This window comes from Humulus lupulus, chromosome 8, assembly GCF_963169125.1.
Source record: "Humulus lupulus chromosome 8, drHumLupu1.1, whole genome shotgun sequence".
NCBI lineage: Eukaryota > Viridiplantae > Streptophyta > Magnoliopsida > Rosales > Cannabaceae > Humulus > Humulus lupulus.
In genome coordinates, this window is record NC_084800.1 from 23,506,226 (window position 1) to 23,577,261 (window position 71,036).

Genomic DNA, 71,036 nt, shown 5'->3' on the forward strand with positions numbered 1-71,036 from the left:
GTAGCTTTTTAAAAAAAAAACGTTTATTGACTTGACTATTGGGTTGGTTCTCTCATCTTCTTCAGTAACGTAAACAAACAAAAGCAAATACCCTTCACTTCTTCATCTTCTTCAGTTCAGAAATCAACCTCTGACTCGCAAGTTCTCTCTCTCACCTGGGTTCTCTCTCTTTTTCTCGTGGTTTCTCTCTCATCTTCTCTCTCGTGGGCTCTCTCTCTCTCTCTCCTAGGTTTTCTTATTTGGGGATTTATCAATTTCATAGCCATGGATTGATAACCCAGGTACAAGAAAGGAGACCATAATGAGGTCTGTATTTTTTTTTTCTATGTAGTTTATTTTAAGGTTCTGATTTGGTTTTCTTTACCGAGGTGTGAAAATGGCTTGGTGGGTTTGTATTTTTTCAGGGTCTGACTCTGGGTTTGTGTTTCATGATCTCTACCTTCGTGGGTATTTCAGTGCTTCCATTAAGTTACCTGCTGGAGTAGTTGTTGCCGTGAGTAATCTTTTCTCTTATTACCTGATTTTAATCTCTAATAATTAAGTTACCTTCTATGTTTTCGGGTAGCCAAACTTAGTGTTACAATGCTCAATAAGACTCTGCCTATTTATAGTATCATAGAATATGAGAAGCAGAATGAAGATGTTCCTCCCCCAACTATGTATGCAGACACAGCTTTTGCTATCTACAAATCCATTGATGCACATCTCATCAATAATTAACCCTTTTTTATCTACTACTATCACCAGATATATATGTATGATCTTATGATCATGATAATAAAGGGCTTGATAAAAGCAGTTAATGTACTTAAATTTACACATTTAGTTCTGTGATGTGCAAAGTGTGATAAGATTTTTGTGTATGTGATGATAGGGCCACCAGCACAGTGATTAATCTATTGATCTAATTAATACAATAGGATCAGCATAAATATATATACTATTGACTAATAAAAATGTCATGTAAATAGTGGGGAGGGTCTTCTAAGATAACTAATAATATTGTGTATATATATATGTTTATTATTGTGTATATATATGTGTTTATTATTGTGTATTATGGAAGTTTAATTTTCTTTGTTAATATTTTATAAAAGTTAGAAGAGTTTGAATATCTTACATATTCATCCATAGTGAAGTAGGTTCTGAGATTTTTGTGTGCTGCGGTGATAACGGAAGGTTGAGAACTTGTGTGTCTTAGTGATTAGGTTCTGAGAAATTTGTGTGTTGTGGTGACATAAGGTTGAAAACTTGTGTGTTGTTTGATTGTTTTAATTGATATTGAGATATGGTTAGGTCAATAAAATAGGGAAAATGTTGCTCGATGTTTTATAGATTTAGTTATCATTTTTTAAAAGTTTTTAATGCATCATTATTTTGATATATTTTATAATGTGGATGCAATGTAGGTTAAATCAAACTATAAGTATGTCAACCCAAGATGTTACCGAGTCTAATTGTGTGGATGATGTTGATTTTTTTCCTTCAACAAATATACAAGAAGTGCAATCTCTTGATAATAGAAGTGATGTGAATGAGAGTAAAGGTATAAAACGAAAGAAAACATCTCCTGCATGGGATCATTTTACATTGCAAAAGATTGATGGTAAACTAAAAGCAGTTTGCAATCACTGTGGGAGGAAATTAGTGGGAGAGAGTAGTAAGGGGACTAAACACTTACTTCTTCACATGGAAAGATGTCCAGTAAGACAGAAACAACTTGCCAAGAATCCTACCGCAAGCCCCTCAGTTACCTTCAATCTTGATCCTGAACTAGGAAGAAAAAAGTTGGCTGAAATGATCATTCTACATGAGTACCCTTTGTCGATGGTAGAGCATAGTGGTTTTATAGACTATTCAAATACTATTTCACCTATGTTTCAAATGGTGTCAAGGAATACAATTAGGTCTGACATTTTGAAAATATATAAGATTGAGAAAGAAAAATTTCGAGAAGTTTTGGAGAAAAATAAAAGTAGAATAGCCTTAACCACTGATATGTGGACGGCCAATCATCAAAAGAGGGGATATATGGCTGTGACAGCTCACTTTATTGATGACTCTTGGAAGTTGCATAGTCAGATTATAAGCTTTAGATATGTGCCATGCCCACATGATGCTCCAACACTTACAGAAACTCTAAGTTCTTGCATGTCTGAATGGAATATTGAACACAAGATTAGTACAGTGACTGTAGATAATTGTACTACGAACGATGCAATGATTCCACTTTTAAAGGAACAATTTGATTCTAAGTGTTTCCTTTTAAATGGAAAGCTACTTCATATGCGTTGTTGTGCACATATTTTGAATCTAATTGTTAGGGATGGCTTGTCTGTTATTGGCGACAACATTGACAAGATTCGAGATAGTGTTGCTTATTGGTCGGGCACACCAAAGAGGTATGAAAAATTTGAGGACACTGCTCGTCTTCTCGGAGTGACATGTACTAAGAAACTGTCACTTGATTGTGTGACAAGGTGGAATTCAACGTACTTGATGCTCAAAATAACTTTATTGTACAAGAAAGTGTTTGAACGATCAAAGCTACGTGATCCTAAGTATAAATGTCTACCATCAGATAATGATTGGATTAGAGCTCATACTTTATGTGACAAGTTGGAAGTATTTTATGAGGTGACAGAGTTATTTTCTGGAACTAAGTATCCTACTGCTAATCTTTTTTTCCCAATGATATGTAAAATTAAGTTGAAAATTGAAGCATGGATGACATTAGATGAGTTGTTTATTAAGAATATGGCAACTCAAATGATGTCTAAGTTTCAAAAGTATTGGGAAGAGATTCATGGACTTATGACTGTTGCAGTTGTTTTGGATCCAAGGTACAAATTTATGTTGATCGAATATTTTTTTCCTAAGCTTTATGGAAATGATCTATATGAGATTGAGATTGAGAAGGCCCGCAAGATTTGTTATGATCTATTAGATGAGTATAAGTATAAATGTCCTGATTTAAGCGAAAGAAGTCAGCAACTGGATAATACATCAGCTTCTTTTTCAACAGAGGATGATCTATCTAACTATGATACATATGTTATAGTTGCATCTGGTGCAGAGAATGTGAAGTCAGAGTTAGATGCCTATTTGGATGAGAAGGTGTTACCTAGGACTGATGAATTCTTTGATATATGCAATTATTGGAAGGTAACAGGATTTAAATATCCCATGTTGAACAAGATTGCCAAAGACATATTTGCTGTGCCTATTAGTACTGTTGCTTCAGAGTCTACATTTAGCACTGGTGGTAGACATGTGGGTTCACATCGTTCGAGACTTCATCCAACTACATTGGAGGCATTGGTCTGTACTCAAATTTGGTTGGTGAAAGACAAACAAGGTATTTATACTTATCTTTTGTTTTATATATATAACAATTTGGTCTGTATTCAAAGTTGGTTGGTGAAAGACAAACAAGGTATTTATACTTATATTTTGTTTTAAAATTTTGATAGTTAATGTTTGATATTTTTTTTCTGCAGGAGCGACTAAACTAGTCACCATTAATGATGAAGATAATGACATAGATCCAACTATGGTAATTATTTTAGTTTTTAAAATAAATCAAATAAATTATTAAACTTCTATTATTAATATTTTTGTTTCTTTTCTTTGCAGGACCCATACATAATAGATCTTGAAGATTAGGGTAGAATATCAAAGTTTTATAATTGATTTAATGTAGTTAATGTACTTTATTATTAGTATGTGTTGGTGAATTCTTAATATAATTAATGATATAATGACTTTGTTTTTAATGATATAATATACTTCATTAAAACTTTGTTTTTTTTTAAAAACTTTCATTTATACATTAGTATTTTTTTTAATAGTGCTATGGTGTGTGTTATACCCAGATTTCAAGCCATGTTGATTATGACCTCGAAAGTTGGACTCGCAAATCAGTGGACCCATAGGTTTGGAAACACGCTCCAGGATTGTAGGTCGAGCTTGCAGGATATAGACGACCTCGAGTATGGTGACCTCGAAGTATTCATGATCTCGGAAGACAGCTCTTGGATCAGGGTTCCCGAGCTCGACGCACATACGATCTCGAACAGGTTATGTGACCTTGGAAGATGTCTCCAGCTCGAAAGGTGACGAGAAACCTGGGAGGCTAAAGCCTTAGAGATACGCGATAACCACCTTGAATATATACGAGTGTTATAAATATGATATGTAATCCTCATTTATTATTGTAAATCCCCTAGAATCGTGGGATATTATTTGGTCAGTTATATGTCCCCTGGCCTTCAGGGGACGTTTCCTTTTATATCTGATTATAGGCATTTAAAGCCATTAATTTTATTTACATAAAAAGAGTAACTACCCAAAATATGTGGGATAGTATTCTGCAGCCTTCTCTATAAATAAAGAAGGCATGCACCATTGTAAAGGACCGAAATTCTGATCCTTGAGAGAAAACTCTGAAGAATTCATGCTTAAGAATTTTCAGAGATAATCTTGAGATTAATAACAGAGACTCGTGGACTAGGCAGATTTAACTGCTGAACCACGTAAAAATCGTGTGTTTATATTGTTTTATTTCAATTGGCCATTTTCAATTATTGTTTTCGTGCTCTTCTTTCACTGTTTGATGAAAAACGGCGTCAACAGTGTGATTAAAAAAAAAGCTTGTCGGATCGGGTCTGACCCGACCCGGATGGACCGGGTCGGATCCGATCCGCTCCAAACACTTATCGGATCGGGTCGGAAGTGTATTCAGATCGGGTCGGATCACTACCGGGGCGGATCAAATCCGTCCCATTTACATCCCTAGTGCCCCGGCTTTCTCGACGGGGGTGGTCTTCTCCCGGGTCTTCCGTCGCTCCTTGTTCGGGACTCTCGGAGCCGGATCCACGACGATGAGGTGTCTAGTGTGCTGAATTATTGCCACAATGATGCTTGTGGTGGTCACTTCTCTGTGAAGAAAACCGCTGCAAAAATCTTGCAATGCGGCCTTTACTGGCCCACCTTGTTCAAAGACACCAATGATTTCTGTCGTTCTTGTGTAAGGTGCCAAAAGTTAGGATCCTTATCTCGTCGGCACATGATGCCCTTGAACCCAATTCTTGTTATCTAAATATTTGATTGTTGGGGGATAGACTTTATGGGACCGTTTCCACCTTCTTTTGGATACCTTTACATTCTTCTCGCTGTGGATTATGTTTTCAAATGGGTCGAGGCTGTACCATGTCGAACCAATGATAACGCTACAGTTGTCAAATTCTTGAAAGAAAATGTGTTATCAAGGTTCGGTACCCCTCGCTCTATCATCAGTGATCAAGGCACTCATTTTTGCAACCGATCTTTTGAGGCTCTTATGCGCAAGTACGGTGTAATTCATAAGGTTGCAAATGCCTATCATCCACAGACTAATGGTCAAGCTGAGTTAGCCAATAGGGAGATTAAACACATTTTGGAAAAGACGGTAAATCCCGACCGCAAAGATTGGTCTACACGTCTTCTAGACGCTCTTTGGGCATACCGCACTGCTTTCAAGTCCCCTCTTGGGATGTCTCCCTATCGGCTTGTCTTTGGAAAAGCCTGTCATTTACCTGTCGAGCTCGAGCATAAAGCATATTGGGCTATCAAAGCCCTAAAATTTGATCTGAATGCCGCAGGTATCAATCGCAAACTCCAATTGTCCAAAATTGAGGAGTTGAGAAACGATGCATATGACAATTCCAGGATTTATAAGGAAAAATTGAAAATCGCTCACGACAAACAAATCCTACGCAAACACTTTGAGCCCAATCAAAAAGTGCATTTGTACGACTCTCGTTTGCACTTGCATCCCGGTAAACTGCGATCACGATGGACTGGTCCATTTGTAGTGAAGCAAGTCTTTCCCAATGGTTCGGTGGAGGTCGAGGACCCAACCGATGGGAGAATTTTTCGAGTCAATGGCCAAAGACTGAAGTACTACATTGAGAGTGTGAGTCGTGTTGAGGAGGTCCTTCTTAAGGACCCAATTTATCCACTCTGAAGTTCTCAATGGTTTGTTGTTGTTTTTATTTTTTTATTTTTTTATTTTTTTTATTTTCATTTTTCGTTATCTTTATTTTTCTGTCTTTCTTTTATTTTTGTATGCTTTTCGTTTTTGTATTTTGTTTTGGGGTTTTGTTACCAGGCTATTTTCGCTCTCACCTTATGGACATGGTCATCATCCAGGTGTTCTCTTACCTTATCTTTTTCATTGCTTATTCATTTTGACATTGAGGACACTGTCTGATTTTTGGTTGGGGGTGGTGAGCATGCATTGGCTTTCATTTGGAAAATCTTATTGTTACGTCATTAGCATTCATTTGGAAAACATTATTGTCTTGTTGAATTTTTAAGTCAAATTTTCTCAAAATTATCCAAGCATGAGTAGAATTTGTTGGTTTGAGTCAGTTCTTACTATGTTTAGCTATTAAGAAGTGATTTTCAGAGTTATTTTGTGCACTTTCCAAACATATGATAAATAAATTGGTTGTTAACACAAATAGTTGAGAGAAATTTCAAGTTTAAAGTTTTTCATTTCTTGGTGAGTTGTGAGAGTTGAGACAACAACTTTTTGAATTTTTATTGATCATTTGAGTTGGTAAAGTCACATATTTGGAATTTAAAACATGACATTTACTAGAAGGGATATTTTTCATTTAAGAAAAGTCTTTGTAATAAATTTGTGTTCTATTTATTGTATTGTATTTGTAATTTCTTTTTATTTTTATTTTTGTGTTGCCTCTTGTCAAAAAAAAATATATATATAATGAAAAAAATGAAAAAAAAAGAAGAAAACAAAAGAAAAAAATAATAGAAAAAGAAAAAAAATGAAAAAAAAAGAGAACAAGAGCAACACTTTCTTCTATTATTTTGTAATTATTGAAAAAAAAAATAGTATATACATATTTCTATTACTATTATTTTGTGTAATTGTATTAAAAAAAAACAAATTATTATCATCATAGTTCACTTTCTTATTTATCATTGTTAGTTAATTGTCATTTTGTTCTTAGAGCCTTCTCATGTAAATCCCAAAGGTTGTTTGTCATTTGAATTCCAATAAGTTGATTTGCCTATCTTGTGATCAATATTTGTTCAGATTGCTTGTCCTAAAAAGTTTATCTTTTCTCATTTGAGTGTAAACTGTTACATTTCTAACTCCAAGAGTGTAATCATTCCCATACAAATACTTTCAATGCCCGTGAAGAATTTAGAGTTGAGATCTTTATACTTTGGAGATTTTTCGATACTATTTGTGTTATGACTTGTGATAAAAAGAATATGGTTTGGTGCACACACACACAACTCTGAAATCGCAACTATAGTAGCTTAGATAGTAATTTCTGACTTCTTACTGATAATTTGAAAATGCTTAGATGATTTTGCTTGGTTTGACTTGATTATTCAACTTGACAATTTTCTTTTTCGCTTGAATTGCTAGGGACTAGCAATAAGCTGGTTGGAGGTTGTGATTAGTGGTGAAAATACACATTTATTGATTTTAATGGTCAAAATAAATTAAGTTTTAATTAATATTTTCATAGAATTAATATGATTTATTTTACAAATGAAAATATGTGATTATGATTTAATTTTGTAGGAATTAATTGGTATTTTGGCACTTGGAAACAAAGAAAAAAAGAAATAAATAAAATTGAAGAAAGAAATGGAAATGTGACATTTTTGAAATAAGGAAGCCCACTTTTCGGCCCAAGCCCAGCAGCAGCTTCCTCTTGCCCAACCGCCAGTTGTCGCTTTCCCAGTGCGCCACGTGTCCACTCCTCTCCTCCAAAGCAAGTGACCATCAACACATGGCCCAACAACTTTCCCAAGCTTCCAACGTGACCAAGCCTTCAAGCCAACGTGACCCCCATCAGGCCATACGTAAATAACTCAAGCTGAAGCCCAGCTATTCCTAGGCCCAAATGCAAGAGTTTCAGCTCCCAACTCCAACGGTCCAAGGCACCTCCAAGGTCCCAGCCAGCGCGCCACGTGTCTTCTTCCCATTGGTTGTGCCTGGTCAAAGCCCACTTCTGCCACCAGCCACCTTCAACCCATATTTTGTGGGTATTGGGCCTTGCAAAATTGTCATTTTGAGCCTTAAAGCTCATCTTTTTTTGGTGTATTTGAAAAAGAGCATTTTGACCATACATCAAAATAGCTAGATTAATATTAATAATAAGATTTGATTTTTCAAAATCATATTTTATTATTTTATTGTTAGTATTGCTGATTTATTTTGTAAAACCCAATTGTTGTTTAATTTCTTTTTTAGTCATTTTCTCCATCTATAAATAGGGACACTTTCTTCACATTTTGTATGTAATTTTTAGAGTAGAGAAACTATAGCAAAATTTCCACTCACTTTCTTCTCATATGTTCTTCTTAGAATTTTGTGAGAATCATGAGCATAATGGCCTAATCTTCCTAGGAAGGTTAGGGATGATTCCATATGCAAGTGATGTTATTTTGCTACTTTGATTTACTATGTTCTTAATGTAATATATTTGAGTTATTTATGTTCTTTCATCTCTATCTTTATTTTGCTATCTTTATTTACTTATGCTAATAGTATATAGGATTAGTCATGCTCTTTCTATGTGCTTCTAATTAGCAAAAGTCATATTGATACATAATTTTATGTCTAATCTTCTATTGCATTATTGCCTTTGGGTATTTTGTCATTTTTAGATTTTTCATAAAATTAACTTTGTGCTTTTAAAGTAAAGAACTTTATAACTCAAATGGACTTTTGTTAGAAAAGAATATGGACTTCAATGTTAGATTTTCCAAGTAAATGTTGGGATGTGAACTATTTACTTGTCTATTTTTGTAAATCAAGTAACCAAGTAATTAAGCAAGCATATGGATGATTCTTGAAACCTTTCATTTTCTCAAACTCTTGATTACATCTTACATTTATTTCACTTATCTCATTTCATCACTTTATCAAAAATACAATACCAAAATCTCAAACTTCTTTCCATTTACAATTTTATTTACTTATTGTTACTAACTTTTTATATTATTTTCTACTAACCTTTTGATTTTAGGTTACCTCCTTGTGGATCGACCGCCCGATCTTGCTACAACTACCGCTTAGTGTAGTCACATTTTGGGCGTTAAACAAGCTCTGACCACTCCGAGTCACGAGGCAGATTCAGGAGACAAGACCAGTCAGAGTACTTGGCTGCGCAGTCCTGACACATCAGTGTGCAATCCCGAGGTGATCCTTTCTGCAGGCGAAAAGTGGGGACAACGCCCACGCGAAATGAAGCGGCTTCAGGGTCCTGGACGCTTAGCCCCTTCAGCCGGGGATTAGGTGATCCAGGTCCGTTTACCGTGGGCCCGCTCCATTTACCATGAGCCTGGACCATATTAGGGTCCGGGACCAGGACGCGTAGGCCACGATAGTTCGAGCGCTCTGGGCATCGCCCGGATCATCCTCATCAGGGACGAACCCGGAGGGGCATCCCGGACCCTCCAATGGGTCGAGTCCCGAGTCCCCAGTCCATACCTGTCCCCTTGGGCACTCTCCATACCAAGAGACCTTAGGCCAGGCCCACGTGCCGAGCTTGCCCTCTGACAGCGGGCCGAAAACGAAGGCCCAGAACCCATGCAGGAAATAGGGATAACAATTATTATTATTATTATTATGTGAATAATTACAAGGGAAAAAAATGATATGCTCTTTAAAATTTAAGATAAAAATTTATCCAAAATTATTCAAGACAATAATTTATAAATATATATAAAGGTTTTACTCGGTATATAACAAAAATAATGTGCATGAACTATTGATTAATCTCTACTAAATGGACAATCAATTTTTACAACTCATCTAAAAGTATAAAACATCAAGATTTTTACACAATTACACAATATAGAATTAAATGCTTTACCATTTATATCTACATTAATAATATTTTGATTTATTAAAAAAATGGTAAAAAGTAATTAAAATTAGAAGACTGATGAGAAGAAATAGGAGTGATAATCGTTAAAAAAGAATTTAACGATTGATAGCCTCCTTAAATTTTTATTTAGGTTGACTTTGTAGAATGATATTTATTGTGATTTTGTGTAATCACATTATTTCAATAAACACTTGCGAACCGACTTGAACCGACTCGCCATCCTGAGTCCTGACTTCTCCAAGATTTTTATCATTGTTTGTTCCTCCACATTTGGTCGGAGTTTTAAGAAAATCATTTATGAGAATTTTAAGGACGATAAGTTTTTCGATCAATTTGACTTATTGGTTTGTACTTTGTATCCTTTAGTTTAATATTACTTGAGATTTTGAGTTTCCATGGCAAGTGAAGAATTAATTATATAGGTTTTCTTGTGGTGCTATTTTCCATAAATGTTTAGGATTTTAGTATATTGTCACTGGATATTATTTTGGTTGAGATTCAATTGTTCTGAAGTGGTTTTATATTAATACTCTTTACTAATCAAGGGAAAAATCGTGTATTTGGGTACTCAGATCTATTGGAAGAAAGGCTTTTCAACAACCCAATCCACCATTAACGACGTATACGAGAAAGAATGTCGAGCGATACTGAGGAGCTGGACGAGGACGAGCTTCTCCAAATGGCGCTGAAAGAGCAATCTCAGCGAGATCTCAATTTCCAGAGACCATCCTCCGGCAACAACCGCAAGCCCGTCGCCAACTTCATTCAGCAACCGCCTCAGCCTCACCCGAAGAAAGTCTCCGCCCCCCAGATACCCAAGCCCGGCGGAGGAGCAAAGGCGAGACGTATGGTAGACGAAGACGATGATTCTGAGGTCGAAATGCTCAGCATTTCCAGCGGCGATGATGAATCCACCGACAGAGATCATCTCCGACCTGGTGCTATGGGCTCCAGGTCTCGACCTGGGGCTGGCAGAGCTTCTGGGAAGGATGACGATGGCGGCTGGGATGGAGATGAGCCCGATCGTTGGAAGCGCGTTGACGAGGCTGAGATTACTCGGAGGGTTCGAGAAATGCGAGAGACAAGAACAGCACCAGTAGCTCAAAAATTCGAGAAGAAAGTATCAGCAGTGGGGAAAAAGGGATTTAATACTTTACAATCTTTCCCTCGTGGTATGGAATGTGTTGATCCACTTGGGTTGGGTATAATAGACAACAAGTCACTTAGGTTGATAACTGAGACATCAGAAAGTTCTCCATCTAAGCATGAAAAAGATCATCTAGATCACGTCCTTCGTGAGAAGTTGTTGTATTATTCTGAGAAATTTGATGCAAAGTTGTTTCTGTCTCGGATACACCAAGGTACTAGTGCAGCAGACCTAGAGGGTGGTGCCCTTGCTTTGAAGAGTGATCTTAAAGGACGTACTCAGCAAAGGAAAAAGTTGGTTAAAGACAACTTTGATTGTTTTGTCTCGTGCAAAACCACAATTGATGATATTGAGTCAAAATTGAGACGGATTGAAGAAGACCCAGAAGGATCAGGGACTTCAAATTTGTTTAATTGTATTGAAGGAGTGAGTTCATTGGCCAATCGAGCTTTTCAGCCTTTGTTTGAGAGGCAGGCTCAAGCTGAGAAAATCAGGTCAGTTCAAGGAATGTTGCAGAGGTTCCGGACATTATTCAATCTGCCAAGTACCATACGTGGGAGCATTAGTAAGGGAGAATATGACTTAGCAGTGAGGGAATACAAGAAGGCGAAATCCATTGCTCTGCCATCTCATGTTGGAATACTCAAACGTGTTCTTGAAGAGGTTGAGAAAGTGATGCATGAATTCAAAGGCATGTTGTATAAGTCTATGGAAGATCCACAGATAGACTTAACAAATCTTGAAAACACTGTGAGGTTGTTGATAGAGCTGGAACCTGATTCAGACCCCGTCTGGCACTACTTAAATATACAGAATCAAAGAATTCGTGGTTTGCTAGAGAAGTGCACCTTGGATCATGAAAGTAGATTGGAAAATTTGCACAATGAGATAAGGGAAAAAGCCCTATCTGATGCAAAATGGAAGCAGATTCAGCAAGACCCAAATCAATCTACAGATATCAACAATTCATTGGACGATCACCTTCCATTAGACTATCAGCCAGTGGACTCGACATGCGAAGAAGTTGATGCACTCAGAGGGAGGTATATTCGAATATTAACTGCTGTACTTATTCATCATATACCAGCCTTTTGGAAAATAGCACTTTCTGTTTTCAGTGGAAAATTTGCTAAGGTTTCTTCGGAATCAAATGCTAATACTTCTGCAAATAAAGTTGAGGATAAGATTGGGGATGGGAAGTACTCATCGCATTCTCTTGATGAAGTTGCTGGAATGATTCGCAGTACTATTTCTGCTTATGAGGCGAAAGTCCACAGCACATTTCATGATCTAGAAGAATCAAATATTCTTCGTTCGTTTATGAGTGGTGCTATAAAGGAAATTACTAAAGCCTGCCAAGCTTTTGAAGTGAAGGAGTCAGCTCCCCTAGTTGCTGTTACTGCACTACAGACGCTTCGATCAGAGATAACACAGATTTACATTTTAAGGCTTTGCTCATGGATGCGTGTATCAACTGAGGAGATTTCAAAAGAAGAAACATGGGTTCCGGTATCAATTATTGAGAGGAATAAATCCCCTTACACAATATCCTTTCTGCCTCTAGCTTTCCGTTCTGTTATGGCCTCAGCAATGGATCAGATCAGTTTGATGGTTCAGTCTCTTAGGAATGAAGCCACAAAATCTGAAGATATGTTTGCTCAGTTTCAAGATACCCAGGAATCTGTTAGACTTGCATTTTTGAACTGTTACCTGGATTTTGCTGCTCATCTGGAGCGTATTGGGAATGAGCTTTCACAAAATAAAACAAGCAAAGATGTTTCACATTTTGACAATGGATATTCGCATGAATCAGAAGACAAGTCATTGGCTGATCCACATCAAAGACTCTTAGTGGTTTTAAGTAATATTGGCTATTGCAAAGATGAACTTTCATTTGAGCTGTACAACAAATACAAACACATCTGGCTGCAGTCCAGGGAAAAGGAAGAAGAGGAAAATGACCTACAAGATCTAGTGATGTCTTTTTCTGGAGTTGAAGAGAAAGTCCTTGAGCAATATACTTTTGCTAAGGTGAACTCGATCAGATCTGCCGCAGCAAACTATTTGCTGGATTCTGGGGTTCAGTGGGGTGCTGCACCTGCAATAAAAGGTGTCCGTGATGCAGCTGTCGAGTTACTGCACACTTTAGTAGCTGTTCATGCAGAGGTTTTTTCTCGTGCTAAACCCCTTTTAGATAAGACACTAGGCATTCTTGTGGAAGGTCTGATTGATACTTTTCTCAGTCTTTTCCATGAAAACAAGGACAAACATCTTAGGTTGCTTGACGTGAATGGTTTTTGCCAGCTTATGCTTGAGCTTGAATATTTCGAGAATATATTGAACCCTTATTTTACCTCTGATGCGAGAGAGTCTTTGAAGTCCTTACAAGGTGTGATTTTGGAGAAAGCCGCGGAGAGTGCAACTGAGGCTGTGGAGAATCCAGGGCATCACCGACGGTCTACCCGTGGAAGTGAAGATGCACTTGCAGATGATAGACAGCAAGGAATGAGTGTATCACCAGATGATCTAATTGCTCTTGCTCAGCAGTATAGTTCCGAGTTGCTTCAGTCAGAATTGGAAAGGACTCGCATCAATACAGCATGCTTTGCCGATTCAATCCCTATGGACTTGGTACCAGAACCTGTTAAATCTGCTTATGTTTCCTTCAGGGGTCCAATGGACTCACCCAGCAGAAACTTTAGAGGAACTTATGCAGCTGGATCCCCAAGCTTTTCCCGCCAAAGACGTCGTTGATTTTTTTTTTGTTAGTGTATATTCAAAATGTCGTATTATTGATTTAAGTTACTGATCTGCATTATTGATTTCAGTTACTGATTTGCATTGTTGGGTTGTTTGGATTCAAATAAATAGACCAGAAAAGTGAGGTTCTGATATTTGAATGGGCTATATATACTTATAGACTATATACTGAGATATATGTTTACACATATTACTGATTTTGATTTATATACATAATATATAATGATTTATAGATATAAATACTAATTTTGAACACGATATATACTGAAATTGAATACAACACCGAAAATCAGTTTGTGTTCTTCATTGCTGTTATCTATGGGACTATAGGTGTCTCTAGGTCTTGACTTTGCTTTGTGATATTCTGGTTAGTTTTGTTTTGTCTTAAATTTTTAGTTAATAGATAGAAGAGCATGCTCTGTTGCAAGTGCTGGCTTGATAATTCAAATGATTGTCCTGATCAAATATGATAAATAATTGAGGCAGTGCATAACCTTACCTAGGAATATACAAACCATGATTAAATACAGAATGACGATTCTTTACATGAGGCGGCAATGATGCTGAGTTGCATATGCATAGCATTGCACAATAAATGGTAAGAAACTGGACTATTGCTCATATGAGCTGCATGAAACACATCGAAATGAACAATTGAATGGTAGAGGAAGCTATTGCAGAAAGTACATATAAAGAACAATTTCCGTTTCCCGTGATCTTTCCAGAAAGTTCATTTCCAATTAGTTAAAAACTTTACAAATAAAAAATGGGGAAAAAAATACCAGCTTCTGTTGAGCTTCCCCGTTAGATAAAATAATGAAATTTCTCTTCGAAGTCTTTTATCTAATTCAATGCTTTGACAGCACAGAACGAAGAACACCTAATTGCTAATTGTTTTAAGAAAATGGAGGTAAGCACATTTGGAAACCAATTCTTTTGCATGCAGTCTTCGCACATGGTATAAGCTAAGCCAAAAGATAATGAATCATGATCTGATTAATTTTTTTATGTTGGGTTTAAATCCCTTGGAATGTAAAGCAAAATAACTCCTTTATATCCATTTCCATGTACCCAGGTAAGCAAAACCCTTTGATCACCAAATTATAGGTAACCTCGTCTGGTGTAATGCCAATATTTGGCATCAAGCTGCTCATCACTCTGCTGGCTTCCCATGCTCTTCTCTTATCAACGAGACACTGAATTCTAACATTAAACGTTGCAATATTGGGCAAACACCTCCTTAGCACCATAAGGTTCCACAAACCATTGCCAATCTCGTACCTATTCTATTGTACTTGTAAAAAGCTGACATCAATGTTGTATATGTGATGACATCCGGCTATATCCCGACCTTTCCCATCTCCACCAAAATACACATCTCGCAATAAGCTTTAATAACAATGTTTATCGAAACGCATATCATAAAAAGTATCAATTGCACATTTGGTCATTCCATTTCCAGTCTTACCATACAATGAACCCTTCAAGCCGGCTCTGCGGAAGAGTCTTCTGATACTTTATTCAACAAATGAATGGATTAATTAGAGTTGCCATAGAGTTTCCCCAAGATATTGCATCCAAGGAAGGAACCATCTCACTTCCTTCCAATCCATCACTGATGGAGGTGGAGCATAAGTATAATAAAGAAGGGACATGTACTATCATGTTCTCTGTCTGTGTGTTGCTTTTGGGTTACTGATCATCGAAGAAGTCAGTTGTCTGGAACAATGTAAAACTCACTGTGTTGGGTCAATAATTCTGGTCTTAAGCTACGCTGAGGACTTTTCATTTGTTTGACAAAGAATTTGAAACTATTGTTGCATCATCACATTCTTCTAATGGTCTTCAATGATTATTTTGATCGTATATATTATTCGGTTTGCCGTTTGTTTATTTTATAGAAATGAAGTTGATCTGAATGATACAATAAATCGTAAATAAATTAAAAAACGACTACAAATAGAAAAGCGACAAATTGTCGAAAACGGCAATAACCTAGAAAAACGACAAAACAAGCGAGAAACAACAATAAACCGAAAACCAAATGTAAACTGAAAAACTACAAATAAGTTGAGAAAATGACAATGAGCTACTAAAAGACAATAACTTGAAAACGACAGTAAATATAGAAAACAACACGAACTAATGGTAAAATTTAATTGACAGTAATGGCAAAAACAACATCAAATGGTGGAGACGACAACACCTGGACAAAACAACGAAATGTGAAATTTTTGCTGGTTAATCGTTAATCTGATTTCAGTGAAATTTTGTTATAATTATTTGATTTTATGTAAAAAAAATTGGTCATAATTTTTAAATAGCTCGAGACCTGAAATATTGAAGTTGTAAGCTATGTCATTTATAATCAAACGTACTACTTGTCGTTTATCACAGAATGAAAAACCATATGAGCTCATAGAACCCTAAAAACTGCAACCCAAATTGCCATCTCACCAACTGTTCGTCGAAATTCCTCAAAGACAGAAACCCCATTTACAGGGTAGGATATGGGCAAGAGAGGAGGGGCCAGAAGGGTACCAAATTCGTCATTTGGATCCAACAATGCCATATCGCTCAGAGAAGAAACGACAGGAAAAAAGCAGCACCAGAAGAAAGGAGCGTCCTCCTCTTCCAACGTCAAGCATATATTGAAGGTTGAGCACATAGAGAAGCTTGCGGTATTGGCTGGTGAGGAGGCTTCTGTGCCTTCTTTGGCTGCGTTCTTCGGCCAAAGATTGGCTTCCGTTGGGGAGTCTTTGGGTGTTTCTCCTAACACTTCTCTGTTTTCTTGCCGGAGGTTAGTTTTGAGTTTGAGTTTTATTTTGAATAATAGGAGTTTAAACTCTATGAAGATTTTAAAGATTGATACATTGTGTCCCTTGTTAACTATATATCACCATAGTTTTTTCATTTTATTTTATTTTTATGATAATTTAGTCTGCATAAACAACCTGTTGCTTTGAATTCAAGTGTTGTTTAATCATGATAAATGAGCTGAAGGTGAATATTTCATTCATTTTGTTAGGAGTATCCTAGTAGTGTTTACTGCATTCATTTTGTTAGGAGTATCTTAGTAGTGTTTACTGCATTGTGACATTAACAATTAAAATCTAAATAGGGCTAGATGAAGATATCTCTTAAAACCTGTCCACTCCACATGAAATAGTTAAAAAGGATATCTGCACATGTTACAAGATCAAATCAATTTATGAGTAAATTGCTGGCAAATTTTATTCATCTTCTTGTCAAGGAATTCACTCATGATTAGTTGGTTTAGTTTGAACTTTTTGTTTAAAGATTCTAGATGAACTAAACAACATTTTGGTTTGCAGATGTGAAACAATTCTTCAGCCTGGCTTCAACTGCACAATTAGAATTGAGAAAAATAATGCAAAGGCACGGCGAAGAAGTAAGAACCATTTTACTTCCGCTAAGAATATCGTGGTTCATACTTGCCACTTCTGTTCATATAGGAATTTGATGGGAGGTACACCAAAAGGACATCTAAAACAAATTTGCCCATCTAAGATCAAAACCACTGAAAAAGCAAAATCCTCTAAATCGAATTCTCGTAAGCCTGCTAGCTTAGAGAAGGCTAGTGGAGCTAAAGATGAGGTTAGGAAATTGGGTGAGCCAGCTTTACTGCCATTACCGGCAACATCTGGAGAGTTTCCTATTACTGACAGTCCTGCAACACCTATGGTGAAAACTGTGACTACTCTGTTGGAAGCAAATAAGAGAAAGAGGAACAGATCAACGAATAAGAAACTATCTGAATCTGAAAGTAGTTCTAACCCTACTAATGCAGAAAAATCAATCAGATTATCGAGCAAACGAAGGAAAAAAGCATGGACTACTTTAAAGGAATTTGCTGATAGCAAAGATCAGAGTAAGAAGAACGAAGACATAGCTAATTTGCCAATTCCTTTCTTTTTGTAATTGTGACTTTGAGGATAGAAGATTTGAAATTCTTCTGAATTTTGTAGACTACATTTTGATGAGATTTTTTAATTTATGGTTTAGATAGAATGAGAATGAGTCACTAAAGTTGTACATAAGTTTTAGATGATTGCGTTTTGTAAATTCTACATTACTGACCATTCAAGAAAAATAGATTTAATATCAAGAATGAAGTTGTGTCTTTGTTATCTTGGCTGAACGATTGTCATTGAATTGTCCCATTTTCAGCTAGTTTCTTAGATCATTTTGTTGAGTGAACAATATATGGCAAGAATGTTGAGTAAATTGTAAATTGAGAAGTATATGGCAAGAATAAAATAAGAAAATACGGAGAAAAAAAAAACTCTAAATTTAAAGTATTGGTTATTTGCAAAAATAGTTGTTTGCAATAAATAAGTAAAAGAAACAAATAAGAAAGTAGCTCATTTTCAATCTAATGATAAGTCAAAAAATGAAAATGTAATTGCATTAGTTCATAAGTTTTAATTTTGAAATTTATGACACGATGACATGGCATTTCGTGTATATATCCTAACATTATTCATGAATTATACAGGATAAATACGTTTCTATATTCTAATGAGGGATGTAGCAAATAATAGAACGAATAATATCTTTTCCGCAAGGTTGTAATTGCAGACATTAATGCTAATCTCCAAGTAAAGGAAGAAATCAATAAATGAAATAAACTTGCATAACCTTAATTTAATCCATGCAAGGTTAAAATGAGACAGAATTGGCCTGAACCTGTTGGCCAAATTCACGTACATACAAGTAAGATAAGATCGGAGATTTTTTCTTAATCAATTAGAAATGAATAAGAAAGAAATGTGTGACAATCCACATCCAGCTTAGTTTTGAGGGAACTAATATTGGAGTAGAGAAGCCACTTTCTTGCACTAATATTGGATATAATGGATTTGTTTTTGACATTTCAAATAGTTGTTTTTCTTTTGACTTTTGATCATCCATTCTGCAGTAAGCAATAACCATGGTAATAACAGTTACTATTTCTATAAAGCTATTTCCTCGTACAAAATATATAGTTAACATTTTACTTTATTTTTCATGGACATGATTTAATTTTTTATGGACATGATTTAATGTTTGGTTGTAACGTCCCTAATGTAGGATACGTCTGCCACATACTCGTAATTCTAGAGTTTACGAGTATGTAAGACACTTGACTAAATGAATTTAAATAAAATGATACAAAGAAATACAGAAAAATTTAAAACTTTTATATTTAATGTAGCCATATGAAAACTCTAAACCATTATTGCATTGCTACTGAGTCCGTGCTCCACAAGTTGCTCAACAGCTAAAGTCACACCTGGAAAAAGGTTGGAAAATAACATAATGAGCTAACGCTCAGTAAGCAAATCCCATGCATACACATACACATGAATGTCGTGAGTTTGTAGTGCACATATACTAATATGCTGACTTATATACTTATGCATTTCATTTATTGTTCATGCACTTTCAAACTTTACTTTTATGATCTTTCTTTTACTTTCACATTTTTATGGGCCCGATTTCACTTGTGCACACTGTTTGATTCAGCCAATGCCTGCAGGGCTTGTTACACATATCATATAGAATCTCATGGGTTCTCCTCCGGCTAACCATCATCTCAGCTAGGCTCATCATAGCACTCATTTCATCGTTGTCATAGCTGTCATACTTATTAAACATATGGAGGAGAAAGACGGGAACATGGCAAGCATGTCTGAATGGTCAACTCTGACCTAGCCCATACTAGTGGGCAGCCACTATTAGTCTTATAGACCTCCGTCTTCTTTGCTGAACTTACTTAATTGCTTCATCAAAACAGTGACACCCTTTTTAAACATATTATTATCACTTTGCTTAAGTCTTGTGTCATTAAAATGTTTAATTTTACATAAGACTTTTCAAGGCATTTCATAACTTTTCTCATATTCATATGCATGGTCATATATCACATAATAATGTATCACATAACTGTACATGCCATGCATACATGCTGATGCTGAAATGCCAATGTTCATGTTCATGATTCATGTTGATGGTATTCAATCAAGGCATTGTATCACATCTCATATAACTCAAAACATCTTTAGTCATAATACATGAAGCTTTTGGTTGGTGGCGTTGTTATACCTTAACGTAGAGCTATGGCTCAGGTCTAAGGTTTCCAGCCTAAAAACTTAAACGCTTCATATATCATAACATATAACAAAATCATGAACATAACAGTAATCCACATATTCATCAACATAAGAACACATACTTGCACATAATTCACATCAATCTTAACCAAGTAAGACATCTTTCACATATCAAGAAATTCATCAATTTCATATCACACAACACTATCATGATATTCATATAACCATTCTTCACATACTTATCATATGCACCATCATCATCCCATACTTAACTCATCAGATATACACAATCAATGTAGTCATGCATCTTACACTTAAGCACAAAAGGTGAGATTCACTTACCTTAGGTCCTTAGCTTATTTTAAAAGTGCTCACCAATAGTCAATCAATCAAATCCATACAAATCCTATTCAAGGCACATCATTTATTAAATTCTATCAAAATCGTAAATATACACTATTGATAGTATATATTAACAATACCAGAAACTATATAAATGATAATAATAATTATTATCAACGTAATGCAAATAACTCTTCATATAAAACCATGCTTTAAACCTTGCTCATAAGATAATGTACTCTTATGATAATAATAACAAGAATAATAATTATCGTCTATAAATAAACTTACTTCAATATTAATAACAAAAATACTTCAATAACAATACATATATGAATGTATATATTCAAATAGTCATTTTATAAAAGAAATCATATTTTTAACATAAAGTTGTAATAATTGATATAATGATAATAAAATAATTATAAATATTTATATTATTATTAATTAGTCATAATATCAATTCCAGCGATATAATAAATATATTTTATCCAAAATTTACTGGTCTTACAAATATCAATAACTGTAAGAAACTAATACTGATATTATTTTGATATTCAAATATTACAAAATATTAATATATAAGAATAATTGTTAAATAATAGGTTTACTATAAATCACACTTTTCATATATATATATATATATATATATGAAACTATATTCTTGATTTACTTAACAAAATAATAACAATAATAATTAAAATTACTTAATTATAATAATTTACATATTAATATAAAATCAATTAAATATGTATTTTTATACTTTATTTAATATCTAATATTTTCTAGAAAATTGGACAGCACAACGGCTATAAAATGGACAAACCCAAAATCAAAACCTGTATCAGAAATATATATAATCCCAGACAGCGAGTATAATTACAGAAAAATATTTCATATATCAATAATATATAATTATATATTATAAATACACATAATAACAATTACTCTAATCAATCACAATTAAATCATAATATATAGGTCAAAGAAATTATACCACAATGATCGGGTTCCACAACAAGTCAAACGGTGATTTTCTGAAACTCAAAACGTACTTCGAAACTTCGAACACTAAGTTTCGACCGTCGGTCTACGGTGGATCGCGGTAGCTCGTGGTGGGCCCACCACCCAACTATGGTAGATATAGGAACAAGTTATTGGGTTTTGAAGCCCACAACACGAGGAACACGATGGTGGTGACGGATCGGCAAACGGATGCCCGAGGTGGCCGAATCGCAACTTTGAAGTCGCGGGCTGGGCCGAACTTAAATCGACCAGTTGAGGTGTTTAATCGGCGAGTGAGCTCTAGATTCCCGCGCGGGTCGATAGTTCAGAGGCCTCTGAATCCAACGGTCCGGCGCGTGGCTATAAACGGTGATCGCCGATGGACGTTCGGTGGTCGGACGGACACACGCACGCGAGAGAGAGAGAGAGAGAGAGAGAGAGAGAGAGAGAGAGAGAGAGAGAGAGAGATTTTCTGAGGAGAGAGAGAGGGGCTCGGGTAAAAAAATAAAGGCTGAAGCGTTTTCTTTTTCTTTTCTTTTTTTAAATTTATTTTTAAAATTACACTTGGACCCAAAATACTAAAATTCTTTTCAAATAAGCCCTTTAGCAAAACTTTCTTAATTTTATAAAAATCCCCAATTAAAATTATATGACATTTGGGTCCAATACTTGACTACTCAAGTTTCTCTCTCTTTAATCTCATTAAAAACATAAAATCATATTTTAAACACTATTTTTCCATTACTATTTCTTAAATTTGTAAACTTGTACATTTTATGTATTAAAACTCTGATTTATAATAAATAAATGTATTATGAAAATGTTGGATATTACATTGGTATTACGAGAAGTGTTAACAACAACCTCCTATTTCAACTTCTTAGTCAATCTCTGTCTCCGAACATATATGCCGGAGTATTTTCTTTCAAAATTTTTTTACGTTGGTGTTTATTGTAGTTACAATACATATCCTGCAAATTTTCGAGAAATTTTGAATAGTTTACAGTGTCGAAAATATGTTTGTATTTTTTGAACATACGTGGTAAACTGGAATATCAAAAAATATTTGGAATTATGTTTTCAGCACTGTAAATTATTCATAATTTTTCGAAAATTTGTAGAAAGATGTTGTAACTACAGCGAGCGACGGCCATGAAAAAAAACCAGTTCATACATTTCTTTCTCAGGTCCAACCCCTCATCTTTACCTGTCCATGCAAGTCCCCACATCTCTATTTTTGGGTACATATGCACATAAATTTTATATAAACATATTTATATAATGTATTCATTTTCATTATAATATATTTTTGGGAAATTTTTAGTAAGGGTAGAAAAATTATAAGTTAAATTTTTTATATGACAGTATCCATTATAGCTTTAACAAATATTTATTCATTTTTCTATAAATTCTAAATAATTTACAATGTAGAAAACGAGAAATTCTGAATAATTTACTATGTGAAAAATATAATTCAAACAAAGAGTTACAAGTGTGTTTTTTTTTTTTATATGCATGCAACATACTATTTTAAACTATGTTTTTGACATCTTAAATTATTTAAAATATTTTAAAAATTTGTGAGATATTTATTATAATTACAATATAGACCTTAAAATAAAAGTGATGCCCTAATCTCCCATAATATTTATATATATTATTGTGCATGCAGCTAGAAGGAGGGCTTGTAGCTCCTGGTGGACCTAATCAATGGAAAGAAAAGCCTGAGTCTGATATCGTTTGTGAATGTTAGTGCACTCACTCTTGATGGCTAATGCTATGGGACTATTACAAATCGTGATAAAGGCTGGTGGGACGTTTTTTGAGCTCGCCATCCTAAATTAAAGGGCATTTTATTTTATAAATATCTATTTCAAATTTAACATTTTCTTCCTTATAGTTAATCTTTTGTTGTGTTCTTGTATAAGCTCCTAAATCTCAAAAAAAAAAAATTAATTTGACAAGGCTTTTACGACAGAAGGCCTTCCTATATTGTTCAAGAGTTGGTGTGAAAAACATATTCATGGTCAATCCCCCTTCTTGTCTTCACGGTTTATTTTTTTTCAATATTCATTGAAAATACTTATAGAGGTTACTTTAATGTTCATATCCAATAATGTAGGTTGGTTATTTATTCAGTGAAAAAAAACCAATTAAATATATGTAGTATTGGTCGATAGTCTCCATAACCAATTGTAAAGCTCTCTGAGTACTATATAATAATCCATGTGTTTGAATTTTATCCATATATAATGTACATTAAAGGGACACCGTCTAATTTCACAACTTGTCATAGCGGAAAAAGTACCTGAATTAACTGCCTACCCTGCAAAAGTCTCTCCTTGCCACCCAAAGGACCGCCCTATTCTCCTCTTCTCTCCCCCTCTCTCTCTCTCTCTCTCTGATTCTTCCTCGCAGCGTGGAGTCGCTATGGGGAAGTGGTCGACATCGCCGCCGGACATTGAAAAGGGTCATCAAAAGTCCCGGCCATCTCAATCATCGCGGCCACCACCTCCACCATCACAGTTTTGTCCACCAACACCTAAGCCATGGTTCTCTTGGCTGGTACCTCTCATACTTGTGGCCAACATTGCCATGTTTGTCTACAGCATGTACCTTAACAATTGCCCTTCAACAATTGATGGTGCCGCCGACCAATGTATTCTCTATCATTATTTGAAGAGGTTTTCTTTCCAACCCTTTAAAGAAAACCCTCTCCTTGGCCCTTCCACCACCACGTAGGAACTTTCACCTCTTCATTTTCTTCTTTTTCGTTTTCGTTTTGTTTTCTTAAGCCAAATGGGGTTTCTAATATTCGCAGGCTAAAACAACTAGGGGCCCTGGACCGGAACCTTGTCGTGGAACATCACCAAGCATGGCGCCTGTTGTCTTGTATGTGGCTTCATGCTGGTGTCGTCCATTTACTCACCAACATGTTGAGCCTCATCTTTATCGGAATCCGGCTTGAGCAGGAGTTTGGCTTTTGTAAGAACTCGAAACCATTTCTGGATTTGCCTGCCAACGTACTCTTTCATGAATTAGTATTTTCTTAATGTGTTCAATTTGGCTGGTGGCAGTGAGAATCGGAGTCTTGTATGTACTCTCTGGTTTTGGAGGAAGTTTATTGTCAAGTCTTAATCTCGATCCAGCTGATAGGCCAACCATATCAGTTGGCGCATCCGGTGCTCTTTTTGGATTGTTGGGAGCCATGCTCTCTGAGCTTCTCACTAATTGGACAATTTATGCAAACAAGGCAACTTTCTAACCTTCTTTCCAATTCTATAGTGCTCGTAATTCATTCGTGTTAGGATTTGTAATAGCTCAAACAATATGCAAATAAAATTTAATCCAGCACACAAACTCATAACTTAAACATGTTATTACAAGAATTTCAATATTAAACCCTAAGCCATATTTCTAATAACCTTTGTTGATTCAAAGAGATTAAGAAGATGAACAGTGCAGTGGAAGACTGACCTCAATCCATAGTTTGAATGCTTGAAGTAGGTGATGATCTTCTAACTCAATATGCACTCTCTTAGTCTCTCTCTAGATGGAGTGAATAGAAGAGAAAGAAGCTTATGAATTAGGGACGATAACCCTTTACTTATATAACTTCTAATTTGGCCCCTCATCATCACTTATGGTATCTACACATTAGACCCATGATATTTTAATACCCAATGACCCAATTACTTGAGTGGTCACTTTAAAATAATTCATTAACTAGACCTTAGAGAGGGAATGATTCAAAGTTCTAACTCCTTTTTTCAGTGTGCAGCCCTGTTGACTCTGGTGCTGATTATCATTCTCAATTTGGCCTTTGGATTTCTCCCTAACGTTGACAATTCAGCTCACATCGGAGGCTTCATCGCCGGTTTTCTCCTCGGCTTCATTCTTCTCATTCGCCCTCAGTTTGGATACGTTAGCCGTAAATACATTCCTGCAGGGTACAATCTCAACCGCAAACCAAGACACAAATGTTATCAATACATCTTGTGGATATCGGCTTTGCTAGCCTTACTTCTGGGGTGAGTTTTACTATACATTTTTGGTGAGAAAAAAATAAACAGCAGAAAATCACATTGACTAACAGTAATCCCTGGAACTTGCAGGTATGCATACGGCTTAATGAAGCTATATAGCGGCCGGCCAATGAAGAATACTGCTTTGTAGTTCAACAATAGAAACAGAGAAATACTTTGACTAATTTTGTTTCTCATGCTAATATATCATATATATATACATATATATAGAGAGAGATTTATAGTATTTCTACAGACACATTTTCTAATAAAAATATCATATTTATATCACTCGTTCCTTGTAAATTACTTTACAATCAATGTCCTTCTAAATTCAATCGTGTATTAGTTAATAAACACAGAAACTAACTTGCATAAATCCATGTTGTAAGCACTTGTTATGTTGCTATGGAATAAAAAGCTATAGTATTTAGTGCTATTCTTCTATGTAACTCATGAACTACATAGTTCATACAGAGCAAGATCTCTCTTTTAGGTACTTTTCCACATATAGGTTATACTGATGAAATAATCTATAGCTCACATGATTCTGAACGGCCGAAAATCGTGTAACGATTGTTTGCAACTCTGTCATACATAAAATCTCTCACGAACCTGCAACAATTCAAATTGAAAATTAGTTTCAAATTATGTCGAATTTCACAGTTTTCATTGTCTCGAAAAAAAGAAAAGAAAAGAAAAAAAACTTACAGTGGTACAAAGTGTAGGAAGAATGCTAGCTGAGGGAAAGGCAAGTTTATATATTCCATTATCTTTAAAACAGCTTCTGACTTAATATATGATCTGAAATAAAACAAAGAAAGTAATTCAATACTTTTATTATATTTTTCTACTTTAAAACATTGTACTAATGATCAAATGAACATGTCACTTCTTTTCATCTGTAACCAAATGATCATTCACTTAAAAACATTAACATGGGCACTGAATTTGGCATTAATAACACTTTAAGTTTTACCTATCTTTTTCAACAAGAACAACACTTGAAATATCATCTGGTGCTCTTCCTGACCTCCTAAGCAGATTCTTGCCAGCTTCACTTTGGAGAGCCTCAAATCTTATTCTCCTGCCATTAGCACATTCCCTTTAGTATAATAGGTAAAATAACAAATCAATTTGTTCATATGTGAGGTTCATTGAAAATTGAAGTTCAAATTCCAACAAATAAGTAATAAAAAGATTAGTAAATTCACCTATTTCGATCATTATCACGTACAAACTTTACACCTCCATTACATAAGTTACAAACACCTGTATAAGAACTTAAAATAAGAAATCACGTAGAATATGATATAATTCAGTAGAAGTTGTAATAGTACCGTCAAATAACATAATGGGCCGGGTATCTCTCTGGAAGAAGGCCGAAGTAGCTTGGACCCAGTCCACGTCATCATCGGCTCGGCTCGGGGATCGGGATCGGGATCGGGATTGGGTAGCAAACGCAGTGACCCTTTTGTTAACGTGCGCCGGTCCTGACGCGCCTAATCGTACACCCGCGCATGGAAACTGGAGCTGCATCGCCATTTGATCCACTCACTCAACACCGACAGTGGTCTGAAATTGTAATCTCCAAATGCTTCTTTTTAGTGGTGTACCAGTGTATTCGCTCACTCTCTTCGCCAAGTCAACGTGGCTGTCTGATAATTTTCCACGTGGCACTTAAATTGCCGTAATATTGTGTTGGTTTCTCGTTTGTAGCTAAATATCTTAAAACTCTATTTTATAAATTCTCTTCTTTATATAATTGAAACAATATTATTTCAGTCTTATAAGATTTTACTTAATATCAAATTTTATTTTTTATTTATAAAATTTTATTTTTTTTATACATGGGAATTTGAACCCTTCTACTTTTCATATACAAATTCATACATCTAATTACTTGAGCTAGCCTCAAGTGGACATTTTATAAATTTTAATAATAACTATTATTTTAGAATTCCTACCAATATTAAGTCTTATTTTTTGTTTATTATTTTAATAAGACTATTTCATCCTTGATTAAATTACTTCATATAATTAAAAATAGAGTGAGATAATGGCACCCTAATTTCCTCTTAATTGTTTAATTATTATTAAATATATAATTTAATAAATTAACATAAATATTCTTATCACATATTAAGAAATAAAAATTAATTATTTAATAACTTGGAAATATATAATTTACCACTCATCTATTATTAATTAATTTACTATTTTTAATTAATAAATATTTGTTTGATATTATCATTTTCATAAGTATAAAATTTAATATTACAATTTTACAAATGATTTCGATTCTAAAATATTTTTTTAATTTAAAATTATTTATATATTTTTATTTTGAGTTAAAAAATAAAATAAATTGTTATTTGCTTTTTTATATGATTATTACTTAAAAGATTGCTAATATATCCAAAAAATAGGAGAATGCATCCTAAGAGGCTAAGGAGAATGCATTCTAGGAGAACTAAGGGGAGGGGTCTTAGGAGACCCCAAGGAGGATGTGGTCCTAGGAGACCCCAAGGAGAAAGTGGTCCTAGGAGACCCCAAGGAGGATGTGGTCCTAGGAGACCCCAAGGGTATGTTTGAGGTAAGCCTCCCAAGGTTTCCTAAGTGTTGGCTCGAACGTGTCCAAGGTAAGTAGATAAGGAGGAGGAGTCCCATGCAAGCCAAGAATGGAGACTTAGATTTTGCCAAGGAGAGCCTACACAATGTCCGATCGGACATAGTTGGGAGATGCTAAAGGGGAGTGCCTCAGGCTTGTCCAAGGAGAGATGTCAAGGAGGATGCCTTGGACCACCTTGGTCCAAGGAGAAGGCAAGAGGAGGATGCCTCGGACCACCTTGGTCCGATGAGAAGGCCGCAAGGTCCGATCGGACCTTGATTGGAGAAGGTATGCTCGGACTTGTCCGAGGTGAGAAGCAAGGGTGTTGCCTCGGACCACCTTGGTCCGAGGAGAGCCAAGCTTGTATCACCTTGGTCCAAGGAAAGCTTGAAGGAGTAATCAATATGCATGTGAGACTACGTCAAAGTCCCCAGAGCGACTCTAGCAAGAATTGGTCTAGGCACCCGGGAATCTCTCATTCCTCACTCAAATTGAGGAATTAGTTGTATTTTAAATATTTCTTGTAATATAAATATAAGATGAATAATAAAATATCCCTATCTAAAGGGGATATCAGTTGAGTATCCCAGGCCTATAAATAGAGGGCTTATGGGATTAGAGAGGGGCTTCTTCTGCTTCTTCTTTCTAGAGAGAGAAAATTGGGTCTGTGTATTCTAGAGAGAGAAAGTGCTGATATGTAACGCCCTGGATAGCCAAGACCGTTACACTGTGTGTTTATAAGGTGCCAGACTTGCTAATCAAGTTATTTACGTAAAATCGTGTTACTGAATCAGTAGAGGAACTAAGGTTAAAAGTGTTTTGGTCTCAAAAGTTATATTTTCATTACTAAGCATTGTTTATCTACATGGGATCCCAAAAATGACAGTTTAAAAGCCCTTTACAAAAAGGTTACAAAGTTTAAACACACTGACTGGCCATACTAAGGCAAAAACGAGCAGTTAGGTAGTCCCTGTCCTGGTCCACTCCTCGATCGTGGTGATCGAGCAGCTAGCTATGTACATTTCACCTTGGAGCTCTCCACCTCGGGCTTGGTCCAACCTGCCCTTGCCTTAACCTGCACCACGTAGCACCCGTGAGCCAAGGCCCAGCAAGAAAGCATGATAACATAGTAAGATCAGCAACGCTTAACAAATATTTCACAATGCTCAACCGAGAATTCAACATTTCATACATTTATCCAATCAGCAATAACAGTTGTCATTCAGACAATCAATTAACTATATTCACAGCACAATATTCACGTTCATAACCAATAGATTGTCATACCCATCAAATAACATTCAGGGTTGGCGCCCTTAGTCGCACCCTCTATTTGGCACACTGTCTTCGGCTCAATAGAGCCGCCCCCAGTGTAATACTCACTGACTCTGGCCAGCTTAACCAAGCTCAGTGATAAACAAGCTGCCTCAGCTCCCAGTGGCTGAGCCGCGCCCCAGTGCGCAAATAATGATTCCGACACCCTTAGGCCAGTAATCGCATGTCCCATGGCGTAATAACACCATCTCACGACATGATAAACAAATATAGGGAGCTCTTAGTCCCATCGTGTCCACATGATTATTCATATTCACATAATAATGCATACAAACATAGGGAACACTTAGTCCCAACCTAACCACATACTCAGGTGCAGCTTTCTTACCTTTCAATTTACTGGTTCCCGATGCCACGTAGCCACAAGCACGGTCCTCTACCCCGAGCCTCTCCAAAGTCCTAATCACAACACAAACATAATATTCTTTGTCATTAACCAATCCAAGACTACCTTCCCGGTACCTAACCCACACTCTCGGAACCCCCAAAACCTTAGAACAACACCCCGGAGACATCCCCCGAACCCCCGGAGCAAAGGCCAAAAATTGCAAAATATAACACCCTGAAATTTGCCTTGTGCCGCGGCACCACTTTCTTGTGCCGCGGCACCCATCAATCAGAGACTCCAGGCCGCGGCACACAAAACCCGTGCCGCGGCACGCCTTCGCAGCCCAGAATTCTGGGTTTTTCCTTCGCATTTTCCCGAGCTCCAACCTCTCCAAATCACCCCAAACCACATCCTAAGTCCCAAAACCAACTCTAAACCCCTAACAAACCTCACAACAACCCAAAGACATCATACCCAAGCTCACTCACACCTTCAATCCTAAAAGTCACTCTTGAATTTCACACTTAACAACTCAAACCAGAAAATTAAGAACAGCTTGAACTCAAACACAAACCACACTCCAAACTCCCTATACCTTAACAGAAACAAGCCTAATAATCACACAGAAACCTTACCTTGAGTGGTGAGTCCAACCTCCAGCTCTAAACCTCCTTCCCCCTTGATTTCCCAATTCTGAGTTCATACAAAACCAGCCACCAATTTGTTTCAATTCATATTCATCTCTACAAATTCAGACTTGAAACTTAAACATATTATAGCCAAATCCTTACCTCTGAGTTTTCTTGGCCTAAGCTTGGTTGACAACCTCAATCACCCCCTTGATTCTCCTTCCAAGAGCTAGAGTTCAGCTTCTCTTTTCCTTCTTTCTTTTGTTCTACTTCTAGGTCTCCAATATTCAACATAAACCAACTCCCAAAGTGTTATACGTAAATGTTATTCCTTCAGCTCAAACTCATCTATTTACTACCAAATTACCATTTTAACCCTCCATTAATATCACTTACTAACTAAACCTCAAGGGCTTATTTGTCCTTTCCCTATCTTTACAATTCTACCACTTTCCCAATAAAACCTGTTACTCTCTATAGTTACTAACAGTTACGCAGGTTACCAAATCACCAGTTACCATTATCTAGTTTCCTAGGACCGTCTTGGCACGTGCATCACATTTGTATCACAGCACCCACACAGTACAATTCACATATCATAATTATCACATAATATAATTCACATATCATATAACATGCTTGAAATCATAGTCATCACACATAATTCTCATCATGCCCTCCCGGCACACTAATCAAGGCCCTTAAGCCTTATTAGTGAATTTGGGTCGTTACAACTATCCCCTCCTAATGAGAATTTCGTCCTCGAAATTTACCCGAGCAATTCAAGACACAAATTCCGCACAACTCATTCCAGCTATCCCGGTCATTCCTTGACCCTACCATTTCTGGTGTGTTACCTTAACTCAAGGTACAATCTTATTCCTCAAAACCTCAGTCTTTCAATTTCATGCTTAAACCGGTCACCCCACATGGAATATCTTCATTTTAATCTGTAGATCCTTATCAATTAACGCATGAGTTTCTCCAATCCATGTCCCTAACATGGAATACAAAATCCACTGCGTATAGCTAACGGTGCCCAAAGATGTAGTCAACTTAAAAACAACCTCACTGATCCCCTACCGGATCCAAACAGCCTTTATACCCTGGGGTCCATCTAGCTCTTCACCTCTCTATCTCTGGCGACATCCCACGAAAGCTACCATCTTCTACTCGAAACTCCATACTCCTGTTTCCCAATTCAATAAAGCTTTTCCATCTACTTTGAAAAGTGAGTTCATGCTCTAATCTTTTAATAATCTCAATGATCCCCTGAACTACCTTCAGATCCAAATACAACCTATCACTTATCTCATTCCAACGAAGGGACGAAATACAATCCTTCTTATATTCCATTTTATCAAGTGTTCTTCCAATAACCAAATAACTTCCTTTCTCTCTGATTTACCATCAGTCTGAAAATAATAAAACTCGTCAGATTCTGCTTATCTGTTCATTGCCTTTCTTAATCCTCCCAAGACCTGAGAGTATGATAAAGTCCTTGTTCAATGAAATTAACTCTGAATTCCATGGAGGCTTACCACCCACCTCGCTTAAAGTTCTGAGTACTGGTCAGCTGTATAAATTATTCTTACTGATAAAAGCAAGTTCTCCCCAAACGTTGATCCATGATGACCCCACCATCTTGGCAACCTCTCTGCAATACCTATCACCATATTTCCTTATTCCCATTATAACATACTCAAAGGTTGCGATGCCTATCACAAACTGCTATCGGAATAAGAATTTTGTTCCTCATTCATTATATTCTTCTCCATCTAGGCCTCCAATAAAAACCTTCAAATTATTGTACCTTTTTCCTAATGTCTGGATGAAAGGACCAAGAGATTAGTACGAGATTCATCCAGAATTTCTATGTAATTTCGGTGTCCATCAGAGTCCAAATTTGGTCCTTATATCACTATAAACTTACACATAACACTGTAGAATCCTTTGCTAATTCAATTAAGACTTGCCTTTAATTCCTTTCATTTGGGTTTTCCTTAACTGTCATTCTTGTTCCTGTATAAGATAATAATTCCAGGTATCCACTGGCTATTAAGCCTACTAGATACTCCACTCTAGTTCTAGTCGGATCCTCTAACCAACACCATGCATAGATCATCACTTCCTCCTGTCTTGAGGTATCATAGCAACACAACAATTGATTCTAATCTGTAAGAAGACGTGAATCTCACCAACTACCGGTACCATCATGCTTGCTTAGGGAAACTCTTACTTCCAAGGCATTCTTCAACCTTAACAAAGTTCCAACCAGAATACATCACCGTGCCGTCGATCAAGACAATTACAAGTCCAATTCAGATAATCTTTGAATACCCTTTTTACCTATTTCACAAAAACAGTTTGGCATTGACCAAACCCTCAACACATAACCTAGCATCCTCAGTTCCCTTATCCAACATGATAGCAACCTCCTACCTATCCTCTTCCCTGTTCTCCAACTGGTAATAACCAGGTCAAAGATCCCTAACTGCACCTGATCTCTAGCTGGTAATAACCAGATCAAAGATCCTTAACTATTTCTGATCTCTAGCTGGTAATAACCAGATCAAAGATCCTAACTATTTCTGATCTCTAGCTGGTAATAACCAGATCAAAGATCCTTCCTGAAGTATGTCATCCTACTCAACAATTAAGACCTTAACTCTCATCGTTTTGTTAAAACCATTCAATACAACATTTTAGATCTAATTCCATCCCTGACACCAGTCTTATCCCCAATCCATCTCTTTACGCAGACGAACTCCCTGACGAATTCTTTGGAAACTTATCTGGAAACCCATAAACCAACCCAGTCTGTCTTGTCCCACTGATACAACTCAAGTAGTGTCCATCACATCAACTAAGGCTCTAATCATTTCCCTTGCAGTAGACCTCACACTCCAGGTATAAACGCCAGCCACTACAAGGATTTCCCCTTTTTAAACTCAAGAGTTACCGCTCCTTTCTTACAACCCATCACCGTTCCCCCTACTTGACCGACTCTTCATGTTCAAAACCCTCACGTTGTAACTGTCTTCGAGAATACTTCAAGTAGTAGCTGATACATTCATCGGCCTTAGTGTGCTTCTGATCAACTCTTTCCGTACCTGATCTCCTCCCTTCCTGTACTTAACCTGGAATACCTTTGAAGAATGAAGTTACTACCCTCTGAAACCTTACCTCTGACCCTACTGCTTTAGTCGTGATATCATCAGTATAGTAGTCGTTCACATTCCACTTCTAACTGGGGAGTAATTCAACTCGTCATTAATGAATCCTGAATGCAAACCATCCATGTCATTTAAGTACAAACGACTAGAAATCCTTACTAGTAATGCATCACACCCCTCTCGGTACAAGTAATAATTTCCTAAGATGTCTCTTTCCTTGATCCTTATCTAGTAATAACCAGACCGATAATCAACTCCTAAAGACACCGTCCTGTCTTGTAACGAGGCATTTAAACTCTTCATCCCCAGTATCATCTCTCATTGCGTCCCTGATACCAACTTCTTCCATACCCAAATTCCAAACTGTGCCCGAAAGCTGCATTCTCATCTACTTTCCTACTGACTAGTCTAATTCCCATTCAGTCCAATCAATATACTTCAAGAAATACTCATGACTGTCCAAAGTTGTCCCTAATATAACATATTAACTTTCCTCAACATATACCCATCTGAATCCTTCCTAATAGACGCACAACACCAACTCCTTTCAGCTCTCTTCCCAACCAAAGCAAAGGCTATCCAATCCACTAGTCACTTCTGAGAAACTAACCTTGGGCTTTAAATGAATAAAGTATCCCAGTCCTCCCTGCCTCAATGGCCAACCTGTGCACTGAACCCCTTTCCTGTCCAACCCAGGAACTATAAAACCACCAAAGGTTCTCATTCTTCCGATCACTGAGTAGCCACACCTACTATATTTCGACGAACGAAAATATCATCATATGTATTCCCTTCACCATAGATAATGAGGCCCTCTCTCTCTACTGCCCAAGCACAGACAACCAACTCAGAGTTTAACTCACAAATGACTTATCATCCTCGGCTTCATCCATTTGTACCGTAATCCAAAGTGGACCGACCAACCCACCAAACTCAGCAATATGTATTATCGCTATCTTGCCACTTTTGACACCCTTTTACCACAATTTCCTAGTAAGGTTACTTATCCCAATTTATCCTTCTCATATCACTAAGAACGGGGTTAGCCACACCCATTCACTAATTGATTCCTGAACAAACCCAAACCTTCCTCGAAACTAGAGGATAAGACTTCCGTACAATAATTCTTGTCTGTTCCTCCTCAGTAACTTGCCTTTTTCATCCATCCAATAAATTCCATCAGACCTCACAGCCTGACTCATAAATCAACAAACACCTGCTGCGAATCTCAAGGGAAGGTGGAGGATTCCAACCCCTAACTGTCATCTTCTATTCCTACCAAAACCAAAACTGAATCCAATTGACCGTTCTCAATACATACACCCTGAATTAATCTGTCTTCACCGACTAAACTTCTCAGCCCTGACGTTTATACCCAAAACCAACTCAAGGGCAGATCCAAACAATCATAACAACCAAACACACATAAAACATATTAAACACCAATATTATGCATAAATTATCAAATCTCTTTATCACTAGATGCGTTCATACCTTTTATGCCCTCCATGCCAACAAACGGGTATATCATATAAGTTCAATTTAACATATAATAACCTGCAATCCCTATATCGCCATTATCCATGTATTCAACCACATGCAAGAGCAATACTAATCAACATGCCTAAATAGCACCACACAGCAGTCAAGGGCCAGGCCCCATCAGTATCTCATGCTCCTTATTCATCAAACAGATATCAACAATCATATCTCACTCAAATCATTTAAGCACATCATCATGCACACACAATTACCAAACCCTGAGTTGAGCTTGTCTCCCGCGGCGAATGTACATATCCAGCTAGTCTTCAGGACCCATAAACCTAGGACGCTCTGATACCAAGTTGTAACGCCCTGGATAGCCAAGACCGTTACACTGTGTGTTTATAAGGTGCCAGACTTGCTAATCAAGTTATTTACGTAAAATCGTGTTACTGAATCAGTAGAGGAACTAAGGTTAAAAGTGTTTTGGTCTCAAAAGTTATATTTTCATTACTAAGCATTGTTTATCTACATGGGATCCCAAAAATGACAGTTTAAAAGCCCTTTACAAAAAGGTTACAAAGTTTAAACACACTGACTGGCCATACTAAGGCAAAAACGAGCAGTTAGGTAGTCCCTGTCCTGGTCCACTCCTCGATCGTGGTGATCGAGCAGCTAGCTATGTACATTTCACCTTGGAGCTCTCCACCTCGGGCTTGGTCCAACCTGCCCTTGCCTTAACCTGCACCACGTAGCACCCGTGAGCCAAGGCCCAGCAAGAAAGCATGATAACATAGTAAGATCAGCAACGCTTAACAAATATTTCACAATGCTCAACCGAGAATTCAACATTTCATACATTTATCCAATCAGCAATAACAGTTGTCATTCAGACAATCAATTAACTATATTCACAGCACAATATTCACGTTCATAACCAATAGATTGTCATACCCATCAAATAACATTCAGGGTTGGCGCCCTTAGTCGCACCCTCTATTTGGCACACTGTCTTCGGCTCAATAGAGCCGCCCCCAGTGTAATACTCACTGACTCTGGCCAGCTTAACCAAGCTCAGTGATAAACAAGCTGCCTCAGCTCCCAGTGGCTGAGCCGCGCCCCAGTGCGCAAATAATGATTCCGACACCCTTAGGCCAGTAATCGCATGTCCCATGGCGTAATAACACCATCTCACGACATGATAAACAAATATAGGGAGCTCTTAGTCCCATCGTGTCCACATGATTATTCATATTCACATAATAATGCATACAAACATAGGGAACACTTAGTCCCAACCTAACCACATACTCAGGTGCAGCTTTCTTACCTTTCAATTTACTGGTTCCCGATGCCACGTAGCCACAAGCACGGTCCTCTACCCCGAGCCTCTCCAAAGTCCTAATCACAACACAAACATAATATTCTTTGTCATTAACCAATCCAAGACTACCTTCCCGGTACCTAACCCACACTCTCGGAACCCCCAAAACCTTAGAACAACACCCCGGAGACATCCCCCGAACCCCCGGAGCAAAGGCCAAAAATTGCAAAATATAACACCCTGAAATTTGCCTTGTGCCGCGGCACCACTTTCTTGTGCCGCGGCACCCATCAATCAGAGACTCCAGGCCGCGGCACACAAAACCTGTGCCGCGGCACGCCTTCGCAGCCCAGAATTCTGGGTTTTTCCTTCGCATTTTCCCGAGCTCCAACCTCTCCAAATCACCCCAAACCACATCCTAAGTCCCAAAACCAACTCTAAACCCCTAACAAACCTCACAACAACCCAAAGACATCATACCCAAGCTCACTCACACCTTCAATCCTAAAAGTCACTCTTGAATTTCACACTTAACAACTCAAACCAGAAAATTAAGAACAGCTTGAACTCAAACACAAACCACACTCCAAACTCCCTATACCTTAACAGAAACAAGCCTAATAATCACACAGAAACCTTACCTTGAGTGGTGAGTCCAACCTCCAGCTCTAAACCTCCTTCCCCCTTGATTTCCCAATTCTGAGTTCATACAAAACCAGCCACCAATTTGTTTCAATTCATATTCATCTCTACAAATTCAGACTTGAAACTTAAACATATTATAGCCAAATCCTTACCTCTGAGTTTTCTTGGCCTAAGCTTGGTTGACAACCTCAATCACCCCCTTGATTCTCCTTCCAAGAGCTAGAGTTCAGCTTCTCTTTTCCTTCTTTCTTTTGTTCTACTTCTAGGTCTCCAATATTCAACATAAACCAACTCCCAAAGTGTTATACGTAAATGTTATTCCTTCAGCTCAAACTCATCTATTTACTACCAAATTACCATTTTAACCCTCCATTAATATCACTTACTAACTAAACCTCAAGGGCTTATTTGTCCTTTCCCTATCTTTACAATTCTACCACTTTCCCAATAAAACCTGTTACTCTCTATAGTTACTAACAGTTACGCAGGTTACCAAATCACCAGTTACCATTATCTAGTTTCCTAGGACCGTCTTGGCACGTGCATCACATTTGTATCACAGCACCCACACAGTACAATTCACATATCATAATTATCACATAATATAATTCACATATCATATAACATGCTTGAAATCATAGTCATCACACATAATTCTCATCATGCCCTCCCGGCACACAAATCAAGGCCCTTAAGCCTTATTAGTGAATTTGAGTCGTTACATGATATTTGAGAGAACACTTGTATTTTCACAATCTGTACTGAAGAAACTCAGTTGGCTCAGTCCATCTGATCTTGAGTATAGATCTATAAATCACAACTCTAAGTGGATTAGGCTATTACCGACAATCGGGGCTGAACCACTATAAAAATCCTGTGTGTTATTTACTTTTCCTGTTTAAACCGTCTGTGTCGTTTTTATTTCTCTTGTAGGCTTGTCGTATTTGACGTTCTCACGTCGTTGGCTAAAAACGCAGTCAACAATTACTATTATTTTTTACCTAAGAGTGTCAAAACTATATATTTTAAAAAATAATAATAAATACTTATAGGGGTAGAATTTACTAATAGGAGTAATTTTGCACTAAATTTTTTAAAGAATGTGTGTGAAAATAATTTTTATAAATTTATGTGTAATTTATTTAGAAAAGGGTAAGAATAGAAAAAAGATGGATGAATACTAGGAATGATAATGGTGTGGATCAATGATGGTTTTTCAATTAGCATCTTCATCCTTGTAAGTTAATTATTCAACTATAACCGCTCTATTAACATTTGGATACTGTAATGCCTTACTAATCCAAGATCGTTACACTGTGTGTTTAAAATAGTACTTAACTTGTTAAGTAGGTCATTTGGACTCAAAATTATAATTAAAATTAAATTGAGATTTAGGTATTAAAATTTTTTGTCAAAATGATTTAAACTTTTTATTAAAGACATTAAACATTTACAAGGGATCCCAAAAAAAATGTAAACAAAATATAATTACTTTGTTCAAAAAAATAGTCGACTTAAGTGACAAAATGGACTTTTAACTTAAGTCCCTCAAATATCTCAACTCTGATGGCCGAGCAGGCGGAATATGTACGCATCTCTCTAGAGCCCTTCATTTCATGGTTGGTCAACTTTCTCCTTGCCTTTACCTGCACCATAGAGCACTTGTGAGCCATGGTCCAGCAATAAAAACCCACAAGGCATAGTAATGATCCCCTTAAATAAAAACAACAATTAATATGCTTCACCAAGCTTAATAGCCATGGCCAAGCGAGGTGCGTCTCCCAGCACCAAGCTTACTGTCCATGTCGGGCGAGTAGGTACCGCATCCTCAAATTGACCCCGTCATCACGGCCCATGTTCCGCACGATTGTCGAATATAAACCATGTCGGTCATCCACAGACAAATCCATATAAATAAGCATAGTAAACAACATTATGCATGAAGGGAAACTCAACCCTAACAAATTCATATATACGGTTATAACTGCATCCCAATATAACCGATAAAATGCCCTGCTCTATGTGCATATGCCAGTTTTCTTACCTCGAGTCCTGTGTTGAAGACGGAGCGACCTCGAGTGCGATCCTTTTTCTGAGCCCCTCGAAAACCCGAGTCACAACATAAATGGTACGCTTATTAGGGACTAAGTTCAATAACAGATTCCAAAACTAAACCCTAGCTCTCTGGACCTCCAATTCCATTCAACAAGGTAGTGGAATCGTCCCCCGAGCCCCCAAATGGGCCCCGAATCAGATCCCAGACTTCATGGGCTAAACTCCAAAAACTTCAGAAAGTTGCATTTTTGGGGCACCTGGCGTTGTCGCGCCATCACTAACATGACCACGCTATAAAAAATATATGGGTTTCTGGGGTACTAGCGCAATCGCGCTGGTAGCCTGGAAACTCAAATCAAGCCCCAAAATTCACTGGGTTCCGGGACAATAGCGCTATCGCGCTAGGTCCCAGGAAACTTAAATCATGCCCAAAAATTTCATGTTCTTCCCCAATTTCAAACGTGCAACTTTCAGACCCCAAATTCAGACTTATAATTTGATTTCCCAGCTAATTTACACAAAATCAAACCTCAATAAAACTAGTACAACCCATATACATTATCAAGATACCATTAAAACATACCAAAAACACTTTAAAGCCAAACTTTGCCCCAATCCAAAATTTAAGCTGAAATTCATGGCTTACATAGAAAATTCAAGCTTCAAAACAGTCATTAAACTTACTTTTAACATCAATACACACCCCAATCAACCTGGAGTTCCCAAATTCGAAATTCAAACTAAAACCCCCAAAAATCTCAAGAACACATATTGAACTTAAACAAAACAAGGTAGACAAGTCTATACCTTGCTGAATTTCGAAATGCTTGTGCTAATGGTGATCTTGGCAGCTCCAAACTCCTTCTTGCTGCTAAGTCTCTTCCCAAATTCCTCAAATTTTCATGATTTCGCTTGTAGCTTTTGGAATCCTTGTGAAAGAGAACCGAAACAAACACCAAAGCTAGATTGAGGGAAATTGTGTAGAGCGTGAATGGAAGGTTGGCTGATAATACTTAGCTAATTTTGTCCAATTTTTGGTCAAATGGCCAATATACCCTTCCCCATCAATACCTTAAGAAAACCTTAAGAAACCTCAAGGGAAAAATGATCATTTAGCTTAAAATCCCCACTAAACCTCAAATTACACCACTAATCTCAAAATTAATCAACTAACCATCAAACCTAATTATTCCACCAATTTAATATCACTTTATCAATTATTTTAAATTCTTTAAAATCCCAAAATACCCTAGGCTCGCCCTGAGCCAGGTATTTATCCCCGTTGTGACTTTAACGCTAAAAATTGTTCGAAATGATCCACTCATGCCAAATATCACATATATCCACATAATGATGTGGTCTCAATCACATAACACACAATAATTACAAATATATTATCAATTGGTCAAAATTACGAAAATGTTTTTTTTTAACAAAAGCAGGTCTTTAAACACATTTAATACACATAATTATGCATACTCAATTATATGATAATAAATGTAAAATAATTCACATAATTATCTCACGTGCTATTTTGGCACGCTAAATAAATAACTTAATCATATTAGGAGTTTTGGGACGCTATAGGACCGTGCTAATTTTAAACAACATATAATGGGGAATAATTATAGTTTTCTGTATCCATTTATAATAGCAAAATGAGAAGAAAAAAAAAATCTTAATTAATCATATGAAATGATTATCAATTTAATTTTATATTTTTATAGTTTAGATAAAATAATTTTCTAAACTTAAAAATCTGATAATGTTAAAAATATTTTATATTCAAGATTTATTAAGTAAAATATAGTAAAACATCAAAAAAAATTGACAAAATTACCAAATACTCATCGATTGAAAAATATGAAGTATACATATCATAATACAAGGTGAAATATCTTCTAACTAAGTAATCTCGTTTTCTATCTCTGCAGTGCATAACTCCACAATACAAAGGCTAAACATACACATGAATAACAAGAATTTAAGATTTATAAAAATACAACTTCATTCACGGTGATAGAGAGTATAGGTTGGTCACTAATGCCAAACTCTATGGAACCAAAGAAGAGAAATATCTATTGCGCGAAAGAAAGCTCTCACTTCTAGAACTTCACGGTCAAAATATAGAACATCATTAGGAGTTCAACAAATTTGATGTAGAAATCAAGCAATTTTGAAATGTATTATACATTTAATTGTGTATGAGTAGAATAAAATCACATATATAATATAAAAATTAATTAAATAAATAAAGTAGTATTTATATTAATTCAAGTTAAATAATATTTTTCCTAAAATAAATAGTCTCACTCGTTTAAGAGACTTGTAGTAAAAACAACAGTTACAAATTTAATATAATACAATGTTGTCCGTGTTTTTACCAGTCAACACGTGACATAAATAAAAGGTTGTTTAAGGCTCATCGTGAGCTTAAGCACAGTTTCTTGTCGTCATCATCACCTTGGGAGGAGTGTATCATCCGAGATCATTACTTCTCGAGAACCTAGTCGGGAAGTAACTCTCGAAAAGACCATCAAGCCACATCCAAATCACCCGAGTGTTAGAGAACCTCCTCCAGAGGAAAAGAATAGTTGTCAGGTGTCAGCCAAAGAAGCGTTCTGGACCACAGATAGTTGTTTGACACCCAGTGGCCAAAAAGATCGTGCTGTCTATTCTGTACAAGCGACAAAAATAATGTCTCACAATGTCTCCTGATATGGGGAGATGTGTAGCTACCCCTGATTGTGTTAGGGACACTTTTCCAATAAAGCAGTGAGCTGAGCTTTCTCGTATTGGGCCCACTTGAGAAATGCTGGGGCCAATCAACTTATTAAATACCGAATGTTTTTATTTATGTAATAACAAACCTCACTAAAAGGGGAATAATTGTGATCAACTCCAATTAATGAGTTTAATCTTTCTAGCTGCCTATAAATAGGGCTAGAGCACACCATGTAAAAGAATCGAACATTCAGAGTGAGTATATGCGTTGCCTGAATATCCAGAAAACTTGAGTTTTACAAGTTTTTCTTCTTAAATACAAGTGTCTCGTAGACTATGATTAATTAATAACCTTAACCACTTAAAATTTGGTCTTCTTATTATTCTTTCTTAAGTTTTTCTCTTAATTTGTTAGCTGACAAAATTGCTGGTCAATATAAATAATTAAATACTACAATATATAAATTTAGAAATATACACTAAAGATTGGTTTCTTTATTTTTTATGGTTTATTGGTTAATCTTGATAAATTGAAGAAACGACTATACTGAAAATCCTTATTTCAATTACAATTTTTTTTTTACTTAACATAATAAAAAAAATACCTTTTTTATTTTTAGAATTTTTTATTTGTTTATTTTCTCAAAATGATTAAAAGTGATCGAATATTTAGAATAAGTATACACGTTGTCTGAATATAAATTTTGTAAAGTATTATTCTTAAATACAAGTAATAAACCAAACCACTTAAAATCTAGTATTCTTATTCTTCTTTCTTAAGTTTTTCTCTAATTTGTTAGCTGAGGAAAATGCCGGTCAATATACATAATTAAATACTATAATATATAAATTTAGAAACATTTACTAAAGATTGATTTCTTTATTTTTTATGGATTGTTGGCTAATCTTGATAAATTCAAGAATTGAATATTCTAAAAATCCTTATTTCAATTAATTTTTTGTTATTTAACATAATACAAAAAATCTTTCTTATTATTAGAATTTTTTTATTTTCCCAAAATAATTAAAAGACGAATGTTAAGAAACGATATACAAAGCGAAACGGACGCATATGAACTGAGTGCGAAACGGACCTGTTGGAGGCACTAATAGGTGTATCGTAGATTTTACAGACAAACGAGAAGAAGAAAGCGGAGAAAAGTTTCCGAAGAAAAATGGGTTGGATTGGCGAATCTATCGACTCAATCAAGTCTATTCAGATCCGCCAGCTCCTCACTCAGACCGTCAGTCTTGGTTCGTCCCCTTTTTCTTTTATTTTCTCTCTTCCGTTTGCCTGCTCAGAAAACGAGGGCTGTGATCAGATGTTGAAAACTTTTCGTTACATAAAACTCTGCACACAACCGGGCCTGATGCAATTTTTTTTCATTGAAATTTGAGACTTTTTTTGTTTTATTTGGAAGATGGACCCTTCTCGATTATTATCCTTATTTTCGCACCCTTCTTGATGATTATCATCAATGCTATTTCTTTAATCGTTTCAGTAATTCGGTTGAATAGTACGGGGTTTAATTATATGATATTGTTGAAAATCGACGCAGAAGAAGTAGGTGAAATGTGTTGCCGAGAAATTGTAGCAGAAGATAATTAAAGATTGTTTTCTGTTATGGGTTTTACATTTATTTAGCAATCTTCAATTTCTAACATCTAATGTGTATGTATAGGTTTCCTTTAATGCATTTGGTCGCTTATTAAGTATTAGTTTTACATGATATTCAGTTTGGATAGTCTGGCTCTAACTTCATCAGATATTATGAGCTCTAAAATTTTGGTGTGATACGTTTTCTTCGTTCCTGGGGAAGAACATATTGTTGTGAGAGTAGTCATCTACATCTTGGTTTATTATTAACTTTGTATGCAAAATATTTTAAATGATTGTTATTAGTTGCTTTCTTGTACAGGCTTGATCGTTACTTCTGCGCTTATAATATGGAAGGCATTGATGTGCATGACCGGCAGTGAGTCACCTGTTGTAGTTGTTCTGTCTGGAAGCATGGAACCGGGCTTCAAGAGGGTATGATGATTTAGTGCATGAATCCTTTTAAGGTTATTGTATAACATGTATATATATTTATACAGAATCCTTTTAAGGTTAAGTAACTTTACTGAATCTTTGTATTAAGTCTCTCTTTGGTTTTTTGTAGATAACTAAGTGTACGTGTGTGTTCTTTTACATGTTTTCTGATCTATTTAGTTGTTAGACATCATGAATTGATTTTCATTGTTTTTCAATATACCATACTGATGATAATCACTGGTATCCTCTGCAGGGGGATATATTGTTCTTACACATGAGTAAGGAACCTATTCGTGCCGGGGAGATTGTTGTTTTTAATGTTGATGTAAGTGGTTTGTTGAGTTTCTATAAATTCATATCTATATCTAGTTATTGCAGTTTCTTCTTTCTATTCTGATGTTATACTGTTATAGACTCATTTCAGTGCTCAATATAATCTCTGTTGTGCCATGTTATGTGTTCTTGGTGGAGATGCATCATTTTAGAAAAATATAGCGAGTCTATCATTGCTGATCACACTTTTATGAAATCTGCTTATTGTGTGTTATTATGTTGCCCTTTAATTATAGAATATCTTCTTTTCTGTAAGTGCTAATTGTTCTCATTATTTATATATATATTTATATTTCCAGGGCCGTGAAATTCCAATTGTGCATCGTGTCATCAAGGTAACTTTATTTTGGCAGTTGTGTCTGTGTTTCTAGAGCTAATGCTCCTATTGTACCTATTGATGATCACTGCCTTCTTTTGTCTTCTGAGTATCTTTAATTATATATGTAGGTTCACGAACGAAAGGATACTGGAGAAGTTGATGTCCTAACAAAAGGTACAAATTTCTTGGATTTCTGAAATGATTTACACAACACCCACACAAACACACATTGTGTACCTGCATTTTGTGTGGATAATACCAGTGCTATACTAATATTACTGATACACCTCAATGTTTACCCTCCATTCTTTGTTTTCTTTCTCAGGAGATAATAATTATGGGGATGACAGGCTATTGTATGCTCATGGCCAGCTCTGGCTTCAGCGGCACCATATCATGGGCAGAGCTGTAGGGTAAGAACTCCAGCATTAACCCTAGCCTCCTAATCTCTCCCCATAGTAAAAGTCAAATGTTCTGCTTAAGTGTCATGTTGTGGAAACTCAAATATGTAATCCTGACACAATTGTGATCACCCAAGATTTTGAAGTTTTGTTTTGCTTTGTTTTAACTGCAGTGCGCTGAAAAGGCAATCATCCATAAAATAAATTCTTTTGTACATTGAAATTTGGATTTTTAAAGTTTTATGAAGTCTTGAAACTTGGTTTTGTAATGAACACATCATGTTTTAACAAATGGTGTTCCATATTCTAGGTTGTTATAAAGACTTGAAACTAGGTTCTGTAATGACCATATCACGTTTAACAAATGATGTTCAATATTTTGATTACTTTCTTCCTCACCACAAGTTTTGTTTAGAATTTCCTTCATACATGGTTCAAGAAGTTTGATTTGCTTGAAATTTCTCTGACCCATTTTGTTTTCAATTACAGGTTCTTGCCTTATGTTGGCTGGGTAACTATTATTATGACCGAAAAGCCCATTATCAAGGTTAGATATCATTATCCTTTGTTCCTTACCGTCCCAGATCCCTTCAATTACACTTGAAAGATGAATGAAACGAGATAAATAACTTTCTGTGTTTCTTTTTATGCAGTATATTCTCATTGGCGCTTTAGGATTGCTTGTTATAACTTCAAAGGACTAAATGAAGCAGATTCTTGGTGTGGTCCAGCCAAGTAATTTTACCAGAGCGTGGCCAGGGGTCACTCGAGTTTTAGATTATCACTTTCCTTTGTTAACGACCCAGGTTGATTTTCAAACGATGAGAGATGTTGGTAGATGTTTCCAGTTTTTTTAGTCTCCGCCCTATATCCTGTTGTTGGATTCTTATTTAATCATAAACCTCACATATTAACTGGGTTAGTGGTTTATCATGTTAGAAATAACTTGGTAGTTTTCTCCCTAATGTTCCTTAAAATGCCTTATCTTGTAGAGGGGTTTTGCTTCGTATAAACTGGTACGTTGGTTTTGCTTAATTTTCTATTCCATTCACCCTCAAAGCTTATAACAATAACTTTTACAAAGTGGTTGACGATTGCCATTGTATATCTACTGGAGACTGAAATTGAATCGACTTGGATCTCCCTAAGCCAAGTATATACTGAAAAATCTGATGTGTTTGGTGTCTACTTATGCAGCATCGTCAACCACAATTATTATTATGTGCAAAATTAATCTTTGAATAAACTTGGTAATAATTTCAGTATCAAACACCATTGAACTTGAAAGAAATACTTGGAATAATATTTGCTATAGGGAAATTACAATTTTTTTTCCCCTTCATATGTTTTCAGTCACTTTTTTTAAAAAAAAAAGAAGATAAAAATACATTCTTTCAAAATTAATTAATTTTTTTTATATGAATAATTTATAAAATTAATTAAAATACTTAAAATTCAAAACAAAAAAAAGTTTCGAATTATATTAATTAATTTTATCAACTGTTCACAAAATATTATGAATATATTAATGTAGAAAAAATGTCAAATATAATTTTAGCTGTTTTAACTTTACCTTTAAATTTTAGATTTTTTAAATTAAAAATGTATTAATATATTTATGTAAGAGTATTTTTTTATCTTTATTAAGAAAAATAAAAGTATAATAGCCATTTCTACTATTTAAAATAGCACATGATTATTATTATTATTAGTTTGAAAATTATGACTTGATAATAAGTTTAAATCAAGAGAACCAAATTAGTAGGAAAAAAATATAAGTGTAACCCTTATATTTCAGAAAAAAGATTAGTTCTCTTTTATAGTAAAATTTGAGCGGCTATGCCGTTTAAGTTACACAGTGCAGAATCCTACTACTCTAACTTTCCCTCAAAAAAAAAAAATCCTACTACTCTAACCAATCACCTTCGACTATCTCAGGGGTACACGCTAACATACCATACACCCCTCCACTCTTCACAGTCACAGTCCACAAAGAACGATTAACGAAACCTAAAACCAAAACCCCCCCAAAACCCCTCCCGAGATTCTTTGGTACACTCCACTCGCCATTTCCCATCCAAATTTCATTCTTTGTACCTCCTATTTTTAAGTCGTTATTCATCTTCATCTTCTCCATCGCGTTTAGGAAAAAAACCAGCTCCACAACTTGTTTGATCTGATGTTTTAATCTGGTATCTTCTATCGTCTTCTCTGGGGAGTTTTTGTTCCTTGGTTCTTCTTATTCTCAAATGAGTGTTGGCAATTTTTTTTGCCTTCACCTTAATTTAGCTAATGGGTATATCCCAATTTGGGAGAGGAGAAAATCTATGGAGATTCATTTCAAATTCCCGTGATTCATTTGTTTTGGATGCTCAATTTGTCTGATTCTTCTGGGTTTTCAGATTTTTGATGTGGCGATGGTTATTTCATATGAATGCTTGGGTTTAGGATTTTTGTTTTGATGAGGGGTTATGTTTCAATCTGAGGGGATTCCTAGAACATGCTCTCTCTGCGACCTATTCGCAGGTTTTGTCATGCCGCCGCCTCCGCTATAGTATCAAGTGAGTGTCCCGCAGCTGCGTCCAGTAAGGTTTTTAGTTTGAAGGACATAGAAGAACCTGCTCTTGTTAAGCTCAAAGCGGAGAGAGACCCTGATAAGCTATTTCACTTGTTTAAAGCTAATGCCCATAATCGGATTGTTATTGAAAATCGATTCGCATTTGAAGATACTGTATCTCGGTTAGCTGGAGCCCGGCGTTTTGACTATATAGAGCATTTGCTGGAGCATCAGAAGACTCTTCCGCAGGGCCGGCGTGAAGGGTTCATTGTGAGAATTATAATGTTGTATGGTAAGGCTGGAATGACCAAAAATGCAATTAATACTTTTTATGATATGCATTTGTATGGTTGTAGGCGAACTGTTAAATCTTTTAATGCTGCACTTAAGGTTTTGGCACAGTCCCATGATTTAGGAGCAATCGAGGATTTTCTAAGAGAGGTGCCATTGAAGTTTGGCATCTTATTGGATGTGTTTTCGATTAACATTGTTATTAAAGCTTATTGCGAGATGTGTATTTTGGATAAAGCATATTTGATAATGGTGGAGATGGGAAAGGTGGGGATACAGCCGGATGTTATCACATATACAACATTGATGTCAGCTTTTTATAAGTACAATAGGTACGAGATTGGCAATGGTTTGTGGAACCTTATGGTGCTAAGGAGGTGTTTGCCCAATGTTGCTACGTTTAATGTTAGAATTCAGTATCTTGTTAATAAGAGAAGAGCATGGGAAGCCAACAGAGTGATGAGTTTGATGCCAAATATTGGCATTTCACCTGACGAGGTTACCTACAACTTGGTGATCAAAGGATTTTGCCTAGCTGGGTACATGGAAATGGCTAAAAGGGTTTATTCTGCTTTACATTCCAAGGGATTTAAACCCAACATAAAAATTTATCAGACCATGATTCATTATCTTTGTAAAGAAGGGGATTTCAGTTTAGCTTATACCATGTGCAAAGACTGCATGCAAAAGAATTGGTTTCCAAATGTGCTTACTATTCTTGCCTTGGTTGAAGGCCTTAAGAAGAATGAGCAACTTGGTAAGGCTAAGGCAATTATTACATTAGCTCAGAGAAAGGCACCTCCATTTTCTTCAAAACAATTGGGTGCTCTTCGTTCCATGCTGTCCAAGCGTTGAATTAGATAGATGACTTCGAAGAGAAATTTCATTTTTGATGTAACCGGGAAGCTCAACAGGAGCTGGTATTTTTTTTCCTCATTTTTATTTGTAAATTTTTTTAACTATTTGGATATGAACTTTCTGGAAAGATCAGAGGAAAGACAGCCCTTTTTTCTTGGTGAATTTGTTGTACCACCGCAATAAAGCTTGTCACTGAATGAGATTTCACAATGGAAATTGTTCTTTCTGCAATAACTTCCTCTTTCCATTCAGTGTTCATTTCAATATTTTTCTTACACGATATTGTGCAATGATATGCAAGCATCATTGCCACTTTTTATGTAATGAGTCGTCATTCTGTATCTAATCATGGTTTGTATATTCCTATGTAAGGTTATGCATTTCGTCCATTATTATTTGCCATATTTGATTAAGGATAATTATTTGATCTTAGATGTCAATTAATTCCTGACTCATTACATCTGGCTTTCATTGCAGGTTTGTTTATGGTAGTAGTTAATTTGTGGCATCTTACATGCTTTGTTCTGTTTCAGCTTTGGTGGTGACAAACAGAAGGGTCGACCCAAGTTAAAAGTCATCCTGGTAATTTCAATTCTTTTGCTATTCTGGTAGAATATATTTTTTTTTATTGTTTTATCTCAATCAATATTATTTAAAATAAGTTCAACGAGTTTATTAGTGGATGCTTCTATATTATTTTCATTGGAGTTTGGTCTGGAACCTCTTATCTTAATAGTTGATGATTTTCATGCATAATAATAAGTTTAGAAGATGGAGTTTTCTAAAAATGATGATTAAATGACTAGCTGACTGTATTACACAGCTCCACTTTGAAGTGGTCAATCCACCAACATTTGATCAATAGTCGTTGATTGGTTTTAAGGAAGAATCAGTTAGCTGTTATTTGGCAAGCAAGGTGGAGATCACTCATATAGCTGCTGTGGTGCGAAAACAACACAAGTTGGAAAATTTATAAAAAAGGATACGCGGGGCTGCGAGAATCGATTGTCTTTTCCAGGTCCTTGTGTATTTTTTCACCTAGCAATTACTATGCCGGATTCATTCCTGCTTTCTTTTTGGAACTATCTCGTGGTTATTTGGGAACAAAAGAAGTTCCAGTGGCCCCAGTTTCCAGTGGTCTTAGTTTTTTAAGAAACTTACACTTTCAGGATATATATGTATAGAAAGGTGAGAGGAGACACTATCAGCTTGTGTTGTATCTTAAAACTGAATCCAATTGTCTAGTACTGCTACACAAGAGGCACAACTACTGCTCATACATACACAGAGAATATAGATACATTTTATTTCTTTTTTCTATTTGCTTTGCATAGCTGATATGTATTTTACCAATATACAGTATTACCAGAATATGCTATATATTTTCGTTCAAGAACTTTAATAATTAATTTTTTTTATGCAGCAATGAATATTTCATTGAAAAATAATCATAGATGAGCTATTATTGCTATACAATAACATATTAGTCTCATTTTCGGTGAAGCTCAAGATGGGTGCTACTGTCAATCTTCTCTTTTCTCCCTCCTATTTTTATTTGTTTAGTTTTAAAAAATATGCAATTTAAAAAGTAAATGTCATTTTTTTTAGATGAAAAGCTTTTATCATTAATTGAGAAGAATCCACTAATGTGTTGATTGAGTTACTGCTCCTTTTTAATATACTAAGTGAGATCAACGTGCAATGCATATTTACTTAGTTTTATTTAAACAAATTATTAGTTATTTTTATTAAGTATTTATGATTGTCACATAGATTTTAAATGAATAAATAATACTATATATAAAATAATGGCATAAATATATTAAAAGAAAATTAAACCAAAACATTGTTAAATAAAAAATAAGATAATTTTTAATATTTTTTAAAAATATAAAATATTAAATCGGGAATCCATTAAATATATATTTTGTATATATAAAGATGTGGTGCATTCTAGTTTTAAATTTAAATGATTTTTTTTAGAATAAATACCTATAAATTATCTTATAATAAAATATAAAAAAAATTAAAACTATGAATTTAAAATTTTAATTATTTAATTAAAAAAATTAAGCCAACAAGAATTTATATATAAGTATATAGTATTTAACTAATGGCTTGAGTAATTAAAATAATTAATTTCTTCAAAAAAAAAAAAAAAACTAAACGTCAAAATAAGAAAATATGTATATTTATCTCCAATTTTACTTCTACATAAATGTTTTGATAAATAAAATATGTTAAATGATAAAATAAATTATTAATAAAAGAAAGAAATTAATAAATTTAAACACATAAATATTTGGGCTTTTTTCATTATTATATTTATGACAGTAATTTTTCATATATACGGAGATTTAAAGTTTCTTTCATTAATGTATATTCATAAGATTTTTCTTTTAAACCTACGACTTACTTTAAGAGGAGTTTGTTGCTTTTAGTTTCCACGCTACTTAACATGTATATATTATCTTATATATGGAGTATATTAAGTCTCACTCCTATACATATACCTGCCAAAAAAAATTGCATTTATAGACAATATGTATGTATACATTTATGTGCACAGACACGTGAATTTTTTTTTCTTCTGTCATGATTAGAGAAAACAACCAAATCTCACCTTATATAATCTATATTTTGCTTGTAATATTATGATTGTAGATAATGGGTTGGTTATTATGCATAAATTATTAATATATATTAGTTATGTTACGAGTTTTACAAGATCAAAGAGTTTAAGTTATGTCTCTTTGTGTTTTTTTGATCGGAATATGCAGATGCAAAGTCCAAGAACCTACACAACACATAAAGTATCATGAGGTACTCATTTAAGTAAGGTAATAGAAGTTACTTGTATTTTATAAGGTCAAAGTTGTATGGCTTCATAGCCTCGTCCTTGGACCTTCATCAGTCATTAGAGGTTGATATTTTTTGTATTAATAGTAAAAGGCATGCATCCCGAATGTAATCAAATGCAACCTAAAGAAACTTTAAAAAACTCAATGAAACTCATAGAAACTTAAAACAATTTATGTTAATTTCATCCTTATGCAATTTATATAACTCACTGCAACCTCAAATGAATACTCAATGCAACATCAAATGAAAGTCCAATGTAAGTCTATGCAGCCCAATGCAACCTAAAATAACTTTAAAAAGATCATATGTTAATTTCATCCTTATGCAACTCACTCCCACCTCAAATGCAAGCCAATGCAACCTCAAGCAACCAATTGCAACATCAAATGCAAGTCCATGCATCCCCAATGTAACCAAATTCAACCCAAAGTAACTTTAAAAAACTGAATGAAACTCATGGCAACCTAAACACAATTTATGTTAATTTCATCCTTATGCAACTCATACAACCCACTGCAACCTCAAATGCATACTCAATGCAACCTCAAATGAAAGTCCAATGCAAGTCTATGCAAACCAATGCAACTTAAAATAACTTAAAAAAAATCATATGCTAATTTCATCCTTATGAAATACACTTCAACATCAAATACAAGCTCAATGCAATCTCATGCAACACAAAACAACTTTAAAAAAACTCATTTGCAAATTTCATTGCAACCTCACATGAAAGTCAATGCAACCTCAAGCAACCCACAACAACATCAAATACAAGCTCATGCATCCCTAATGTAACCAAATACAACCTAAAGCAACTTAAAAATTCTCAATACAACCCAATGCAACTAATGGCAACTCCAAATCTTATATGTTAATGTCATTGATCTTGCATTTAAGGTTGTAGTGGGTTTCATTTTGGTTGCTCTAGATTGCATTTGAGATTGCACTAGGGTTGCATGTGCTGCTTTAGGTTGCATGAGGTTGCAATGAGTGGCATTTGGGAATGTAGTGGGTTACACTTGTTTACATGATCACTTGCATTGACAATTACAGTGGGTTGATTTAGGTTGCAATGAATTGCATTGGACTTGTATTTGAGTTTTTTAAAGTTATTTTAGACTGCATTTGAGATTGCATTGAATTACATGAGTTGCATAATAATGAAATTTGTAAATTAGTTATTGCAAAAAGATTTTTTTTAAAAAAAATTCTATGGTACCAAATGAATAATTATCTCTCATTATCACATTTTTATTATTATTCCAACACCTGATGGCATGGAAATATAGAGATGTTACTATTAATTAATACTTATGTCTTATAAAAATACATGTGAGAAATAATATTATGTTATCTATTTTATTATATAAAATCAATTCATACGTTGAATAATTGTTAAAATGTGAATTTTGTGGACTTTATTATAATTGGCATAAAAATTTGAGAGATTTTAAAGTTATTCAATTCATTACAACACTAATTCTTTTTATTTTTGTTTTATTATTATTATTATATAATTTTACTAAGATAAAAAATAGTCATTTAAATTCGAGAAGGCTTGTAACCTTGAGTGTAATTAAATTTAGCATAAGAATTACACTTTTATTTTTCTTTATTTTACTTGAGTTTGTATCTATCTTGAAAGAATAATAAATAAATATGTAAACATTAAGATAAGAAAACAGTTTGTGGAACATTTTTCCATGGCAAAAGATAGAAATAAATTAATAGGCTACATGGTAAAAAATTAGAAAGAGAAAAAAATGAGTTGAGCATGTATTGATGTTAGGGCTGGCAATTTTTGATACGACACGATGACACGACTCGAAAACGACACGAAATAAATGGGTTTGGGTGACACATTTAATTTTCGTGTCGACTCGTTTATTAAACGTGTCATTTTCGGGTCAACCCGCTTAACCCGAAAATGACACACTTAAGACACGTTTAAAATTATATAAACATTTTAATTTATTTATATTATTTTAATTGTGTCAATTTCGTGTCGTGTCATTACACGTTTAATTGTGTATTAATCGCGTCAGTTTTAGATTTGTGTCAAATGAAAAATTTATTAAACGTGTTATCGTGTCGACACGTATGACCCGCTAAGATAATTTTGTCGTGTACGGGTTTGGATTTCTGACACGAATAATAATCGTGTCGTGTACAGATTTACTCTAATCGTGTCGTGTCATAATCGTGTCGACACGATTATGACACGATAACACGAATTGCCACCCCTAGGTGCCGCAGGTCAGTGTCAAAAACAAAACCCTGGACGACTTTTACAGGCTGCAGCCGCGGAGCGACTATCCTGCTCCTACCAACTCCTGGAGGCACCCCCCGGATGTCAAGCATTACTGGTTCATGACATCCAGATTCCTCACTGACAAGAACCCCACACTGCTGCTGGACTTCCAGCGAGTGGGTAAGTATTCCTCCGGACCTTTCTCCTTTATTCATCTTTTCCACTCGTCTCTTATCATGTCTTCCGGGTCGCAGGGCCCTTCGTTCAGACCCCCCTTACCGAGTTCCTCCTGGAAAGGAGGAGGTTTTATGCTAAGTTGATCGCGGAGGAGCTGGACGTAGGGGGCTACGTCAGGGACGACAACCTCCGGCTAGTTGGGTTGCTCGCGGCCACCCAGACCATTGTTGTCCCAAGCCTTCGGGGCATCCCATGCGAGAAGAACGCCGACGTTTGGGAGCAGTTGGCCCTCGACCACATTGCCACGGTGGTGAATGCGGCGCGGGCCGACGCGGCCCAGCGTAAGAAGAACCAGCTCCCGGCAGAAGCAGCCACCTCGGAAGAACTGGAGGAGCTTTTCGAAGATGCCCTACCAAATGTCGGGACTCCTGGGCCTAGCGTATCGGGGCGAGGTAATTCCCCTTTAATCTTAACTTACGCTCCCCAAGTCGGGGACTTAGCTAGGGACAGGCTAGTGCCGGCGGGCCCCGCGTTTGGGGACGATGGGGAGATGAGGCCTTCGTCTCCCGTCCCTATAGGATCAGAGGTCCTAATGTTCTTATCCGAGTTCCTCCAGTACGGGGGGTTTCTGAACCCGGACGACGTAGGGGATCGAATCCATTCATTCGCTTTAAGGGAATTGAGTCTCGCCCGGGGCTTAGATGAGGGTTCGTCCCGGGCCGTTTATTTATTTATTTATTTTTTTAATCTGATTGGCTTACCGTCCTAACTCCTTTTTCTATACTTTTGCAGAGGACTCCGACATGTCTAACCCGACCAGCTAAATGAGGAGACTCATCAAAGACCAGGCGACCAAGAAGGCGGCCAGGAGAGCAAACGAAGTGACGGGTATGGAGCCCCTCCCCACCAATGAAGCACCCGGGACTGGGCTCAGTCCAGGCGAAGCTCTGGCCGTGGTTCCCTTCCAGGCCATGGAGCCCGCTACAGACGTTGCTCTTGACCGGCCCCCCGTGATTGACTTGGAGGCGGGCGAAGCCGTAAGCCGGAGCTCTGGGAAGAGGGGCCCGTAAGTCGACGCTGGGGAAGGCAACCCCGGGAAGAGGCCCCGGACGACGCGGGGGGGCTCAACTGAGGAGTCGCATGGGGAAAGTCGGCTGACCGCGAAGGAGATCCCTGCACCGCCAGTCCTTCCCCTTCGCCCAACTCTTCTCGAGGAAAGGGAGGCCGCCTTGCGGGATGAGCAGTCCCGGCTGGTCAACCGGACCTGGGAAAACGGCCGGTGCTGGAGGGATGACGCCTATAAGGCCCTGACGATCCGTCGTCAGGTCGAGTTCTCGGATCGTCCTGCCGAGTTCAGTGTTCCCCAGCCGATTGTGGACTGGCTAGTCGCCGAAGCGGGCTTTCGCACTAAGCTCGGCCAGGACATCGCCCCCATGGTGGCTGATCTGCTGGATCAGGTTGGGAGCACTATGTCCAACCTTCAGCTGAAGAGGTACGCCACAATAGCCAACCCGGACGTGTTGTTCATCTCCCAGGCTCTCCGCCACTAGGCCACCGCGGTAATTTTCACTTCTCTTACACTCATCCCATCATTTGTTGATGGTGGTTTTATTTTCTAACTTTTCTTTGCTACAGGTTGATCTGTTGTCCCAGAGGAGTGCCGATCTGGTGGCCGAGCTTGCCATAAAGATGAAGACGGCCAAGCTGGAGCTGGAGGCGGCCATGAACCAGAGGGAGGTCGTCAAGGAGACCCTTGGCTGGGAGACGGCCAACCTCCAGGAAGAAGTGGCCCGCGTGAAGGCGGAGCGCGAGGAGCTCGGCCGCGCCAAGGCCGAGTTGGAAGAGAAGTTGTCCCGGAAAACAAAGGATGCCGACGAACGGGCGACACTCTTGGAGACGGCCACGGCGCAATCCGCTCTGGACAAGGAGGAGATCCTGGCCTTGAAAGCCCGGGTCTGCGAATTGGGCGACTCTCTGCTTCAGGAGAAGGCGGCGCACGAAACGACCCTCAAGGAAAAGGAGGAGGTTGAGGGCCTATTGGATGTCACCTTTGATGAGGCCATCTACATGGCCTGGTGTAAGGATAAGAATATGAACCTTCTCATTTTTCCTGATCCCGAATCGAAGCGGGCCGAGTACGAGGCCAAGGAGAAGGAGGACGCGGACCTCCGGGCGGATGCGCTGTAGGCCCGAACACCGGCCTTGTATTTTTGTTAGTGTTTTTGGCTTGTAATCATATTTAATCACACTGCTACTTTCTTTGGTTTTTACGAAAGCTTCCTTTTATTGTTCAATAGAAATTTCGTCTAATTGACGCAACCAACTGAATGCAGGGGGCCTAGTTACGGTTCCAACGGCCGGGACTAGTTCCAACGACTTAATTTTCCAAGTCTCCAGTCTTGGCACTTAGTCCAGGGCCCTCGAGACTCGGTTTTAGGCCCCGGCTTTGCCTTGGGGCTAACCGGATGCTTTCGTATTCTGGAAGTCAATTTTCCCGGATTGGACGTCATTCGCCCGGAGTTGACCTGCCTCGGGCAGGTTCTTTCTTTATTATACCCCCGGACATCGCTCGTCCAGGGTGGGACCGGCCTTGGGCTCGGTCCTATTCATTATACCCCCGGACATCGCTCGTCCGGGGTGGGACCGGCCTTGGCTCGGTCCTCTTTATTATACCCCCGGACATCGCTGGTCCGGGGTGGGACCAGCCTTGGGCTCGGTCCTCTTTATTATACCCCCGGACATCGTTCGTCAGGGGTGGGACCGGCCTTGGGCTCGGTCCTCTTTATGTTATACCCCCAGACATCGTTCGTCCGGGGTGGGACCGGCCTTGGACTCGGTCCTCTTTATTATACCCCCGGACATCGTTCGTCCGGGGTGGGACCGGCCTTGGGGTCGATCCTCTTTATGTTATACCCCCGGACATTGTTCGTCCGGAGTGGGACAGGCCTTGGGCTCGGTCCTCTTTATTATACCCCCGGACATCGTTCGTCCGGGGTGGGACCGGCCTTGGGCTCGGTCCTCTTTATTATACCCCCGGACATCGTTCGTCCGGGGTGGGACCGGCCTTGGGGTCGGTCCTCTTTATGTTATACCCCCGGACATTGTTCGTCCGGAGTGGGACCGACCTTGGGCTCGGTCCTCTTTATTATACCCCCGGACATCGTTCGTCCGGGGTGGGACCGGCCTTGGGCTCGGTCCTCTTTATTATACCCCTGGACATCGTTCGTCCAGGGTGGGACCGACCTTGGGGTCGGTCCTCTTTATTATACCCCCGGACATCGTTCGTCCGGGGTGGGACCGGCCTTGGGCTCGGTCGTCTTTATTATACACCCGGACATCGTTCGTCCGGAGTGGGACCGGCCTTGGGCTCGGTCCTCTTTATTATACCCCCGGACATCGTTCGTCCGGGGTGGGACCGGCCTTGGGCTCGTGCATCTCCCGGACAGCGGTCCGAGCCGGGACTAGCCTAAGCTTGTGCCCCGCCAGGTATTTTGCTTATACCTGGGATGATACCCCCCGCAAGTGAGCGGAGATGGGTCTGGGGTCACTTGAGATAGATTAGCATGGTTGCGATAATAGCCCTTTATGACGTTTCGCACACGTCATTTCCATTGTCCGAAAGAAATTCGCCCTGAGGCGTACATTGCATACAACGAAAATATTAAACTGGGAAAAGTCCTAGCACTACTGATAGTATTTAGGGAGATGCTCCGCGTTCCAGGCTCGCAGGACTTCCGAACCATCGAGCCGCTTCAAGCGGTACGTTCCGGGGCAAACCTCGTGCTGGATCTCATATGGCCCTTCCCAATTAGGGCCCAGAACCCCTACTCCCGGATCTTGAGTGGCAGGGAAGACTCTCCGCAGGACTAGGTCGCCGGTTTCAAACTTACGGCTCTTGACTCTCGAGTTGAAATGTCGCGATATCTTGCCCTGGTACATCTTCAACTGCACTTGCGACTCTTCCCGGATCTCTTCGATGAGATCCAGCGATTCCTGGAGTAAGGCGTGGTTCTGGGTGGGGTCATAAGTGTCGCGTCGATGGGACGGGATGGTCGTTTCAATTGGGATGATGGCTTCGCATCCATAAACCATCGATTAGGGGGTGTGCCCGGTTGACGTCCTCTCGGTCGTCCGGTAGGCCCACAATACGCGGGGGAGTTCCTCGGGTCATTTGCTCTTACAGGCCTGGAGCTTTTTCTTCAGTGTCCCTTTTAGGATTTTGTTCACGGCTTCTGCCTACCCGTTCGCCTGAGGTCTGGCAACCGCATAGAAACTCTTCACTATACTGTGTCTCTCGCAAAAATCCGTGAAGTGGAGGCTGTCGAACTGCTTCCTGTTGTCGGACACGATTTTGTAGTGGAGGCCATACCGACACACTATGCTGTTGATGACGAAATCCAAGGCCTTTTTGGAAGTGATTGTGTTCATGGGCTCTGCCTCAACCCATTTCGTGTAATAGTCCACCGCCACAATGGCATACTTAACCTCTCCTTTCCCGGTCGGGAGGGATCCAACAAGATTGATCCCCCACACTGCGAAGGGCCAGGGACTATTCATCAAGGTTATTTCTGTTGGGGGGGCCCGAGGGATCTTCGCGTACCTCTGGCACTGTTCGCACTTGCGTACGTAGCCTATGCAGTCTTTCTTCATGGTGGGCCAGAAGTATCCCTGGCGCAGGATCTTTTTGGATAGACTGGGCCCGGCCGTGTGATCTCCGCAAAAACCCTCATGCACCTCATGCATGATGGCACTCAACTCTGTTCCGGACACGCACCTGAGGTAAGGCATAGACAGCCCTCGGCGGTAGAGTTCTCCGTCCATCATGACGTACCGGTGTGCCTCGTACAAGAGTTTCCTGGCTGCGGTCCGGTCATTTGGAACTTCCCCGGTGGACAGGTATTTGATCAGCGCTCCCATCCAGGAGGCGGAGTGGTCGACGGCGTGGACGGCAGGGACCCTGATGCTCGGGACGGGGTGGTTATTGACGGGAATCAATCCGGCCAGCTCGGCCTCTGCGTCGGTCGCCAACTTCGCTAATGTATCCGCGAAGACATTTTGCTCCCGGGGGATCTGGCGGATGGAATGCACCGCGAACGTCTGGAGCATCTCCCTTGTTTGAGTCACATATGCCGCCATTCTTTCCCCTTTGGTCGGATACTCCCCCGAGATTTGTCTGACTACTAGCTGAGAATCGCTGTAAATTTCGAGGTTCGCTGCCCCTACCTCTCGGGCCAGGCGCAGGCCGGCTAGGACAGCTTCATGCTCCACCTCGTTGTTCGATGCTTTGAACTGGAAACGAAGGGCATTTTGTAGCTGGTGCCCCTGCGGCGACACCAAGATGATCCCGGCGCCGGCCCCATTCTCGTTCGAGGCTCCATCCACGAAGATTCTCCAAACGGGCGCCGCGGGGACTTCGGGGCTATTCCCTTCTGGGGGAATCCCGGAACATTCGACGATGAAATTGGCCAGGGCCTGTCCCTTGATGGACACCCGGGGCACGTAAGATATATCAAACTGGCTCAGCTCCATTGCCCACTTCAGGAGTCTCCCTGACGACTCGGGTTTCTGCAACACCTGTCGCAGGGGATGGTTGGTTAAGACCTTTATGGCGTGAGCCTGGAAGTAAGGTCGAAGCTTTCGGGATGCCATCAACAGGCAGAAATTCAGCTTTTCGATCAACGGGTATCGAGACTCGGCGTCTAGTAACCGCTTGCTTACGTATATACCGGGAGTTATGTCTTTTCCTCTTCTTGCACCAACGCGGCGCTGACAGCATGCTCGGTCACGTCCAGGTATAGATACAAAGGCTCTCCTTCGACTGGCTTCGCCAGGATGGGGGTTTTGGCTAGGTGTTCTTTCAGCTTCTGGAAGGCCTCTTCGCATTCGGGCGACCATTCGAACCGCTGGCTTCACCGAAGGACGTTGAAAAAAGGGACGCACTTGTCCGTGGCCTTAGAAACGAAACGGCTCATGGCGGCCACTCGCCTCGTCAGGCTTTGAACGTCCTTGTGCTTCCGGGGAGAGGCCATGTCAATCAGTGCCTTGATTTTCTCTGGGTTGGCTTCAATTCCTCGGAAGCTCACTATGAAGCCCAGGAACTTCCCGGAAGCCACGCCGAAGGTGCACTTCTTAGGGTTCAGCTTCATCCCGTACTTCTGGATAACTGCGAAAGCCTCCGCCAAATCGTCTGAATGGTCCCGGGACGTCTTGGACTTGACCAGCATATCATCGATGTACACTTCCATGTTTCGCCCTAGCTGGGCGTGAAACATTCGATTGACAAGCCTTTGGTACGTTGTTCCGGCATTCTTGAGTCCGAAAGGCATGACTATGTAGCAATAGATACCCTTGTCGATTTGGAAACTGGTATGTTCTTGATCCGCCACGTGCATGGAGATCTGGTTGTAGCCGGAGTAAGCGTCCATGAAACTCAAGATCTCATAATCAGATGTAGCATCCACCATTTGGTCGATTCGGGGGAGTGGGAAACAGTCCTTCGGACACGCTTTGTTGAGATCCGTGAAGTCAATGCAAGTCCTCCAGGTCCCATTTGGTTTCGGCACCAAGACGGGATTGGCCAACCACACGGGGTACACAGCTTCGCGGATGAAGTTGATGGAAGACAACTTCTCTACCTCCAGCTTGAGGGCCTCGGCCCTCTCCGTCCCCAAAGGTCTGCGCTTCTGGCGGACCAGGGTCCCGTTTGGGTCAATACTTAACGCGTGGTAGATGATATTGCGGTCGATCCCGGTCATATTGGAGTGGGACCAGGCCAGAAGGTCCTGGTTTTCCTGGACTCGGGCGATGACGGCGGCCCGAATGTCTGCTGGCAGGCTCTTTCCTACCTGGATTATCCTGGCCGGGTCGGTTTCGCTGATGCATACCTCTTCTATTTCGTCCATTGGTTCCAGGACGCGATCGTCCCCTATCCGCGGGTCCAGGTCATCTGCAACCTGGACCACTCGCTCACCAGGAGGGAGAGGAGCCTGCTCGATGAGCTTCTCCCGGACCATGTATATGGGCCGGGCGGAGACATGGTAACACTTCTAGGCGCTCTTTTGGTCTCCCCGGACAGTTCCTATTCCTCCATTGTCGCATGGGAACTTCATGCAAAGGTGGCGGATGGAGGTGACGGCCCCGAACTCGACCAGCGCGGGCCGGCCAAAGATGACGTTGTAAGCGGTGGGGCAATCCACCACAACAAAAGTGCAGAATTTGAACGAGTGCTGCAACTCACTCCCCAGCGTAACCGGCAGCTGGATATTTCCCATGGGGAGCAGCGCATCTCCGTTAAAGCCGTAAATTTGGGTCGGGCAGGACGCCAGATCTGCTTCCGTCAAGCCAATGGCGGCAAAGGTAGTTTTGAACAACAGGTTGACGGAGCTTCCGTCATCCACCAGCACGCGGGACACCAACTTGTTGGCGATTTGCGCATCTATGACCAGCGGGTCATGGTGCGGGAAATGGACGTTGCGGGCGTCGTCCTCCGTGAAGGTGTTGGGGAGGTTCATCAGTTTAGGGCGCTGAGCTGGAGCCTGGACGAGGGCGCAAACTTCCTGGTCGTGGTCCAGCTCGCTCAGATAGCGTTTTTGGTCATTTCTCGAAGGTCCTCCTAGGTGAGGTCCACCCGAGATGGTCGCCACGTGTCCGTCCACTCGAAGGGGCGCTGCCCCGGAGGGATAGGGCATTCCGGGGCCGGGAGCCGGTGACGCGAGGGCCCCCTAAAGGGCCTGCGTGGGGGGTCCCTGCATATACCCTCCCTGGGGTGGGAATGTTCGAGTCGTGATCGGGGCCGTGGATTTCCCGGGGCTTGCCGACGCGCCCGGGACTCCCACGGGCATTCTTACCCACTGGTGGAGGTGCCCCAGCTTGATGAGATTTTCAATCTCATCTTTGAGCTGTCGACACTCGTCGGTGGTGTGGCCCACGTCTTTGTGATAGGCACACCTTTTACTGGTGTCTCTCGGATTCCTTCCCCCCTTAAACATGGGGCTAGGTTTCCGGTAATGGACCTCCCTTTCTGTCGCCAAATATATGTTTTCTCGGGTGTCCACCAAGTTGGTGTATTCCGAATACTGGGGCTCGTAGCCTCTTTTTCCCTTCTTGGCCAGCTCGGGCCGGTTCTGGCCTTTGCCCGACCGCTTCCCCCGGGAGGGATTCACGCTGGCTTCAGTTATTCCCGTTTGCGACTGCTGGGCCACGACAGGGGACATGTTGTGTCCTGCCGGCGCGACGCCATAACCGGAGAAGTTGGTTGACTGGGTTGGGGCGTACCCTGACGCGGCGGGGCCGTATACCGTAGGGGTGTAACTGATGCCGGGCGTGACGGTCGACCCCGGGACTATGGGGGGCGTGGCGTATGACTGCGCAGGGAACTGTCCCGCACCTCCCGGAATCGTCTGGGGGATGGGGTGAGAAGCTGGGGGCCACCCGAAGGCCTGGATCTGAGCCTCCTCCCAGTTGATGAATCCTTGGGCCCTCCTGATGAATTCTTCCAATGTGGCGGCTTTACTGCGCTGCATGTCATCCCAAAGTGGGGATCCGACCCGTATCCCGGACTGCAGTGCCACCAGGCGCTGTCCATCAACGACCTTGGTCTTGGAGGCTTCTTCAGTAAAGCGCTGGATGTAGGCTCTCAATGTCTCCGCAGGTAGTTGCTTAATATTGGCGAGGGCGCTGATTTGCATGTCCATCCTCATGGCGGCCACGAACAGCTTCCGAAATGCTGACTGTAGCCAGGACCATGATTGGATGGACCCCGGTTTAAGCCTTTTCCACCACTCTTCGGCAGGACCGCCCAACGTGATGGAGAAGCAGAGGCATTTTCCATCGTCGTTGATGTGAGCCACGGTCATGAGTCGGTTGTACCGAGACAAATGATCCCTAGGATCGGTATTTCCAGTATAGGCGGTGAGGCTCGGCATCTTGAACCCCTTGGGCAGTACGGCGTCCAGGATGTGCCTCGCGCACGGCTCTTTATCCTCTTCGTCGGAGTCAGTGTTTGCGCATTCCTGCTTGCGGACCAGGCGATCAGTGACCTTTTTCAATGCGGCCATTTGCTCCATGAGAAGCTTGGTCGTGCTATCCTCCAGGGGGATTCTCTCGTTCCTCCTGTCGTTGATGTCGTTCCTGAGATCGCCGTCTCGAGGGAGGATTTTTTCTTTGCAGGCCCGCTCCTTTCGGGCATTCAGTCCATCGCGTAAATCTATCTGAGAAGTGTCATCCCCTGAACTGAGAGCGTGACGATCCTTGCGGCGAGAGCGTTCTCGACGGTTCTTGTTAATCGAGGCGCTTGGGTGCAAAGACCTTTCCCGCCCATTCGGCCCTGGGGTGTGTTGGGGCTGCCCATTCCGTGGCCGCGTCCCTTGCGGATCGATCGGGTGGCCTCGTCCTGGGACGGGGCGCACCTTCTCTTTCCTAGGTTACGGCCGTGAACGTGCCCCGACTTTTTCGACGGGGGTGGTCTTCTCCCAGGTCTTTCGTCGCTCCTTTTCCGGGACTCCTGGGGCTGGCTCGGAGAAAGGCTCCGGGGGACGTACCGGGCTGGCCCCTCTGGGGGCGCCAGCTTATTCTTGGGGAGCGGGTTGCTGCGCTCCTGGAAACGGGCCAGCTGTAGGGTTGGCTGCCGGACCCCGCGCGGCCATGAGCGCCTGCAGGGCTTGGAGAGACTCTTGCATCCGGCGATACGCCTCCGCCTCCTCAGCGATCCTGGTTTCCTGATCCAGGACTTGGTGCCTTAGTTTGGTCACCTCCAAATCCTACTGATCGTTGCGGGGGGTCCTGGGATCCGCAGCTTCGTCGTGGTACTCCTCATTTTCTTCCTCATAGTACTCTTCCTCGTTTTCCACTTCGTACTTTGCCCCACCCTCGTAGTCTTGCGACTCATCTTGGTGAGATGTCTGAGGAGGCACGTCCTCGGGCAGGTCCTAAGGAATATGCTGAGAAGGCAGCGGGTCTCCGTTACCTTGCTCTGGATTGGTAGGGTTGAAGGTGATGTGTCGCGTTTTCACCATCGTAGTAAAGGCCTGACGTTAACACTAGCTTCCTTCAGCTCTCAATGAAAGCACCAAACTGTTAACCGAGATTTTCGGCAACTCTATTAATGAATAATATTTACAGATAATAATAACGGAAATAGAAGATTGACACAGGGTTTTTACGTGGTTGGGGCGTTAATTAGCCTTAGTCCACGAGTCTATATTATTAGAGCTTAAAGAAGCTTTTACAATGGAGTTTTCTCTCTATATCTTGACAGAGTTTCTGTCTTTTTCGTGAGATCGATCCCCCGTTTACAGTGCTCTGGGGCTTATATTTATAAGCTGATGGGAATACTGGATCTGGGTCGGACCAAACCCAGGCCTATCGGAGAAACGGATACGAGCGACCTCTGTAGTGGAGGCCCAATACAAAAAGATATAAAATACACGAAACTCAAACTAGCTAAGGCCCAATAGATTGACCTTAGAACTACGCCTCGCCCGACAAAACGGCGCTTTGGCTCTGACCACTTCGAGTCACGAGGCTGATTCAGGAGACAAGACCAGTCAGAGTATTTGGCTGCGCAGTCCTGACACATCAGTGTGCAATCCCGAGGTGACCCTTTCTGCAGGCAAAAAGTGGGGACAACGCCCACGCGGAATGAGGCGGCTTGAGGGTCCTGGACGCTAGGCCCCTTCAACTGGGGATCAGGTGATCCAGGTCCGTTTACCGTTGGCCCGCTCCATTTACCATAAGCCCGGACCATATCAGGGTCCGGGACAAGGACGCGTAGGCAGCGATGGTCCGGGCGCTCGGGGCATCGCCCGAACCATCCTCGTCAAGGACGAAACCGGAGGCACATCCCGGACATTCCAATGGGCCCAGTCTCGAGTCCCCGGTCCATACCCGTCCCCTAGGGCACTCTCCACACCAAGGGACCTTGGGCCGGGCCCACGGGCCGAGCTGGCCCTCTGACAGCGGGCCAAGACGAAGGCCCAGAGCCCATGTAGGAAATGGGGATAACAATAAGATTATTAAGGATTAGAATCCACAAAATATAAGTTCAATAATATTTATAAGTATATTGATTCCCAAGTTTTAGTGATAGTTAAAATAAATCAAACTATCATTTTCCAAATAGATTTATAATTTTAAGCACAAATTACTTCTAAAATGATAAGATTTTTCTTCACTTTTCAAAATTATAATTTCAAAGCATTTAGTGTAAATCAATCTAATGAAATAACAAATAAATCAATGAACATTATTTATAAGGCAAAACATAATATTTTTGTTCTAAGCATGGATGTGTACAATTTAATGACACATCTTACACAAAGAATATTATATTATTGCACTAATGAAGAATAAAGTGTAAATATGTGCTAACAATCCAAAATACATGATATTTAAGATGAAAGAAGATATTTGAAGAAGAAAATTCCATAAACTTTGTTGCACAAAATGGGAAATCAACATACAAAATAAACAATATCTAGTTACATATTGTTTCATCATCACCTTAATAATCTTAAAAATATTATAAACTCATAACTAGAATAAAAATTACAAACATAGATAGGAAAATTTGGAGGAAAACCCCCAAATTGTTCCTCTAAAAATACATAGAAAATTAACCAAAAAAAAAGAAGAAGATGAAGAGAATAGAGAGGTTTGAAAGTGTAAAAACTTTGTGTAGTGTGGTAACTCCCCTTTTAAAATGGACCCCCTAAATAGTCTTCAAAACTCCATATTTATAGCCAAAATAAGGTATTAAAATAATCAATGTAAATTAATAAAATTGATTAAATTAATTTAATTAATTATAATATAGCAAATATGGGTAAAATATAGGGTGTAATAATGATGTTTTGGGGTAAAATGTGTAGAAAGTGAGGTAAAAATGTTGTATTTTTGGCAAATGGAACAAGGGTACATTGTTGGGCTCAAGGAAAAGTAAAGAGGAAAATGTTGGCTGGGTTGGCAGATGGTGTGCACTGGCGTGGGCTGTGTTCGGTTGTGGCTGGCCGTGTGCGTAAAATTAGGTCCAGTACCCATTTTAATATAGTCCCTTTAATTTATACCCACATTTTAATATTATTTCTTTTATACCCAGTTTTATAATTGATGTCCTAATTATACCCCTTCTTCTATTCAAAAGACTAGTACGCAAGTTTTCACTTTCTCACTCTTCAGACTCATCATCTTCTCCATCATTCTGACATCGCCATCCACCATTGATCCCACCAATCGGCGTCGCCAGCCACCACTAAGCATAGCAGATTCATTCAAGCTATATGCACACATTGTTTCATAACTCTGTCTTCATCCAAGCAATATATACATTCCTTGTTCTCTCTGGATATAGTGTGCTAGAGTTAATGTTGGGTAAGGGGATTTGTAGTTTTCAATAGTTTTGATTCATATTTTTTCTAGTATACCATTGTTAATTTTAATGTTTTTACATTTCATGGTTTTGATTGATGGTTTAATGGATTGTTTATTAATGAATTATGTGGTGCAGTTCATGTGTTTGATAAAATTCTTCAATCAAAACATTGTGTATTATTAATTGTGTTTGATGAAGAGAACCATGTGGTCAAGGGTATTTTTGGAAGTGTTGTGATAAAAATAGGTAGAATTAAACTAAATATATTTAAAAGGTAATTTTAGTTAAGTATTCATTAAATTGGTTAATTTTCAACTTATCCCGCCATGTGCATTAGGTAGAGTAGTTGGGCCTTGTGCTAATGGGCCCGAATTGCTTGGGATAAGTTGCTGGAAGCTTAGGTGGGCAGGCAGGCTTCGGATTGGCTGAAGGAAGGCTGGTGGTGGAGGCAAGGCAGGCGCTGAGTGTGCTGGAGAGGTCGTACGACTGGCAGGTGCAGGAGTGCTGAAGATGGAATTGGAGGAGCTGTTGGGCTTAGGCCCAAATGAGGCTTTGAGAGGAGGCAGCAAGCTGGGAGCATCAGCGTGGGCTTGGGCTGGCAGATGGGCCTTTGGGCCTAGCTTTTCAAAAATGTCACATTTTCCTTATCTTTTATTTCTTTTCAAAACTACTATTTTTCTTGCTTTCAAGAGCTAAAAAACCACATCATTCCTATAAAATAAATATAAATTAAGTCATGATAAAATATTTTCAATTATAAAATAAATCATATTAATTCATTGAAAATATTAATTAAAACTCAATTTAATTTAACATTTAGTTTCAATAAAACACATTTTTACCTCAAATTAAACAACAATAATTCAATTAATTAACTACAACATTTTACAACAAAATCACTATAAAAACACACAAAAATGTATAAAATTAAAATAAACCTAATAAATTCAAAATTACTCAAAAACTTAATAAATCAATTAAAAACTCAAGAATTAAGCAACAATTTGCACATAAAAAGTAGTAAAATAACTCTATTTGGTAGAGTTATCAACGATCATACAATGGTCATAGTTCGGGGGACAAAAATGTTATTTATTTTATTTTTTTTAGTTACTTTGTATTTATATATATATAATTATTTAATTATTTTTTTAGTTATTTTTCAAAAATGATATTATTAAAATAAATTATTTTTACCAACTACTCATTTATTTTTTAACTCTTTAATATATATATTAGCAAATTTAGACATATTGTGGAACAATGAGGTCAGGCATTTAGGCTTAAAAATATATACGAAAAAGAGTATAAAAACAGGCGTTCAAATTTATTTTATTTTATCTTTTTTCATTTTGAATGAATACATTATTGAATAGGATAGGAAATGATGGAACATATATATAATAATTACAATGCGGGCTAAGCTACATAAATAAAAATAAAAATGGATCAACCGTGAAGACAAGAAGCAGGCTTGACAACCCCAGTGGTAGATCCATGAGCATTGTTGCAACTCGACTTGATACTCTTTAATGGTTTCTCGGGTTTCAATCGAATTTCTTTGAAGTTAATATTAGTGCAAGGCGCTGATTTGCTGCAATTCAGATTCAAAGCTATTTCTGACGACGCTGTCCCAACCACATTTGAGTAAGTCACGTTGTCTATATGAACTGCAGTCGGCTGCATATATATATATATATATATATTTATTCATCAATTAAAATATATGTATTTATGTAAACCACAATATAATGAAATTTTATTAAATATATATCACATATATATATTTATATATTACCAAGTCTGGGCAGCCATGTGGATCAAAACAGTAGTGCTGGTCAATTACGATTGGATTTTGCACGTGATGGAAGTTTAGATCGTTAAACGTAACGTGTTGGACAATTCCTTTTCCAACCTGACCAAATTCACAATACAAATTAATCATTAGTGTAGAAATAAATAAATAAGAATATCAATATATATATATATGGAAAGTGCTGAACAATATTTGTGGTGTTGGAAACCATATTAATACCGATAAAGATTTTACATAACAATTTAATACTTTAATAAAGTGCATTTGTATTAGTGTGAATTAGGATCTAATCAATGAATATTCATGTGATATTATTTAAGTAAAAATAATAAAATTGGACATCAAAATTGAACGTACCTGATATGTTTTAATGCGAACCCCATTGGTTGTGCCAAAGAAATGAACACGATGCACATCTATGTTGTGTACATCAGCTACGCTTCCTCCTATGCCCAAACTTCCAATGCTATAAATATATATATATATACATGTCACAACATTTAATATGTAAATTAGCCAATAATGATAATAGAAACACAATGATAAATCTTTAAAAATAAACAAATAAAGAATTACTGACCTTATACCATGACCAGGGCCGCAAAATAAGTTTCTGACATGAATATAGGAAGACTTATCACCAATTGATATACAATCATCACCTGATTTAATTTAATGATTAATTAGTGATCCATATATATATATATATATATATTTGACTTGAGAGAAATAATTAAGTTGATTTTATATATAAATATGTATATGTACATATATACCAGCTTTGACAATTGAGTGGACGACAGAGACATTAGTAGATGCTTCAATGTGAAAGCCATCAGTGTTGGGACTTAGAGCAGGAGAGTTTATATACATGGTGTCAATTTCAACATTTTGACTATTCCACACAATTACATGAACCTGTGGACTATTAATCACGTGTATGTTTAGAAGTTTAACCCTTGTACAATATACCAACTTCAATGCCTGCAAATATACACAAAACATTTATATAGATCGGTTCCTTTCCTTTCACATAACTTTGGACAATAGAATAATACAAGTTTATATTAAAACAAATCTTATATTATAATTTAAAAGCGTTTTTTAAATAATGAAAAAATATGTATTCAAATATATATATTCACAATGTAATAATCCATATAATTTTTTTATTTGTTTTGTAATGTGCTTATTAGTGTACCGTAGGCCTTCTGCCGTAACAGCCCTGTCAAATTAAACAAAATTGGGATTAGAAGATCATACAATCAAAACAAAAGATTAAGTAGAAAGAATTATGAGAAAAAAGCTTATGTATAAAACAATATACCTTTAATTGAGGATGACGAGCACAAGAGGCATCCCACCAGCCTTTACCACGTCCATCAATAGTGGCAGTGCCACTTAGGGTGAGACCATCAACTTTCTCAAATAATATCAGACTATCAATACTTCCTTTCCATTCATTAGGACCATTGGGTGCTACAATCCCTCCGTCTAGCTGCAAATATAACAAAAATAAACCCCCCGCATTTATGTATATACTTTAGATTTTGTATGATATTAGATCATTAATCAGAAAAATCAGAGCTTTGTTTATGATATGTACCTGTACAAAGATATTAAGGGGCTTGCATGGGCCAGAAAAGATGATGGAATGGACAAGAAATGTATGGCCTGATGGAACCAACAAGGTAGAATTCTCAGCCACTGAAGCGCATGTATCATTCCATGCCTTTGAAAATGCCTACATTATTTTTACAAACCAACTAGTTAAAATACAATATATTATAATATATACATAAAAAAAAATGTGATATTGAAGAAAAGGCTGTTATTGCTTGTTTATATAAATACCGAGCTGTCGTCTGTAACGCCATTGCCAGCAGCTCCGTAGTTCAAAATATTTGCTACACTTGAAGCTGCCATAGTGTAGTTTGGTATTGTGCAAACTAGGGTCACTATGTATATAATACCAAATAGATCCTGTTCATCAGAAAATATAGTAAAATGTAAGATATCAATTGTTTTCAATGAGGAAATTTTTTTAGAGAAAACTTGTAGAAAATATGTAGTAATATTGTTTTGTTTACCATGTATTTTGCTTACTGCAGGCACAATTAATGGCTGAACAAAACTGAAAAAGAGGAGTGATCATTCGAAATGTTAAAAACAAATTGTATCGATGATTAGTGAATGGAGCATGCATGCATGAAAGTGGCTTTTTATGCTAGTTTTCTCTGCTCCATTATATGGAAAGAGATCCAAAATTCAATTTTCTTTGGTAACTCTTCGAAACGAAGCTGGACGTGAATTGTCACACATTTCTTTCCTTTTTTATATAATTTTTAATCGATTTAAAAAAATATGTCCTGATTTTGCTACTAAGAGTAATAATTAACATGATATCCAAAATTACTGTATTATCAATTACATCTCTAAAAAGGAAACAAGAAAACTGGATATGTATTCCTTTTAACTTATTGCCCTTTTCGATATAATTGATTGTATACAATTCAATGAATTTGGCACCGGCTCTCACCGTGACATAGTATAAGGCCTTGCAATGTATACATATTCACATCCCATCAAGCCTAGTAGTAAGCAATCCTCCAAATGTAACCAAAATATTCCATATCGGTAATCTAAAAACATACAGATACCACCCATATTAACCCACTAAGAACATACAGATACCACCCATATTAACCCACTCACCTACCTAATTAGTAGAATTAACTAAAATATAAATATGAACATATATAATTTTTCAAAGGCAAGAAAATAAATAAAAATTGGACCTCAGCTTAGCTTAATTATTGAAATTTTGTGTAATATGACCTTAGTTTATATATGTAACATTATAATATTGTATAATATCGAATATTATGAAGAAAAACAGGTAGTGAAAAATAAGCTATGTAATGTACTAAGGGTTGTTTTTTCCTCTAGTGGTATAAAGTTTGTTGACGATCTGAGATCCATACTCAGATTCGTAATTTTTTTGAAATGATTATTAACATAGTTTTATTAGGAGAAAGTACAATAAAAAAGGGCCATAATAAATGCAAATAAAATAGCATAAAGAGAAATAGGAGAATCAAAAACCCAAAGTTCTCTGCTTGCTGCTAATAATCTATAGAGA

General features: G+C 38.3%; 8 protein-coding genes across 11 annotated transcripts in view; 5 read left to right on the forward strand and 3 right to left on the reverse strand.

Annotated features, from left to right (window-relative positions):
* Positions 1-10,086: 10,086 nt before the first annotated feature.
* Positions 10,087-13,964, forward strand: LOC133796371 (exocyst complex component SEC5A-like). The gene is made up of 2 exons (XM_062233855.1): positions 10,087-10,267; positions 10,496-13,964. The coding sequence occupies exon 2, from the start codon at positions 10,558-10,560 to the stop codon at positions 13,822-13,824; it is 3,267 nt and encodes a 1,088-aa protein (XP_062089839.1). The 5' UTR covers positions 10,087-10,267; positions 10,496-10,557; the 3' UTR covers positions 13,825-13,964.
* Positions 13,965-16,063: 2,099 nt separating this feature from the next.
* On the forward strand, positions 16,064-18,024 carry LOC133793582 (uncharacterized). The gene is made up of 2 exons (XM_062230898.1): positions 16,064-16,630; positions 17,166-18,024. The coding sequence occupies exons 1-2, from the start codon at positions 16,341-16,343 to the stop codon at positions 17,770-17,772; spliced, it is 897 nt and encodes a 298-aa protein (XP_062086882.1). The 5' UTR covers positions 16,064-16,340; the 3' UTR covers positions 17,773-18,024.
* A 5,366-nt stretch (positions 18,025-23,390) lies between these two features.
* On the forward strand, positions 23,391-25,515 carry LOC133796373 (RHOMBOID-like protein 5). The gene is made up of 5 exons (XM_062233857.1): positions 23,391-24,031; positions 24,115-24,278; positions 24,371-24,546; positions 25,068-25,324; positions 25,409-25,515. Exons 1-5 carry the CDS (start codon positions 23,724-23,726, stop codon positions 25,467-25,469), a joined length of 966 nt encoding a protein of 321 aa, XP_062089841.1. The 5' UTR covers positions 23,391-23,723; the 3' UTR covers positions 25,470-25,515.
* A 64-nt stretch (positions 25,516-25,579) lies between these two features.
* LOC133796372 (DCC family protein At1g52590, chloroplastic) lies at positions 25,580-26,916 on the reverse strand. Its single transcript, XM_062233856.1, has 5 exons — positions 26,659-26,916; positions 26,533-26,590; positions 26,298-26,405; positions 26,030-26,122; positions 25,580-25,933 (listed from the first exon to the last, which is right to left on the reverse strand). Exons 1-5 carry the CDS (start codon positions 26,861-26,863, stop codon positions 25,852-25,854), a joined length of 546 nt encoding a protein of 181 aa, XP_062089840.1. The 5' UTR covers positions 26,864-26,916; the 3' UTR covers positions 25,580-25,851.
* Positions 26,917-42,650: 15,734 nt separating this feature from the next.
* On the forward strand, positions 42,651-45,748 carry LOC133796374 (uncharacterized). The gene is made up of 8 exons (XM_062233858.1): positions 42,651-42,881; positions 43,547-43,659; positions 43,916-43,987; positions 44,295-44,330; positions 44,443-44,488; positions 44,640-44,727; positions 45,205-45,262; positions 45,369-45,748. Exons 1-8 carry the CDS (start codon positions 42,803-42,805, stop codon positions 45,417-45,419), a joined length of 543 nt encoding a protein of 180 aa, XP_062089842.1. The 5' UTR covers positions 42,651-42,802; the 3' UTR covers positions 45,420-45,748.
* An 819-nt stretch (positions 45,749-46,567) lies between these two features.
* On the forward strand, positions 46,568-49,739 carry LOC133796376 (pentatricopeptide repeat-containing protein At1g80150, mitochondrial). Of its 3 annotated transcripts, none has more exons than XM_062233860.1 (3): positions 46,568-48,483; positions 48,899-49,003; positions 49,245-49,739. In XM_062233860.1, exon 1 carries the CDS (start codon positions 47,216-47,218, stop codon positions 48,416-48,418), a length of 1,203 nt encoding a protein of 400 aa, XP_062089844.1. In that variant the 5' UTR covers positions 46,568-47,215; the 3' UTR covers positions 48,419-48,483; positions 48,899-49,003; positions 49,245-49,739. The 3 variants fall into 3 exon arrangements, with proteins under 3 accessions (XP_062089844.1, XP_062089845.1, XP_062089843.1); XM_062233861.1 differs by having other exon boundaries at positions 48,955-49,003; XM_062233859.1 differs by having other exon boundaries at positions 46,568-49,003.
* A 17,649-nt stretch (positions 49,740-67,388) lies between these two features.
* Positions 67,389-70,845, reverse strand: LOC133796378 (probable polygalacturonase At1g80170). The gene is made up of 10 exons (XM_062233865.1): positions 69,985-70,845; positions 69,749-69,877; positions 69,501-69,638; positions 69,222-69,392; positions 69,096-69,119; positions 68,671-68,878; positions 68,475-68,556; positions 68,252-68,360; positions 67,877-67,993; positions 67,389-67,758 (listed from the first exon to the last, which is right to left on the reverse strand). Exons 1-10 carry the CDS (start codon positions 69,985-69,987, stop codon positions 67,528-67,530), a joined length of 1,212 nt encoding a protein of 403 aa, XP_062089849.1. The 5' UTR covers positions 69,988-70,845; the 3' UTR covers positions 67,389-67,527.
* A 144-nt stretch (positions 70,846-70,989) lies between these two features.
* LOC133796377 (DEAD-box ATP-dependent RNA helicase 15-like) overlaps positions 70,990-71,036 on the reverse strand; it is a 4,079-nt gene continuing 4,032 nt past the window's right edge. For both annotated transcript variants that reach the window (XM_062233862.1, XM_062233864.1), the window contains one exon: positions 70,990-71,036. This exon is cut by the window's right edge and continues 205 nt beyond it. The gene's annotated coding sequence lies outside the window, so the exon portion shown is untranslated.

Bases quoted from the DNA above. Each gene is read 5' to 3' on its own strand.
- LOC133793582 (XM_062230898.1), top strand. From the start codon at position 16,341: ATGGGCAAGAGAGGAGGGGCCAGAAGGGTACCAAATTCGTCATTTGGA. The intron at 16,631-17,165 runs GTTAGTTTTGAG...TTTGGTTTGCAG, and splicing joins TCTCTGTTTTCTTGCCGGAG to ATGTGAAACAATTCTTCAGC.
- LOC133796378 (XM_062233865.1), bottom strand. The intron at 69,393-69,500 runs GTACATATCATA...TTATATTTGCAG, and splicing joins CCCTTAATATCTTTGTACAG to CTAGACGGAGGGATTGTAGC. The intron at 68,361-68,474 runs GTCAGTAATTCT...ATATATTTATAG, and splicing joins GGCCCTGGTCATGGTATAAG to CATTGGAAGTTTGGGCATAG.
- LOC133796373 (XM_062233857.1), top strand. From the start codon at position 23,724: ATGGGGAAGTGGTCGACATCGCCGCCGGACATTGAAAAGGGTCATCAA. The intron at 24,279-24,370 runs GTAAGAACTCGA...GGCTGGTGGCAG, and splicing joins TGAGCAGGAGTTTGGCTTTT to TGAGAATCGGAGTCTTGTAT. The intron at 24,547-25,067 runs GCAACTTTCTAA...TCCTTTTTTCAG, and splicing joins GGACAATTTATGCAAACAAG to TGTGCAGCCCTGTTGACTCT.
- LOC133796374 (XM_062233858.1), top strand. From the start codon at position 42,803: ATGGGTTGGATTGGCGAATCTATCGACTCAATCAAGTCTATTCAGATC. The intron at 43,660-43,915 runs GTATGATGATTT...TATCCTCTGCAG, and splicing joins TGGAACCGGGCTTCAAGAGG to GGGGATATATTGTTCTTACA. The intron at 45,263-45,368 runs GTTAGATATCAT...CTTTTTATGCAG, and splicing joins CCGAAAAGCCCATTATCAAG to TATATTCTCATTGGCGCTTT.
- LOC133796372 (XM_062233856.1), bottom strand. From the start codon at position 26,863: ATGGCGATGCAGCTCCAGTTTCCATGCGCGGGTGTACGATTAGGCGCG. The intron at 26,591-26,658 runs GTACTATTACAA...GTTCTTATACAG, and splicing joins GCCCATTATGTTATTTGACG to GTGTTTGTAACTTATGTAAT. The intron at 26,406-26,532 runs GTGAATTTACTA...TGCTAATGGCAG, and splicing joins CGTGATAATGATCGAAATAG to GAGAATAAGATTTGAGGCTC.
- LOC133796376 (XM_062233859.1), top strand. From the start codon at position 47,216: ATGCTCTCTCTGCGACCTATTCGCAGGTTTTGTCATGCCGCCGCCTCC.
- LOC133796371 (XM_062233855.1), top strand. From the start codon at position 10,558: ATGTCGAGCGATACTGAGGAGCTGGACGAGGACGAGCTTCTCCAAATG.